Genomic DNA, 71346 nt, shown 5'->3' on the forward strand with positions numbered 1-71346 from the left:
GGTGACCTCCAATGGTGCCTTCCAAGCAGTATTTTTATGAGTCATGTGTCTGCTGTTAGTTCCAGACATATGAGTTTTCCAAATTATTCTGTCCTACATCAGTTGTATCTCACAGTGTTGGCTTTTATTTGCTATCGTCTTGTTGATCACCTTGCTTCATTAGTGTCCCTTTAGACCAGAGCACTGCAGCACTGGCTGATCTAAATAATCCTATCATCTGCAAATGTACCACATCAGTAATCGTTCCCTTCCACACATCGTTAATTAGTATGCCAGACAGCACGAGTCCCCAGGTGGAACTCTCTGGACACCCTACTGTTAACCTTTTGCCATAGTCAAATGGCCATTTATTCCTACTCTGTGTGCTGGGACTTGGCTGAAGACACTTTGAAAGCCCAAATAAATTATGTCAGATGGCGCTCCTTTGTGCCTGCTTGTTCAAGTGAGAAATGGACTGATATCTCCATGCAGAACAGTGACACTGTGCAGCACAACTTACACCACTGCAGCTCTCAGGGGGAGGCTGTGACAACCCCTGGTACTGATGGCAACGCTGCACTCATCCCCCAGATTTCCAGAGCTTTTTGGACATATTCCTTACTCCTCCTATCACTTCTTGTTCTGTGTGCCAGTGACTGGGGAAAGGAGTTACAAATAAAGCTGTGTTATTAACAGAGAGGAAAACACTCATCTGAGCGTTATTTACATGCCTATAGAGAGTGTTCTGGGAAATCCTACAACTACACACGTTCACCCAGGCAATGGAGGCACTGAGCATGTCCCCAGGCGTTGCTGACACTTGGCCACACCTCAGGTGGGTACAAATCACAGAATGGAAGCATGGCAGGGATCCTGCACAGGCATCGTGCCGGGCTGGGTGCCATCAGCCAAGTTCCTCAGAAGGTCTTTGGTGTCTAATGCTTGCTGAAATCACCTTAAAATCGGTGACCTTAATGCCGTCAAGGATCTTAGCCTCACCACGGTGACATTTTCCATCCCCAAAGTAATAATTGTTTCCTCATAGGACGGCTGAGAAAGCCCAAAAAGCACCGCGACACGCTCTGATGCTGGCGTAGCAGAAACCAGTACAGTAACTTTAATTTTTAAAATACAATAATTCTAATTAATATTTAAAATTAATTTAACGTGCACAGTAATATTTAGAAGAGGAGCTCCTGCATTATGGAGGAGCAGTCCCACTGGGCGCAGTGTCTTCAGCAAGGGCTGGATCAGGAGTTTGCAGTGGCTTTCCAGGGGCGGTGCAGCACCTGCAGCGATCCCTGCCTTCTCCTGGGGGAGCACAGGGACTAACACAAGCCCTCCCCGCCCTGCAGCACCCACAGGCAGTGGAAGCAGGCATGCACAAGAGGCACGGGTACCGAGGCACCGCGGGAGGGACACAGGGATGGGAAAACCTCCAGACCCTGTGCAAGGACCAGAGGCCGAGGGGTGGGATGTGACTGGGGGGCGGCGAGGTCACGGCGGTGACAGCACCCCACAGCCAGGAGCAAAGCCTGCAGCGTGCTGCATAAACCATTTGTAATTAATCAGTTGGCCAACTTCAACTCCAGAGCTTATTTGTGTCCATCACGGTCTCGTTATCAAAGAGGAAAGAGCAAACTTACAAAAATATAACCCAATTAAGTACTTGGAGCTGGCTGAAGTTTGGGTTTATCATTTAGCGCTATGGACTATGAGTGCCTGTGGAAACCTTTTCAAGTAGTCAATGATTATTTTAACAATTCAACTTATTTTCAAATGAATTATCCAGGAAAACAGCAATTGCTAAATTCCTTGGATTCACTGAGCCAATGCGTTATAATATGTCATATAATTAAACTATTCATTAAGGCTTTTACTGGATAGAAAATCAAATCTCGAAGGCATCTGACCTTTTGGGCATTTCAGCCTTTCACACTTCAGTTATCAAGTTGCCTTAAAATTGCCTATTAGTCTTTATGGGCTTTCTGAACAGTTTTTTGAACAGCAAATTTAATACAAAATAAATCTAATACTAATAGCTTTTGCTTCTTATTTTTAATAACGGAATCCTGAGAAATAATAAAACATAATTCTCCTGGAGGTGCACCTTGCCATTTAATTAATTCCTCGCTGATAGAAGTGCAGCAGATGCAACATTTTCTTTTCGTTTCCTATAAATAGTTGTGCTTAAGGGAGCCCGTGAGAGAAGCAGTAGATTATTCTAAACACAAATCACTATGTTACGTTCAGATAGATCTGAACACGCACCTCTAAAATAGGGAGACCCATAAATTGCATCCACATGTATGCTGCAGCCTTTCCATGACCTTTATCTTTGCTTTGCCCAGTGAAGGGGTGTCTCCCACATGGCACACATCAGAAGTGGTGAAAATCCCCCTGGCCTCTGCCACATGTCCCCAAAGCACTGCTTGAGTATCAGTGGTGTGAGCACTGATGTCAGTGGTAGACACGGAGAGTATGGAGCAAATTACAGGAATTACACCAAATGGTAGAAAGCTCAGCTCAGCAACTGCCTGGACATAGCAAGGCACAGGGATACGTGCACGTGCACCCAGCGCTGTTTGCATTCCCATGGGGGCTAAGCTGGGCATGCTGCTTTACGTTAAAAAAACACTTCAGGTTTTGGTTTGATTCCACATAGCTCATTAGCTGATAGATCTACAGCGGGACCAAAACCTTGCACCTAGAAGAATTCATTTCTAGCACGCTCGAGGACAACATCTACCAGACTGTGATGTCACCAACTCTTCTCCCCAGAGAGAAACTCCCCGTGGGTCCCTGCTGCAAACTGGTGGCTGCAAGGCTCGGAGCACGGTGCTCCAGAACTGCATGGAGCCACCCGGTGCGCAGGCTGCCCCTGGAGAGCAGCTGAGCCCCCTCCTCCTGCTCACCGCCAGGCGAGGGCTGCTCCAGCTGCTGGTGACAACACCAGACAGCCAGGGCAGGCTCAGCGACTGAGCTTCTGGCAGACAAACACCACATGCACCTCGACAAGAGCATCCCAAAGCTTTAGACAGTTGCAATTGTAGCCCAGATAATGAGAGCATTGAAGAAAGTTATGTCTAAATATCACACTGGCACAACCAATATAAATTGCAGCATGGTTCTAATGGGGCTTCCAAGGCGGGAGCCAGCCTGACATAATTTCATGGTTTCTCACCATTCCCTAAACCTGATCATCCACATCAGAAGGCGAGGCAGGAGCAGAAAAAGCAATAAGATGCTAGGCATGGAGTTTTGTTTGCAGCACTGAACATGCATCTGACCTACGTGTAATTAGCAGGAGAGCGCACACACTTCCCCAGCCCAGCAGAGTATGAAATTTGTGGTTGGGAATTATCTGAATGGCCAGCTGATTGATTTTTGGTTTTCTGCACTGTTACATAGTGACTGATCTAAATCTCGCCTTTTATTAACCTGTCTCTCCAGTGCCTGCCTAACGAAGCAGAGGGAGTGAAGTGAGCAAGGAAAACAAAAGACTCAGTCACTCAGCGCCGAGCAGCTCCGAAGCCTTTCACAAAGGTCAGCGCGTTTCAAGCTACCGAGCTGGCAGCGCTGGATGCAATTAGAGGGGAGAATGAAGCGGCACTGCTGCACCGGCTGCCTCCGCAAGCTCATTATTTCGTGGGATCCTGGTGTCAGGCCACCTGACATGTATGGATTTAGGTGCCATTATTAAATTATATTTAAATTGTCCTGGGCTCCTAACAACTGCTGTTTGTTTTGATGGCTGAGAAGATTCATGCTCCTGCGAGCTGACTGCTCCTGACAGCATCATTTGTAGGAATTAATCAGAGGAAAATACTGTAATAAAGTATATGGTTTCCACCTGATTTTTAAAAAAGGAAGTCAAAAATAAATAAAAATTGAGAGCATTGCTAACTATTATACCATTACTCATACGTGTGTCTACCTTCAGTATGTCAATACACATATGGAAGTATTCAAGAGGAAAAAAGAAATTGTTAACAAAAAATATATGTGGAACCATTAGTTTGATTTTTAGAAAAGTAAAAGGTTGCTCCAGCATGGCAGGTATGAACTACTTGAATCAAATGTGGGGTGAGCTGATATCCTAGTTGAAAGCCTACAGTCAAAAGTTCTGGATCATATAACAAGAATTTCTTCCAAAACCATGGAATTTTGGGGGCTGACATGCAGAGGCAAGTGCAAACTAATTAACTGCAGGACACATACGAGTCACCAGCGAGAGGCATCCTCAGAGATCAAACAGCTGGGTGTTAGGCAGGATGGGCCAGATTTTCTTCTAGCAGGAAAAAGCTCGAGCGCAATCAGTAATAGCGCAGAGCGTGTGTGCCATTTCCCGACTTCAGCAGCTTCTTCCAGGATTTGGCGTCCCGCTGCTGTCATCCGCTATTGAGAGGGAAACCTGAACAGAAGAGCTGTGGAGAAAAACTCCTGGTGGGGTCAAACCTGGAAAAACTCCTGGTGGGGTGAGCCCCGGCAGTTCCTGACCCAAAGAATGGGAACTGACATTTGGGATACATGGGGAGGGCTGCGTGGGGAGGAAACTTCAGGAGAGCAATGCAAACTATGAAGTCGCACATACAACGCGTCTCAGTGTCTAATTACAAAACCTGAATGAGGAACGTGGAAGAAGATTTAAGAGTAAGGGGATTTTTGTTTTTATTTTGTGTGTGTGTGTTTTTTCTTTTTTACTTATTGCAATGATACTTTGCCAAGGGCTTATACTTACCGAAACATCTTTCCATCAGAGGAAAGCAGAGAATTATGAATTTTAACATCACCGTTAGATGCACGCAACTTTTGTAGGGGAGATAAAGATGAAAGAACGCAGTGTGGGTATTTGCCCTTATCTTCACTGCTGCTCAGAGCCAGACCCTACATTTTTATCATGCAGACGTGGCTGAGCTGCAAAATTCAAAATACTTCAAAGAAATGAGGAAACTGCTGTGGTGTAGGGCTGTACCCGATAACGCACCTCGTGCTTTGTGCCCCATCCCTGCAGCAGGCTGCCTGGACCCCAGGGGCAAGGCACAACAACCATGAGCTACGGGTGCACTGGGCACCCCGAGCTTCATAATATCATCAGAATAAATCCCAAAAGCATGTTGGTGGCCTGCCAGCATTTTCATCACCCTTTCTCCAGGTTCATCTGGCTGCCACGGAAGATATTTTAATCTACCTATAAATTCCTGCATATGTCTATCAGTCTCACCTCCGTATCTTAGCGGGTAGCCAGGGCTCCTCAAAGCATGGCTACCCCTGTGTGTTCCCAAGTTCACCTTTTCTTTATAACTCCCCATTTCCTGACATAATGACTTTTTGTGCACTTCACAGCGAAATGGAGAGCAATACCGAGTGCTGAGCTGAAAGTGCAATCCTGAAGTTGTAGGGTGATCATTGTAGTTAACAATGTCAGCACGTGTAATTGTTCAATCTGACCGTAAAATAAAATCTTAATTGAAAAATAAGATGAGATGTGCAACGTGCCAGTCATTTCTTCACAGAAGTTTCCTGATGGAGGGAAGGCTTCGTGCTATCTCTGCCTTGCTATTCCTAAGGAACTGCCTTCAATAAGGCATTTGCAACATCAAGCATCATATGTTTAATTTTGTCAGACGACTCCGAGATCCGCTGGGAGCAAGGAGTTCAGCTGCTGATGCAGTGAAGGCACGTTGGGATTATCTCCTCATAAGCCTTTGCTGCAAGGCCTGAAAGACGCCGCTGTGAGCCTGTGCATTCCATGCTCCCTGGGCTGGTTTAGCCTTACTGTAAAAAAAAAAAGTAATTTTGTAATGCTCAGTTTTGGCCTTAAGAGATAGATGGAAACTTACATGAAACTTGGGAAGAAGCTTTTCTGTAGGGAGGGCAGGACCAGCCATTGCCCTGCGGAGATGCAGAAAGCCAGAGGCTGGAGGCTGAGCAGTGCCGCAGAGGGCGATGTGGAGCTGCTTGAAGCAGGGTGCAGGAAGGTGCCGCAGGGTGCGGGGTGCTGCCTGCAGGAGGCTGGGGACTTCCAGCAAGCCTCAGCCCTGCCTCTGTGTGGGGACAGCGGGGGCATCCAGCCTCCTGCCCAGCCTCACTGCCCCACGGCCAGTGGGCACCCACAGCACAGCCGGGTGACCCCAGCCACACACAGGGGAGGCCACGGCCAGGGAAAGCCTTCATGGGACAGGGAAGGGTCGTGCACACCCAGCACCATCCCGTGTACGGCACATGAGGGAGGTGCCTGTGCACTGCCAAGGCGGCTGCCAAGCAGAGTCCTCCCCAGCTTTGTCCTTCACACGTCTGCTCCATTCCTGTGCCTGAGTGCTTGCGTTTCATTGCTGTAAACCCCCACACCCTAGTAAAACCAGCTATGACTGCCCAGGCACTTTCCCCCCACCCTTCCATCAAAGTCACCTCCCTACACCCCCTTCTCCACTTAAATATTGCTCTCTTTTACAGTGCACTATTAATAGTCCCATACTTATTTATCTGTAGGCATCACAGCTACCAAACCAGAGCCACAGATCCAGTGCTGCACCCGAAACACCAATCAGCTTAATCGAGTTTTTCTGCATTGAAGGAATTTGGACAAAATGACCCTAATGTGGGCCCATATGCATCAGCTTTTATCTAGTAAACTACCTCCTCTTCTTTGTTTCTTAAAATCGAGTATCATGGTCTCATTTTGGTATTTACCTTCTTATAAAGCAAACTCACGGGACATCACATGTATTGTTTTTCCTCATTGTCATGCAGGACGCAACATTAACAGTCTATTAGCTAGCAAGAAACCAGTTTGAAGGAACTCCTCTTTACAAGACTTTCTTGCTTCAGTGAAGTCTTTTGACAGAGCTTCTCTGCCAAAAACAAGTCTTTGCAGGGCTCTGAAAAATGCCCGATTTCATATATGTTAAAATGTGCCACTGGGAGATAACGGGGCTGTTTCATGGGAGACAATCGCTGAACACAACAACACAATTTTTCTGTTATGATTGGACTGTGTCACACAGCTAAAGCAAAAATAAGATCAAAAAGCTCTGCATCTGACAAAAGTTAGACTTGTTTTAAATATAGGCACAGGCAGCAGGGGGGATATATATGTGGTCCAGAATTACACAGTGCATCCAAGAGCGCGGTGGTTTTGCACGATCAGAGCTGTTGACAGAGATTAACAACCCTACTGAGACCCATCAGGCAAGCAAGAGGCTTTGTGTGAGAGCTGCCCACGAACTGAAACCTGGAGGGACTGAAGCAACCGCATATCAGCTCCTCCGTTCAGATGCAACCGGTTGCTCTTTTGATGGCTTTTGATGTGTGGAAAGAAGTACTACAGCAGTAATGTAAATGCTTTTTTGTGGCTCGGTTTGCAGAGGCAGGTTCCCTTTGAAGACACGCAATGAGCAGCAGGGTGAGAGGCAGGCGCCCACCCCGTGCAGCCCCCAGCTCCCGTGGCCACCCTGTGCCCGGCACCACGGCCACGGTGCCCTCCTCAGCCAGGCAAGGATGCCGTGTCTGCAGCAGCTTGGTCCGGGCTGTTCCCATTTAACAGCTTCAGGTCACGAGTTTCACCTCCGGGAGGTAAAATGACAAGGGGAAATCAAAGGTCTGAATATATAAGAACGGGTCGGGAAGCCTCATAGACACTTCAGAGAGAACAGGTCCCCCCAGATAGCTCACAGGCTCCAGGGAGAAACCCAGAATTGCCAGGCCCCTTCAAGAGGGGATGCCTAAAGCTTTTTTTCTCTTGCTCCCTCTGTCCTTCCTGCTCTTTACTTTTACCTCTGCGGTGGGTGCCCACCCACTTTTCATCCCTCAGATCTCCACTTTTGCTTTCACTGAAGAAAAGAAATCTCTTAAGCATTCTCCTTATCACACCAAAACACGCTTGGGAAGCCCAGCAGGAAGCCGAGCACAGGCACTTGCAGACAAGCGAGCGCACCCAGCACATGCACGAGGTGCAGCACCACCCGTGTGCCTACTGGGGCTGCAGTGCTGTGCCTCCTGCCAGCGCTGGGAGCAGTGCTGGTCCTTCCCCCCACCTTCACCCATCTGCACGGCATTAAAACAAAATAAAACTTGCATGCATGCTGACTTTCCTATCCTCCCTTTACAAGAATGTCATAAAGAACACAGGAAAAAAAGTGCAGGAAACTAGCAGGAGACTGACAGCAAGACGAGACACGGTCTGCCCCTGCAGGGCTGCTACCAGGAGTTCCCTGCAAGAGCTGTGCGAGCCCCCTCTCCCCATGGATGTGTTCTCTGCACACCTGTAACCTCTGACACCTGTGTGGTTAAAGAATACCAACCTCCAGGATGAAGGCAAAACCCAATGTCATCTTTCTCACCGGGCTGGGGGGTGCGGGTGCCTCCGCAGCAGCACCGCTGGCAGCCCCCTCCTCCGCGAGGCAAAGTGCCCCTGGGGCTGGGGCTGGCCTTCCCATGTGGGATTCCTCCCACACTAAAATGCTGTGCAAGTGGCACTGGCATTCATCAGACACCTTTGGTCAAGGTACCATCAGCCTCTTTGCAAATCACAGGTTATAACTCGATGAAATCCTTAGGCAATGCCAGCCCCTGTGGAGCACGTGGCACACAGCAAACACTGGAATTACACCAAAACCTGATTCATTACACTGGCACTGGCATGCATCACATGGGAAACGTTAAATGCTCTGGCACAAAGCCATCCTTGGGGGTGCTGAGGACAGGAGGAGCCATAGCAAAATAACAAAAAAAAAAATCACAAAAACTTCTAAGCCTCTGTGCCCATTTTCCAGGTCCATCCGACTGAACTGCTGCATCCTCTGTGGCACTGATAAAGACACCTAGAGATGGAGAGTGGTCGGGGCAAGGTGCTCTTCATTCTGCCTTCATCAGCCGAAGGAATTATTTGGCTTCCCCACGACATCCTGAGAAGAGAGCCGCAAGCTTGGGTATTCCTGAGAGAGAGGACCTCCAAGTTCTACGCCATATGTATTTTTCCTTTAAAATGTCTCTAAAGGTTATGCTAACGATGTTTACTCCCCAGTAATAAATTGTAACACCTCTCCTCTCCCTGGATAGTGCTGGCCACTGGATAGGCACCCGCTTGTTTTCCAGTCAGGGAGGTGCACTCCACCACACCAGCTCCTCCCTGCGCTGCTTTAAACACCAACATTTGCAGTTACTTTACCGAGAGATACAAATATAGTTTTCTAATGACTGTTTTCTAAAGCCTGGCAAGAGAATCAGTGTAATGCTTTTTTGGTAGCTGGCTTTGTTGCCTTTAATACCCCCAAGCACCCCCACCCCACTGCCCCTGCATCCCCATACGAGGAGGCTCGCTGCTCACACAAGTCAAAGGAAGGAAGCTCACGTGCAGTCTGGTAGTTTAGCTACTAGTTGACCAAAGAGGCAGGTTTTTAGCTCACTCTGCACCAGATGGCCCCCCAGCATCTGTCCCATGTTGGTTTTGGGGTGCTTCCTTAACGCCATCTCTGAGGACACCCCGGGCTGGCAGGCAGCCTCAGCAGAGGCAGGCACAGGAGTGGAAGCAAAGGGCCCTGTGGAAAGGCTAACTTATTAGTGAAGTAATTACTTTTTTTTTTTTTTCTCCTTAATATAGATAAGACTGCAAGCAGGAATAATTAAAGCAAACCTTGTAACCCTTTGGATTCAGAAGCCTGGATCATTAATGCAGAGCGCTAATTAAAGCACGCAGGCCTGGAATGGGAAGAGGAGGCTCAGAGCTCAGGGAGCCAGGTCCTTAAACAGAGCGGCATTTCTGGTGTTTCAGGGCAGCAGCACCCAGAAACTAGTTCTGCTGGCACCAAGGACAAGCACTGACAAAATGGCACGAGCATTTAGGCACAAAACCAGGAGAACAAAACCCTTAGGAGCAAACACAGCAAGGGGTGTGCAGAACACCACGCTGGGAATGGTTCTGGCAACAAGAGGACGATTGGGAAGGAGATGGGGAAAGGAGGCAGAAAAGCTCCTGGCAGGTAGCACTGAAAGGCCAAACTGAAAAATATTTCTTTGCTATTGTTTGGCTTCGCTCTCCAGCAAAAGGACAATTGTAATCAGGCATGTAACGTGATTAGCACCATTGACACAACAGCAATAACTCAGTATCAACAGAAAAGAGCAGGGTACAGACGTCAAATGTTCTCAGATGAGCTGGAGTGACAACATTTTCCTCAAGTTCTTATGGAACCGACTGGCTAATTTCAGAACGCTCTCCTGCTACCTCCGAGAAATTCCGGAGGAAGAATTAGGCTGAAAACCTTAAGAAGGGCAAACCACTACTCATCTCCCACACCCTATGCAGTGCTCCTCGGGTAGTTTCAGCTCCCAGGAACAAGCAATCAGACCACATATTGGCAAATCCCCAGAAGGTACCATGGAGATGAGCAGTGTACTGACATACTTCTGACAAACTGCGTGAGAGCTGGATATGTTGCCATCATCCAGAAAAGCAGATCTGGTAGCTCAGCATCAGAAATGGAAAGATGTGTCTGGTGGGATCCCGCGTGAGCCCCCTCAGCCTGCTGCTAGTCAACATTTCCAGCAAAGGGCTGCCTGCTGCAGAGTATTCTCACCCCTCCTCCCAGTGATACCAACTGGAAAGGGATGTAGACGTGTTGGAAAACATGATTAGACTTCAGGGTGATTCTACCACATTAGAGAAATTAAATGGAAATCAGGATGAAATCCAGTAAGCGTTAATCCTGCCCAGGAGTAGTAGCTACATGTACATACAGATGTATGGAGAAAGCTCTGGGGGTTGCCTGAAATTAAGTCACCAGTGTTGTTCCAGTACATGCAAGGCCAACATCAATGGGACGCACAACCAGCGATGAGGCCTGCAATATACTTTTTTTTTTTTCTTTTGGCACCATGTTTCACAAGAAACTGGTGTTTTTTAAGAGGGAGAGAGAACAAAAATGAACGCAGTGACAGTCACTAAATAGATACTAATCTGTAGAAAGAAACCCAAAACACGGGTTGCTCAGAGAGAGTTTGGAGTCTCCATCACAGGAGGTGTCCAAACCCCACTGGACACGGTCCTGGTCTGCTGGAGGTGGCCCTGCTGGAGCACGGGTTGGGCCAGGTGAGCTCAGAGCTGCCTCCAGCCTCGCTGGATGCTGTTCTCTGGGTTCAGTTAGAACAAGAACCAACAGACGGTGCTGTAGCAGGATAGGTTTAGGTCAAATATTAGGAAAAATAGCTTAAGAAGCAGAAGACCAAAGCACTGAAATAGATTTATTTACAGATTTATGGAGAAAATAAAATTAAAAAAGGCAAGAAAAGCACCAATCAGAAACCTGAGGTACAGTTCATAAGACCTTTTGCAGGGTAGCTGGACCAGATGATCTCCAAGAATTCAGCCTTTTTTTGGATTAGATTTTAGAGCTCCTCGCAAGCAAGAGCTAATATTATTACTCAAATAAGCAAAGGGTGAGAAATGAGCAGGGAAGATGGGCACAGAAAATAAACGATCAAATAACCAATCTGAAATTTCCTGCCATTTAATGCCGCATTCCTCGCTAATTCTCTCTAGGAAAGAGATGTTCGGCAATATAGCAACAAAAGAAGAAAAATGCGTTTACAGCCTGAAAATGAAATTCATGGCAAGGAAGAGGAAATAGAAGGCACATATGTTCCCTAACTATCTACTCAGCTCTCCAAAATCCGTTAGCAATGAAACAGCACGTGTGAAAAAGCCCTCCGCTAAAGAAAATTTTCCAAATAACTCTGGTTTGGCAATATCGTGTACTTTGCGTTAACAGCAATTAGCTCAATAGAAAAACACAGCAAGTCTTTACTGGAAAGAGTACCTGTTTCATTAAAACACTCGGGCTGAGCTTTCTTGCCGAGGTACAGGTGCAGTGCTGTACATTTCCTCATTGTTCACAGGTTTGTGCTCGGCTCTTGGCTGCAGTGGGTGCTGCAGATCCACGTGTGGGTGGTACTCAGCTTCCCCCCACCCCTCCCCCCAAACAATTAACACCTCTGAAATTAAATCAATGCCAGGTGGTAAACCCTATTACTGCATGCCAGATAAGGAAGGCAGATTTCACTGTCAGTTCTGTTACTGTATTGGCAACTGTTTTCAGGCTATGAATTCAGCTTCATTTGTCTGACATACAAAATCCCGACCAACCTGCAGCCATCAATATGATACCAGGAATTTGGAACAACCCCTTACATGTTGCAATGGAAATGCACACAACAAATCAGACCATAAAAACACTTAAATCCAACCTAAATTATCTTTTTTTTTTCTTTTTTTTTCTTTCTTTTTTTTTTTCTGTTTTTTTCCCCTGTTGGAATAAGATCTGTCAAAATGTGTTTACCTATCTATGTGAGAGGAAGATTGAGAATAAGATGTCTGTAAAATATATATATATAAATATATATATAGATAGATAGATAGATAGATATTTTTTTTTTTTTGTAATGGCAAGGAATTACCAGACCAAGAACTGCACTATTGACATCCTACAAGACTAAAAGTAGACCTAGTTGAAAAGTGCCTGCTGAATACGTATCTGAGAAATACGTGTGTGTGTGTGTGTGTGTGTGTGTTTTCCCCAAATTCAGGATTTTCTTTCTAGGTTGATAGATTTGGCCACGGTGTTACTTGCTCCCTAGGACAAAGCTCTGTAAGTTGCCAGGCCCAGCAGGAAGGTTTCATTTTGGGCTGCTTCTGCCTAGGGGAGCGTGTGCTAGGCACTGCAGGTGTCCCTTCCCTACCAGCCCATGAGCCCACCTTGGTGGCAGCTCACACACGGGACCAGGCAGGAGGGCACCGGGGCTCTGCTCCCCTGCTGGGGCTGCAGGACGTGCCACCACTGGCCACATCCCAGGGCTAACCCCAGGCTTGTGGATATTTGGTTGCTCTGCCAGAACCTTCCAACCTGAGGAACATTTCATGGGTTTTAATGTTTTGAGCCTGACCTGAGCCGGGACTTCCCCCAGCCTTCATCTCCTCGGCTGGGACCTGGCTGCAGGAGCCAACTCAGGCTGCATGCCAGGCTATCCGCTCACGGCAGCAAGGGCAAACAGCAAGGCTCAGACATCTCTGCTGGGAATTACAGCTGACAATACATAACTGAGCTTTAAATTACCGGCTCCTATCCAGGGCAGCTGTTCTCTAGCGTTTCTTAGATTTATAGAGTTTGAACCTGGACAGGACCATTAAATCCCTCTCATCTGCCCCTGCCTGTCAGAAGACATTGCATTTTGTGCGTTTATCCTGCAGTCCCAGTCCAGGAGCATGCACCAGGCAAACCGCTGCCTCTATGCTAGGTTTAGGCAGCACAATGGCTCACCAGCAGCAGCCTGGCACTGCCTGCAGGAGCTGGCAGGAGGCAGAGGACTGCAGGAAGCTGCTGCTTGGCTCACACCCCTTAGACAGTGCCTGTCCTTGTGCCCAGGATATGCACTGGTGTTAATGCAGCAGCTTTGTGGTGGCCGTAACACAGGAGCCCAGCAGCAACCCACCACGCCAGGGAGACACCAGCAAACGGAGTGAGGTGAGGGTCACGCCGAGCCTGAGTTTCTCTGACAGCTCCTCACAGGGGATCTTGCTCAGGATCCGATCTCCCCACCTTTCGTGAGCACCAATTTGTCATTTTAAGGGGAGCCGTGACTGCAGAAAGCAGCAACTGAAGCTGCTGTGCTTGTTCCAGTGTCTGCCTGCTGGCTTCTGCACAAGGGATAAAAGGGTGACTTAGTTACAGGAGCAAGGGCTGCAGAAATAAACTGTCCCTAGACTGTCATCCTAACCCGAACAGATGTACCCTATACATTAACTATAAGATAATATATGGGCAGAGAGGAGTTTCACAACCATGATTCAATCGGAAGAGTGTTGTAACTTAATAAAGTGGGAGAATGATGGCCTTTCCCATAATATATTCCATTATTGCTGTCTGATTTAGAACACGTGAATACCTGCTTAGTGGCTTCATGGAACTTAAATGATACCACCAAACGAAAAGAGAGCACACCTTGCTGGCACAGCCTCGTGGAGTAGGAGGCATTGTTGGGTGCAGTCCTCCAGGATGCTCACTGGTAGAGCTCCAGGTAGCACCTCAGTCTGCTTGCTCACAGCTGGAGCAAAGTGCTCGTGTGTTGATTCCCTTGGCCCTTCTGTTACATCCTTGGGTCTTATGTTTCATGTCTTCTGTCCCCACTCCCCACCCTACTGTGCATGGTGGCCTTGTCCACCTCTCCTGCAGTCCCCAGCAGCAGGACACCTAACAGCCCCCGGCACTGCCCTTCTTCAGGACCTTCAGGCTGACTGACTTCAGTATTTGCATGCAACTTCTCTGCTACAATTCCATTTTGCAACATCAGCTTTTTCAACCTTTTTTATTATTATTATGATTTTCTGGGCCCTCCATATTTTCTCTGACTGTATCTTATTCCTATTTATTTTTCCATTTGTTTCCTTTCTTGTGGCTTCCCTTATTCTGCATGACATTATAGAGCTATTGTGGAACTGCTGATCTGAGACGCATGTGAATATCGTTTAAAAACCATAAATCTCCACCTCGCTCTATGTCAGTATGTCATAATAATATACAAAGAGCTTGCGTGGCAGAATTCAAAGATTCCTGTCACAACCCTGTCACAAATCTTGGAAAATAATTCCTAATTCTTTCATCTGATAACTTCTGAGGAGTTTCACACCCGAAGGGAAGCTGGTCGCCAGGCTCACCACTCATAATGGTCTGGACCCACTAGAGAAAGCCAGGAGGTTTAGATAAACATTTTTTTTTTCCATTTGAAACTGAAAATTCATTGAACCCAAAAGTATTAGAGAATATAAATCCATTTCAGTAAAGATTTTTTTAATGGAAAAAGAAGCTCTAAAGTTTGAAATTACCATTTTGCCCCTATAAAACCAGAATTTTCATTTTTATTATGTTTGGAAAGCAAACATAAGGGCAGAGTCACAGTGACCTGCTTCAGATGCCAGTGTGAGAGCTGATATTCACACTGCAAACTCTCCACGGCAAGTCTTTCAGACCTGCGTCCTATCCAGATGTAGAATTTTCTATGACAGCAATTTTTTGTTCATAATACTGTGATGCACCCCACAGAGTCAGTGGAAAATGGGGGTTCTGTCAGCAGAAAATGTTCATACTTTGCATCTACTTTCATGCAAGCCCAAGAGAGTAAGGAATAAGAAAGCAGACTCTCTACAATGCCAAATATTCAAGGAATTGTTACGCGGAAATGTCAAAATATTTGGGGAGCCTGTGCCAACTGCAAGAGCGCAGGCAGGGTGAGATTCACGGGTATCTTGAGGCGCTCCCTCACACTGGCTCTGCTCCTGTTGGGCACTCCTGTGTGGGTTTAACAAAAAGTATTGCTTCCTTCTCTGGGAGGGTTTCTGCTGCCTCTCCTTGTGCTGGTTTGTGACCTAAACCTGCCCACGGCCACCTCTGCCAAGCCCCGGAGCTGGCAGAGGGTGAATAGCACAATTCTGTGGTGGCAGGCGGGGGCAGGAGGGGGGACTGGGGAGCAGCAGGTCGTGGCTTCTGCTGGGCTCATTTTGCCTTTTGTGTGCTTGTTTCCTTTTGTAGGAAAAAAGTAGGGCTGCGTTTCCAAACTGCCTTCTGCCCAACTTGGTGAGCTTTTCTTCTCATAACAGACAAACAAAACAGCAGGCAAACAATGCCATTTGAATTTCTTTTACATGTAAAACCCTTTCATTTAAAGAGAAACTGAAAAAGAAATCACGCTTCAGATTTTTTGGAACTTAATTGCTCTCCTCCCCAGCTCCCCCTCTTCCAAAACCGCCTCAGCAGATAGCGGCGGCTCCTGGCAGGGGATGAAGGAAACCCACGGCTCTGCCCCTGTACTTCAGAGCAGCTTCGAGCAGCAGAAGTCCTGTGGTGACAGCATCGCTTTAGCACTGGAGACAAGGCAGGCAAAGGGGGAGAGAAGAAAAAACAACCGAAAAGCTGCTTCCCTGCACCGAAGAGGGAATATTTTGTACAGGCTGCCATTTGTGTGAACGTGCTGAAGGGCACTGGCTCTGCCTCCAGGTGCTCATTCACCAGCCCCACTGGCACCATATCACCCAGTAGGGCCCAACCCCGCGTCCCCCCGGGGCCTGCAGGGACCACCATGGCCCCACAGCCCCTACAGGGACCACCACAGCCCCCTCGGCCCCTACAGGGACCACCACAGCCCCCTCGGGGCCTGCAGGGAGCACCGTGGCCTCCCACCCCCGAGCCAGGAGCCATGCCAGGCAGAGGCTGAGGGAAAGCTGGGGGCCAGGCCCGACACCATTGAGGAGCGCAGGCAGCCACGGGCTGCAGGGCTCGGGCGCTGCACAGCAGCCATGGCAACGGGCTCAGTAATGGCAAAGCTGGAGAGAAGCCGGGATTTTCACTAGGAGGCCGCATCTGGGGCCGGCCGCCTCCCATCCGGCCTGCATGGGCAGTGCTGGGGGCAGAGGGGGCAGCAGGGGGGGCACCAGGCTGCCATGCCCCAGGGAGGTGTTATACACAGGTTGGCAATAAAGCGCATTTGGATGAAAGCAGAAATGTCTGACGTTCCTGGGATAAACTACCGATACAACCCAGCCTGTTCGATTACAACGTGCACAGCCAAAGCAGCTATTCGAGTCCTATTTCACATCGGCTGAAAAATTTCTGCCTTTTTTGACACTTTCTGCTGTCGGGGCTGGGAAGCTGCAGGCCCCCGAGGGATGTAACGGTGACCTTGGGGGCAGGTGGGCACCTCCTGTGCCACAAGTGCCAACATGTCTGTCTCAGCGGTGCCAGCTCTGCCGGGAGGCCCCTGCGTGATTCACACGCCTTTAACCCACCAGCCCTTTCCCAGGGGCAGAGCATAGGAAGCACCGCAGAGAAACCACAACTGCCACCAGAGCAGGCACTTTGGGCAAAGCAGCGCCTGCTCCGAGGACTGGTCCCACACCCCAGGGCTTTTACGGATGCTGCCAGACCTGCTGGTGGGACACTGTAATTAACAGAGCAGGGGGAGACCATGGATGTCCTGCACAGACTAGGCTGAAGCAGACAGCAGGCTGCATCAGGCCCAAGCCCTCCCCGAGACACGTCCTTGCTGCCCGTGAAGCTTCCACATGCCCTCAGCCAGCTGCCAGGGCTGCCCCTGAGCTCACCGGGTACCCACGAGGTGCCCAACGTCCTGGGACCACCTCCTGGTACACATATCCCAGACCCAGCCATGCACCAGCACCTTGCTGCTTTCCCATCTGCAGGCTGCAGAACAGACAGCTCTGCCATCCAAACTAGTCTCTGTTTTCTTAATTTACACAGTTATTTTTCCCCACTAGCAGACCTGGGAAAAGAAAATCCGCTTCCAACAACCTCCACTGGATAACAGCCTTTCCTATTTTCTCTCCCCTCTGCAGCAGTATCACCCCACCACGATCATGCCCCCTCCTTCACGATGGTAACAAGTTTATATTCACACACTGGGACTTGGCATAATTTGCATTAGTTCAAATGAAAGAGCTGCATTTAGCACCATATTTTCAATCAACTCACATGAAAGTCAGAGTGGCAGATAAGAGTGAAGGAGAAATTAACTGTAGAAAAGGGGCTTTTTAGTCTGCAGAGGTTGAGTACAAAGCAGGAGAAGGGCATGTTGAAATCCTTTTACAGGAGAATGAAAGTGTTTGCTCTGTTCTTCCAAGCCCTCAGCATGGTAAATTCTAAAAGTAGCACACCAGCAAAAGGGAGAGAGATTAATGGCTATTGTTTCATACAACTGGGTAATCAGGAAGGAAATAACTCAGCCCTAGTAGCTAAATTTAATTTAAGGATATACAAATCTACGCTTAATGGTACACTGGCAAATATATTGCATGATTAAATAAGAGATCTGATGTCAGGAAAGAAACGTGTGCCGACTCCAGCAGTGGGAAAGGTGCTGGTGGAGGAGGACGCCTGTCCTCATGTGGCGTGGCTGCAGCGCCAGGCGAGCGGCACGGAGCCAGGCGGTGAATGGTCCTCAGCTCCAGGGACGTGTGGGGCAGGAGGACGGAAGCGGCCCCACACCCTTCTGGGGGGGTGCACAGACTGCAGGTGGAGGGCTGGCCTCTCCAGCTCCTCTCTGGGGAAAAAAAAGATGGATTCGGAGTCAGAGAATGTTGACAAATGTGCTGAGTCAAGCCTGCCTCAGAAACCTGGAGAAAAAGAAAAAAGATGGAGCGTGCACGAGGCAGATTTTGCCCTTGCAGTAAATTTGTCAGTAAAATGCCAGTGGCCGTGGTACTGGCAGAGGAGAAGCATCATTGTCCCTGGGAAGAAGCCTCAGCGCACAGCATCCCATGTGAATGCAAGGCCATGATGCCCTACACCTGTGCAGCCACTAGCAGGGGATGCACCCAGGCCCTGCTCCGATTCATTAGAGCTAATCAAGGTGTGCAAAGTCCTGTACTAACGGGCTGCAGCAGTTGGTGCACGCTGCTCCCATGTGGGCTGAGCACAAACCACCCCTGCGGCTGCACAGGGCTGAGCCAGGCAGAGGGAGGCTGGCTCCAGCAGCAGGGCAGGGACAGTCCATGGAGCAGCTGTGGATACTTTCAAGGAATAACAAACCACTTCTGTGCAAGTATTCACCTAACAGCTCTAAACCTGGCAGAGCAAACTGCTGCCTGCCCCCTCCCAAACACAGGGCTGGCAGGAGCAGAGCCTTATTTCGGTGCCTGCAGGGGCACTGATGGGTGCTGGGCGAGGAAGCAGCTTCTAGGACCCATGCAGCCATCCCAGGATTTCGCCTCCCCTGCATTCCCCCACCCTAAACAGTAAAGAGAAAGCAGTAGAGAAAACAGGCTGGTGAACCTGTGGGGGACAGTGCCTTTAGGGAAATAACCCGGCATTAGCAGGGCTGCAGGGGCAGACTTAGCACATCCCCTGTTCAAAGTCTTCCCAGTGGCACCAGCACCGCCGCTCTGGGAACGCAGTGATGGGGAGGAGGTGATTCCCTGCCATGGGCTCGGTGCTTGGGCTGAGGGGAGGGATGCAGCCTGGCACAGCCCCGGCAGTGCCTGACGAGGGATGCGGGTACTGGTGCTGTCTCTTGGATTTAGCATCTGCGCAGGCAGCAGACGAGCGATGTGATGACAGCTGCTTCCCCCAAACACGGCTCTCTGACGGGTGCCTTGATCTGTAACATTTGATCTCATCACAGCACCAAGCCCCTCAGCCCTTACGGCTCTTTGATCATTCTCTTCATGAATTTTTGCCTTCCTACCATCCAAGGTGCCCACGCTGACAAGGGCATCCTTTGGAAGACGAGGACAACAATCATACTTTGTTTTCAGTCTCCGTGGTGCACTTTGCAGTGTCCGGCCTGCCGGTGGCTCTGCAGCTGGCTGTGGTGCCTCCCGCACAAGCTCCCGACCATGGAGCTGCTGCTGCTGGTGCTGCAGTGAGAGCTGTGAGCACAGCCCTGGAGAGCTCTCAGCAGTGCCGGCCCATTGCCTGCTCCTGCACCTGCAGCTTACGTGAACCAAAAAAAAAAAAAAAGGGAAGCAGAAGGGATCAAGAAAAGGCCGTGGGGGCTGGAGGGAGCGGTGCTGCCCACCAGGCGCTCCGAGCACTGGCACCCTGAGCCCACCACTCCCAGCAGGGTCCCCTCCCAGCACCTGAACCTGAGCTGAGCAGCAATGCTGTGCCAACACGCTCAGCACCAGCACACAGCCGTGGGTGCTGCTGCTTGGAGCAGCACAGAGCAGGGCAGAAAGCACAGCCTGCCGGGGCTGCAGAGAGGACAGGACATGCAGCAGGTGCCAAATCCCTGCCTTTTGTTTTTACATCCCCACCTCCTGACGTGGTGCACAGAGCTGCAGGCTCCCAGCCACAGCAGCTCACTGCTGGGTATCGCCCTGAGGAAAGGAGGGGCTGCTCCAAGGGCACCTCTGTACGAGCGCTGTCATCCCGGTCAAGAGGCGTCGGGGTGGAGTTCAAAGCCAGAGCAGGAGCTGTGCCTGTAATCTGCCTCTGAAGCCAAAAGGACAAAATGCAAGATCAAGGGAGTAGTTAAAATGAGCAAGCTTTGATCTAATACATTAAAGAGTGGGAAAAGCTTATTTTTTTGCCAAAAAAATGTTAAATATTAGCTATTAGTAAATCTAAACTGTGAATTTTCCTGTCCAAAGAGATTCCAGTCACTTCAGAAAGCCCAGCCACCGCGCCAGCACTGCCCTGCTCCCCTGGTGGGCAAGAGAGACCCCTGCGTGCCTGGGCCAGGGCACAAGTGCACACACACACACACACACACACACACACACAAAATCGGGGCTGTGCCGGGCCGTTGGGGCAGGCAGCACTGCCATACACTGCTCTGTGTGGTCAACAGTTGTGCTTGGTGGCTGGGTCCTGTGAAGGTCCCTTTTTTTGCTGTTTCCATACCTGGTTCCCATGAATCAAACAAATGCTCCTTCCTCTGGCTGGGCAGCTGCAGGCAGGTGCTGTGAGCACTGAGCCTGGTGCGTGCCAGGGCTCCACACCACAAGGACTGCTGGCCCTGGGGTCTCCTTGCATCCCAGCACAATTTAATCACGCCTGTACGGATCACCAGGAGCCCAGGCCCTTCCCTTGGGGTAGGAAACCTCCCTTCCCCTCCTCTTGCTGCAGGAGGGGTGCCAGGGGGCTGCAGCCCAGTACCAGCGGGCATGGGGGGCAGGCTGGGATCACAGCCCAGGTCAGAGCACACACACCCAGCCCTGGGGGGCCGCGGGCAGCAGAGCCCTGCTGCAGGGCTGCATCACCTCCAGCCCCGTGCCCGCCTGGTGCCAACCTGAGCTGAATGGGAAAGCGCTCGCCACGGCTTCCTTACCCACCGACAGGGCTCCCGGAGCTTTGCACAGCTCAGATGGATACGGAGCCCTGTTTAGATAGCGGGTTTCGTGGAGCAGGTGAGTTTAATGGAAGCTTATAGGGATGTTTATCACATCACAGCTCGATGCCAGGCAAAGCAGCTGTAGCACATCAGATCAAACAGACACGGGGATTTGCGATGCGGGAGAGCCGTGAGCACAGGGAAGCACGCAGACAAGCACGGCGCAGGCAGCAGGGAGAAGAGGAAGGGATGCAGAGCAAGTATTTAATCATAAATATTTCAAGGTATGAAATTCCAAAAATCTGCCCAAGTAGGTCAGTGGCTTAGGCTGGCAGCTTTTGGGGATGCACAAGGCACACCACACGTGCTCCCCTCTGGCACTTCGCTGTGCTGATTTCCACTGGCTGCGTCAGGCAGACGTTTGTGTAAAGGAGACCGCGAGCATCTCCTGTCTGCGGGGACAGGGCTGTGCTTGGGCAGCCAGCACACACAGCTCTGGTGGCAGCCAGGGGCTCGTGGTGGGACCCGAGACCTCAAATCACAGAGGTCTGCACACACTTCTAAGGGCTGGTGTCAGAGAAGGGCTCATCCTCATGAATCCTGCTGCCCCGGAGCGTCCTGACCTTTGCTGTGGCTTGCATGGAAGCCTCTAGGTGCCTGCATTTCTGTGTGCTCCTGGACAAACCCAGGGATGGCTGCATGCCACATGGGTGGGTGTTTTGGAAGGATGCTGAGCCTCTCCCCCTCTGCCTGCCTCTTTCCCCTGAGCACCCCCGCCTGCACCTCCCTTCCTCCCCCCATCACCCCAGCCCCCTAGGGCTCTCAGGGAGGTGATGGCTCCCCTGCTATCAATACAGCACTGAGAACAGGTGCTTGCATCTGCTCTGAATTTCACTCCTGTCCAATATATAAGATTAAATGTAAAAAGTACAGTCTAGCAGTGCTGCAGCATAATTACACAAATCTGGACTATCGCATTTTAAATGCTTTGGAGGAAAAGCAAGGAGAATGGCTCTCCAGACTGCAGAAGCATCCCAGCATTATTGACTTTTAAGTAAAAATACCTCATGGCAGGCACAAATTAAAATTTTTCAAAACATGACCTCCTTCCCCAAAAGATAAAAATGAAGCCTATTTTTCATTTCCTTTTCTGTGTTAAATAACACCCCCAAATTGATGAAATAATAGCTATTGGCAGCAAATCCATACCGGAGTTATTTAGAATGCTTTTGTCAAGGGAGTTGAAGAAAGGCCATGGCACAGAGCTATGCGTTAGGCAGAAAATGTCAAAAGACTGGCCTTAAGCCCATTAAACTTTATTTTTGTAGAGTTAACTTCCAGCTTCTCATAATAAAGTGTTCCCTTGAAGTTCTTAACTTGTCTGAAAGTCTTGAGAAAAATTGAAATAAACTACAAAAAAAAAAAATCACCTTTTGCTGTCATCTCAGATGAATGCTGACCAGAAGCATACTAAAACAAACTGATGTTGTTACTTGAAAAGTAACCGAGCCTGGGAAAAAGCTAGAAGCTAGCTGTGAAAGTTGCACTTCCAATAGTCCCAAAAGTAATTTTAGAAATGAACACCACTGCGCTGGCAGGGAACCCCCCTGACTGGACGTGAATTGCAAACATAGCAGCAGATTTGCTGTTCAATAGCACGGCCGAGGTGCCTCCCAGCCTCCGGTACCAGCACAGCCACATTTGCTGTCGTCTTGTGGAGCTGAGCACAGCCCTGGTGCCATCACAAAAAGAAAGGAAGAGTAATTTAAACTTTAGCTTCCAGCCACACCGAGACCCTCTCCTTCCTGGGCACTCTGCACACGTTTCAGCTTCCTGCCCTGCAGGACAAGCAGCACCCACAGCCACCAGAACCAAGCAGAACAGCCCATACCCTGCACTGCTGCAGTCCAGGACCTGAGGATATTGCCTACAAAGCCCGACCTCTTTTCCTGTTTTCCACGTGCACTGTGTGACAGATGGCAATAATAACGCTTCTCCCAGCTCAGCTGCAGCGTTCACCTAACCAGGCAAACCCCGTTAGATAACCTACAGGGCACCCTTTCCTAAAGTAATTAAAATAGCAAAGTCATTAGCTATTCATTTTAGTCTGCAAAATACCCATCCTAAAATTAGTTACCGTTCCCAGGTGAATGTTGTAGCACTGATTAGTTTTCACCTTTCTGCAGATTCACCTTTGCTATCAGAGCCAACCACCGCGCTCCTCAATAACCTCGGGTGCCGGCTGTGGGGATTTGTGCCCTGGTGTCAGCACACGGCGTGTGGGACAAATAGCCCAGCACCGGCAGATAATTAAACACACTCTGCTTTTCCTGCAAAACCTTCTCCCACATCTCTCTCAGGGATTTGTGTGTAGGGCAGTGCTGTGCTAACCCTCTGCCGGGGAGCACCGCGGTCAGGCTGAGCCCTGCCCGTGCCTGCCAGCCCCACGGCTGCGGCTCTGGGAGGTGGCAGTGAGGCACGCTCCAGGCACGCTGCTCTGCTCTCTCGCAGGAGGCAGGGAGATGAATAAAGACCAGGCTGCCACTGCAGCAGCAGGAGAGGCGGCTGCCAGCCACACGACTTGCAGAGATGACAGAAAAGACCCGGCTGGGAGAAAGACACCGAACACACAGCTCACCCCACAGCATAAGGGAGGGTGTTGGGTGGATAATATGGGAGTAACTGGCACATTTAGATGGGAACGCTAAAATGAGTAGCACTAGCTTCTTGTCGCATCAGGAAAGAGCTGAATTTCAACTGCTTAAATTTTAATTAGATTCAACTTTTAGGGTGGTCAGTTTTAATTCACACTCTAACATTTAAACTTCATCCATCACTGAACACTGCGCTGCTGATGATGCAAAGATCTTGAAAAAATTCCCCACACGCTTGGGAAGTAGGAGTTTCCTTTTCAGTCCAGCTTAAAAAGAAATACTGGAGAGTTGGACTGGTGTCTGAGAGAGGAACTGCACGCTGCCAGGTGCAATGAGCATCATCGGGCAGAGCAGGGCTGCGGCTCGTGCTGCTGCACGTGCACGTCTCTAACTTAGGGGCTGGAAAGCCTCAGGGGAAGCACAAGGTGGTTTCTGTGAAAATAACCCGATTTCAACTATCGATGCTGAATGTGGGTTAAATGTTGCTTTTTAAAAGCTTATCTTACAATTTCTCGACCAGCTGTGAAAGGAAACCCTGCAACAGTCAGAAATATTGGTGAATTACTGCAAAGGGAAAAAAGAAACAAACCCCTCCTGTTGGCGTGGAGCGAGAGTGCCCACGTGGGGAACCCCCTCTCCCCAACACTGCATCTCGGCAGTACCCCCTGCACCATGTGGCTGTCACCAGCCACCCGATGGTGGCACCGCCGTGACCTGGTGCTGGTGTCCTGCTGCGGGACACACCTGTGTGCACTGCAACTGCTGCCCTGCTGCCCCAGGCAAAGCCTGCATTGTACCGGGAAGCACCGCAGTGCCTCTCGCCCTGCTGCCATCCTTCATCTCTGCACCATCGTGCAGTCACCTCGGGGGCAGGTAGGCTGCGAACGCAGGGATGAGAGCTGAGGAACCCAAAATGCAAAGGCTGATGTGCCAGAATTACAAATAGCACGGGGGAAAACAAAGTATGAAGTCATTCATTAACAGCAGCAGCACATCGAATGGCACAGACAAGGCTGGATGTGTTTTACGTCTGGGACCAAGGCTACAGCATTTGTTTCAGGTGGATGGCAGCCCAGGATCAAGCAGGAGAAAGACGTCAGAGAAAACAGCTTGAGATTGCTGTCAGTGATGTAAATGCATCACGAAATACTGAGTTAATCAAAGCATGTTCTATATCATTAACAATCGGTTGTGAGAACAGATTAGGAACCCAAAAACATGCAAAAATCTGCTACAAACAGTCTCCTGGCGAAAGACACATTGCACACCATCGAGCGGGGCCCTACTGGTTGTGCTTCTATTAAATATTAATGATTTAAGCAACACAAGTGAGGAAACTGTGAGTGACATCAGTGTAGGAATGATTACAAGTGCTTTGGTGGATAGGATTAGAATTCAAAGTGATCTTGATAAATTGGAAAATGGTCTGAAATCAAAGAGACAAAATTCAATAGAGACAAGTGCACATACAAATGAGAGAAAAACAAATATTCAGATACCAGAATAGGGATCGCCTGCTAGGCAGCAGAATTGAAAAAAGAAGCAACAATGACAGCTGAAAACAAACCGAACATGAGTTAATAATGTCATCCTGTCACTGAAGCAAGGCACTGGGACCCGCAGAAGCCGGCACGGTGCGTCAGATGTGCCAAGAAGTGCTGCGGCTCTCCCCAGGGCTGCTGGCACTTGGGAGCAGGCCCCCTGCATCACAGCTACATGGGGACGGCCCCGAGCCACAGGGGACGGGGCTGTGGTCGCACAGGGGTGCTGGAGCCAGCCGGGGCTGCTCAGAGCCCTGGGGCAGCGCGAGGCCAGGCGGCGAGAGGCTGGGGCAGCACCAAGGGGCCCGGGCTGGCTGCTAGGGGAAAGCTTTGATCACCTGGAAGCTGCGCGCTGGGAGAGCGTAATTAGGGAGGGGGCGGAATACCTCTCGTTTGTGAATTTTGAGACAGGCTTGACACGTTTTGGTATCTGTCAAACGTGGCTTAATTATAGCTAACCCTGCCTCAGGTGGCAGAGGACGGGCTGATCTCCTGAAGCTCGCTGCAGCATGATGCCTGCGTGCAGGCTTGCTCGCTTCCCCTTCATCGCCTGATGTCGTCTGTGTGCGTCCAGGTGGGCAAACGAAATGCAGAACAACCCTAAAATGGGTAACGATCTGAGAATCATCCCTCCCTGACACGTTTCCCCCTTGAAAACTTTTGTTTTTGAGCTCTGCCTTATGGCAACTTTTAATCCACGCTGGGGTACTTCACTGATACCTTCCAGGAGCATCTTTGTGGTACCACACCATGCCAGGCCGGGTCAAGTCAATGCATTTTGCACTGTGATCCCTGCTCAGATCAGTCGTGCAGCGTGCTGTGCTTATGTACCTGCCCGGGGGAGATAAGCTGCATCCTGCTCCTCTGCCATTTCCAGCAGCACGTGACGCTGGATGCTCGTGGCTGTGTGCCACCTGAACACCTCCTGGCCGGTGGTATCGCTGCGAGAGGCCACTGAAGGTGGCAGTCATGGGCCTGTTTGTTCACATTGTGCATAGGGAGCACCTTCCTCTTCCTCCCAGCAACGACAGACAAGGAGGGAGATGCTCTCCAGGACACCAAGAGCATCAAGAACTGACCCACAGATATCACCAGTCTGCTGTAACTGTAGGGTAATAAGTCACAGGATCACAAACAGACAATTTTCTGGGCCACATAAGCTTTTAAAATCACAGGCTGCTTGAAATAGTGCATAACTTACAGAACATTTATATTTGCTTTAAAACATCTTCAGCTGAGAAACTACCTGTTACCGTCTCTGTGAACATCCCTCACTTCAGGTTGGAGCTACTCCGCCTTTCAAATTCCCATCCCAAAGCTTATCTCATATGCAGGGCACTGGGGTGTGGGGTGGGAGCTCTGTGATATATATTTTCTTAAATTAAAAAAAAAAAAAAAAGCCACCTGTAATTTTCTACAAAAAAGCATCTCTTTGACAGAACATTTGGTTTTGGGGACTTTGCTCATTAAAAAAGCTTGAACAAATCTGAATACTGAAGTCATAGCTGAAAATGTAGATTTTCCACTTGAAGGTGGCAGATACTGCCAAAATCAAGACTAAATAAGGTCTTATTTCAGAACTGGATCTTTATAAAGTTCCCATCCATTTCTTGATAGGACTGTGAATTATTTGCACAACATGGTTTGGCCATTGCTTTCTTCTCCCCTCCTTCTGCACAGACATTATTGAAGAAAGAGGAGTGAGCACGAATCAGCCTCAGCGTGCACTTCCCCATCCTTTTGTAGCTCAATAATTTAGGCATTTTTGTCCTTCTTTCCTTTGGCTGCTGGTGGAACACGGCATAATTTTGTCACGTTAACTGAAAGGGGTTGCAGGGATCTGATGGCAGCACGAATCCACCTGGGCCCTCTCCCTTTTCACTCCTTCCCTTACGCGTGCCAGTTTTCACAGAGAATATCTGAGGACAGCAAGGCAACAGAAGCTAAAATCCGGCGTGTTTAGTGCAGTTATATGGGCCTTTAAAAATAGAAATACTGCACAGAGCTTTCCAGGTAACTGTCCTGCAGCTTAGACCCACCATAAACATGCACATTTAGCCTAAAAAAGGTGGAATGAGAAGCAAAGCTCCACGCCAGTCCCCAACTGGCCTGCTGCCTCAGCCGCGCAGGAGCCGTACATCAGCACATTTTCAAAGCCAGACCTTTTACAAGGTACTTTTTACGCACCCACCAGAGAGTACGTGAGGTTTATGGTAACTGCCCGGAATCATAGCATGCAAAGTACAAACATTTTCCTCTGGGTGAGGTATTTCTGTACTGATAGGAGGAATTCCTGGACATCCTTTCCTCTCATTTGTTCCTCATGGATTGACAACGTGAAAATAACTCATGCCTTGGGGTGGGGGTGGTGTGGGTCATCATCTGCCCATGAACAACCTCCTCCTGGGGGCTTTGCCACGCTGTGACCATTTGCAGTCATCCCAAGGGAGACACAGAACCCCTGTTGCCCCCGTCCTGCTCCCGCTCCCTTCCCACACAGCACCGTGGCCATACACAGCCCCACACCGTGATGCATCGGGGCACCCAGCCTCTTGGGGCCGGGCTCTGTGGGGCCAGGAGGGCAGCAGAGGCGTTGGATCTCCCGATCCCACAGCTTCCTGCCAGCAGGGAGGGGACGCGGAGGCAGGTGGGTGCCCGGTGGGCAGGGCAGGACGTGAGCAGCACCCAGCAGGCTGGTGGGGCTGCTCAGCATCAGCACCGCCTGGGAACACCTCATGAGCTGCCTGTGTGCTGCAGCCCCGCATGAGGCACCCCAATTAACCTGTAGGGACAGATTTTAAGTTGATGATTTGCAGTGATCATCCAGAGAACATCTACTTTAGAAAACAGGTTTCGCTGCAGCGAGGCTATATCCGAGCGAGGATAAACAAGAACAGAATTTCCTACATTCATCCTAGCGTATGCATAAAAGATATCTTCCTTCACCTTTGCAAATAGGGGACAATGGTAATTTGTTATGTGCATTAAAATTATAATAATGCTTTTTGGTACCATCAAGATTACATTAGGAAGCTCTGTGTTCCCAAAGGGAAGATTAAAGTGCAAGTCTAATAGCATGATTTGTTCTTCAGTGGAGCACTCTTGTGCAGCTTGGAACAAAATATTCCCAGCAGAAAATATCCTAAAGCGCCTGTGAGAACAGTTTCTTTGCTGCACCAGGACTGTGGGAAGGTGAAAGCTGCGTTTTCTATTTTTGTTGATGAGTTTTCTTGAACACCGGAGAAGCAAAATCCACAGGTAGGTGACCCGTCACGGCGGAAAGCTGGCGTAACTCCCTGCAGAAGCTGCACACAGCTACCATAAGAGAAATTTGACTTCGAGGTGTTGGGTTTTGGGTCCTGCCCTCCCCTGGTGCACTGCCTGCCATTGCAAAACCCTCAGAGCGAGGCAGCTGGAGCCCAAGGGGAACAAAAGCACCCCAGGACCATCAGGGAATGGTCCCAGCAAGGCTGGCAATGACTGCAGCTCCCAGTCCCTGCCCCCTGCAGCACCTGGGGGTGCTCCTTGCCAAGCGCCCTTCCAGAGTGAAGAAGGAAATCCCCGGCTGCCCCGGTGAGGAGGGCACAGAGAGACACCCAGCCCTGATCAGCTGCAAAGGCAGTGCTCGAGGCCGTGGTTAACTCGGAACCATTAACAACGGGACCGAGGAAAGACACCTCGGCTGGGGCAGCAGCATGGGGCCCGCCTGCCAGCAGCTCTCAGGAGCTGGGTGAGCTCTTCTGGAGATCCTGCTGTCCAGAGCATGACTTCACCTGTAAGCATAGGTTTAGTTTTATGGAAACCTACCTTGCTTAACTAGATCTTTGCAAATTCACTTTGAGCTCAAATAGCGCTCAGTACACAATGAAGAAACGGTGTCTGACTTTGGAGACCATAGGACTGGTGCACAGCCTTTTCTTATCACAATTTGGACACTCACAGAAAGCCAGACACAACTGATGGCACAGCACACACTGCAGCATCCAACCACAACGCACCGGCCTTCTCCATTCCTCTGAGAAGTCCACGTGCTTTGTCTAAACTCACCGATCTCTTTTCTTTCCTCCCCATCTCTCTGAATCACATTGCAAACAGATTTCCTTTTGTCTTCGAGATAATCCCAAACATCCTATGGACAACTTCTGCAGAGCCCCTCACACGTAACTCCCCTGGTTTCTGCATGGTTCTCACACACTTTCAGCTCCCAGGGCCGTGCCACTGCAAATCCTGCTTCTGGAGGCGAGACCTGCCGGGCAGCACCATCCAGGAGTCACCTCCACTGCTTCCCTCTCTCCGGCCACGTGAAGGTTTGTAGGACAGGCAGGGTTAGGCCCAACAGAGAGATCCATGCTGCGCTTGATAGCAAAGACAGCACAGCTGAAAGCCTCTCCATTTAGCACAAACCATAGCCAGCATTCAGTGGAGCTGGAGCTACCCATGGAGACCTAAACCAACACTTCCAACCAAGGTGGTAAACCTGTGTGTACCTTCTTTGAACTTAAACTCCATATATATGTGTATATATATATATATATATTTTTTTTTTTTTTTTCTGGGAGATGAATCATGCAACCTTTTGCTAAGTCTGCTGCTACGCTTCCCACCACCCCAAAACCAACACCTTGTGTTTGCTGTGAAAATCTCTAGAGGATCTGAGAAGCCAAAGAACACACAGAATTGTCATCCCAGGCTGCACGCAGTGGACTGACTGGCAAGTCCTGTGCACGTAGGTCTCATTTCCAAGATTAGTCATAGAAAACACGTAGAAAAAATGACGTGCTGTTAGGCACGCACTGCATTTCTTCTGGTTCATGGAGGAAAATGGTCTTTTGCCTGCATTCACAACTCCTTCTAGATTTTCATTAAGGGTTGCTTTCCCTGTAATGGACCACTTCCACTTTTAATCTTAATTAGCAGGAAACTAAATTCCTGCCAAGCTCTATTCTGCTTCAGTATATAGCTGAAGATGTATGGGGAATCCTGGTGCCACGCTGAAATTAATGATCTTTTCTCTCTCTGTAAAACCGTGATGGAAGGTAACAGAGAATGATAATTCCAAACACCTGACAGAGGAATGTCCCCAGATGGGCTTGAAACCCTGCCTGTGACGGAGCGGTCAACTGCTGATGCACAGCATAGCTCTTCTGGACATATTGAACGCTTTAAGCCTTTTTTATCTGCTATTAAAAGAAAGGCTTAAAAAGGCAAAGCACTGGCAGGCAGCGCAACCAGCAGAATTCGAAAGGCAGACACAGCAGCACAGAGAGAACAATTAGAGGCCCAATTAACATACAAGCAATACATCTCTTGAACAGAAGTAAGGATGCTTGCTAAAAGTGGTCTTTGACTCAGCATTTTCTCTGCTGATTTATTTTGGAGAGAAAACAAGGTGTATATATATATATATTTTTTTTTTTTTATTTTTTCTTCTTGCAGATTTGCTCAGCTATTTATACCATGTCTCGCTTGTTGGCCATTTCTCTATTACTTTGCCCATTTAAAGCATCCGTTACAAGGGCCAGGAATACACGGCTTTCATAAACAACTCCTCATGCACACGGCAGGAATTACAGAGGCACCAGCAGCAGACTGGGCTCGCGAGCTGCTCCCTCCTGCTGGCAGGAGGCAAGAAATGGATGGGGGGCTCCATGGGCTTGAGGGCTGCAAGGAGAAGCCTTGGGAGAAGCCGCCCCTCCTGCAGCTCCTGTGGTCTGCAGGGCAGGGAACTCCTGAGCCAAAGGCAAGGTTGGGGCAGCACCAAGGTGGGCTTCTGCCAGCAGGTGGGAGCTGCCTGTGTCGTGACAGCCTGCACCGCTGTGCTGCCAAGGCACAGAACCGACAGCAGTGACACAGGCAGCTCATCACCTCCACCCTGCTGCCCCGCTCACAAATATCCACCTGTCTGTATTTATTTCTGCGTGCTTAGCTCCAGTGACTGAGTACCCGAAATGCAGAGGTAATCACCTTTCATGGTTGCTGTTCTTGTGTATTTCCAAATGAAAATTGCTTTTCTTCATATCTTTATCTGCACATTGCTCAAACCATGGATTTTCTCTCATTGTCAGACCTTGATCTTGATTGGGACCCCTGGCACTACCAGAATGTAAAGTGCCCTATGTATTAGTCAGAACAACAACAGCCTAAGAATAGGTCCAAAGAAGAGAAAGAAAATAAATTAAGGAGAGCAAATAAATAAGTATAATTTAATCAAAAAGGTGACAAAGTCAATGCAATAAAATGATTATTCTCCCTACAACATATAATTAGCTCTAATCCTAACTACAAGATTTTCTTGAAACCAAGGACACAACAGGTTTAAAAATTTAGAGGAGTTTTCATATTGTTGTTTTGGCTTTGTTTGTTGGTTTTAGGAAAAAAAAAAAAATCCCAAACCACAGGAGAGCAGTTGAAAAGCAAGCAGCATTCAGGGCTGCCCCTTTTTGCTACTGCAGGGCCTTTTGCTGCAGAAGGGAATCCTCCTCGCCGCATGCATGGCAGGAGCAGCAACACCACACCTGCTCCTCTCCAGACAGCGCTGGACACGGCTGGTGCAGACGACTGCCGGAGTACTCAGGCTGCCCAGTCCCTGCCAACTAGGTGTGTTCCTCACCCAGCAAACGCCTACTCATGTGTTCATGATTAATTTTATTAAAATGCACTCAAACACAAAACCTGCATTTATGCTCGCAGAACCAAAGCAGGGTCTCTGCCCTCAGGAGGGTGCACCGAATTGTTTTTCCACCAGCCCGGCACTGGCCACTTGCACCATGGCACGAGGAGGGAAACGGCCACCAAGGCAGCCAAGCCACACAGTTCTGCCACCCTTCTGCTCCATCCCGTGGGCACCATGTCTGCCCACAGAGCTTCTCAGGCCTTCGGTGAGGGCCATCCCTGCCTAGCACAACCCAAATGTTCCTGCTGACCTCAAAGGCTTGGGTGAGGAAAAGGGTAGAAGTAACCCAAAGTGATGGCAGCCCTTCAGAGGGCAGGCCACACCAATCTTCCTCCGTGTCCCCACACCCACTGGAGGCATGAGCTGCAGCACTGCTGTCAGAAAAGCTTTCCAAAGCCTCATGAGGACAACTGGCACACCCGATACCACCGAGTCCAAGGGCTGGCAGTGGCACTGGGCTGCTCCCATCAAGGAAAGGGATCCTTGCACCCTCCAGCTGGGGAGGGGCTTTGCACAGCCGAAGGACGTGGGTCAGCGCCTGCAATTAACTGCACTGAGCTGCTCTGCAAAACATGGCATTTACACGGAATTAAAATGGATCGACCTGCAACTATTTTGTCAAGATGGATCTCATCAAGACTGGTTTGCATAAATATTCTAATCAGTGTGCTCATCCTGCCCCTCTCCTTACAGTCGGTGATAAAGTTATGCTTTTCTCAGAAAATTATTCATGATGTTTATTCATGATGCTGCTTTTCCAGGGAGCTGCGATCCTCGGAAGCGCAGCACCACGGCGAGGGCCAACCACCAGCATCCACCAGGCACAACATGGGGCTGCAGGCAGTGGAGGGATGTGATCGGGGTGGGGGGGCTGCACCAACACCGCACACCCAGCTCCGGGCACCAGACAGCGACCAGACAAAGCTCAGGGACTCCCCGGAGTGATTTGAAGCCTGCGCTGCCAGTTCTGTGCAGAGCGAGAGGCTGCAGGCACTTGACCTCCATAATTTATCCAAAGGAAGAGTAACGGCTGGTTTCATTGCAGTCTTTAGTACCACCATGGGGAGGTGATTCTGAGACCAGGCAGCTCTTCAATTTAGAAAAAAAAAAAAAAAAAGTCATAATGAGAGCCAAAGGCTGGAAGGTGAAACTAAACAAAGCCAGAGTAGGAATAAAGTTAATTAAGCAGTAAAGCAGCTCACCTAATATGGAGCAGATTGCCCATCATTTGAAGTCCTAATTAGCTGATTACCCTTCAAGCACTGTCCTGGCTGGGAGGCAGGGTTTCCCGGGGGGCTCCAGGTGGGAGCTGTGCACAGGACGTGTGCCCAGATGCTTGCCTTATGCGGGGCTGGGGATCTGCTCAGCTTCCCAGACAACAAGGGGAAATGCAGGCTAAGGATTTACAGGTGTTTACAAGCTGATTTCACAGAATCACAGGATGGCTGGGGATGGAAGGCACCTTACAGCCCCCTGCCCCCAGCCCCGGCTGCCCCCAGCCCCATCCAGCCTGGCCTTGGGCACTGCCAGGGACGGGGCAGCCACAGCTCCTGGGGCAGCCTGGGCAGGGCCTCACCGCCCGCAGAGGGAAGGATTTCTTCCAGATGTCTGATCTAAACCTACCCTTTTTAGTGTCCTTGTCCTATCCCCACACCCCCTGACACACAGTCCCTTCCCAGCCCTCCTGCAGCCCCGTCAGGCCCTGGCAGGCCGCTGTGAGCTCTCCCCGGAGCCTTCCCTTCAGGCCGAACACCCCCAGCCCCCTCAGCCTGCCTCCATAGGAGACCTAAAAAAAGTCTCGGTGCCAAAGTCACTTTTAACAGCAGATATTAGCCTTCCAAACCATTTTAGCTGGCATTCCTGAAGGAAACAACACCTAGGTGACTTTAAAAACCCTGTGGGCCTGAGGTGGGACAGCTGGGGCAGGGGGTCCCAGCACCGCAGGCAGCCTCTGTCATCGGCACAGGGATAGCAGCAGTGCTCTTTGCCAGGCACATGAAAAGAGAGCTAAATACTGCCAACTGTACAGATGTCTCGTACCAGCAGTGGTCATCTGAACTTCTCAAAATAGCACAGACAGGGAGCTGCAAACATGAAGCAGCGAAAGCTCCCAAGAGCAGCAATATTTCAGAGATGCACCTGAAAAATAATATAGTCTGGCAGCTTTTGCAGCAGGGGCTTTTTCAGACCACACCACATCCTATATTGGAGAAAAGGCAAAATAGATCCTGAAAGCTCGTGATCCAGCAGATGCTTGCCTTGTGAGCTGGTTATGTTCCAGTTCCTGTCTCCAGTAGTGGGGCAGCACTGGGTATCTCCGAGCATCCCCAGGCACACCAAGGTGTTAAGACCCTGTGGAGTAGCCCCCCCGATCAGAGGTTGAGCCACCCCAGCCCGATGTCCCATCAGTGCTTTGATACCTTACTGCGGTGCCTGATCATGGGTAGGAAAGATGTTGGACATCAAACAGGAAAATGGGAGCCATGGGTGCCACAGTCACATATTGCTGATTTTGCTGCCACACCAAAAGCTGCTGAGAGAAGGAAAAACAAAGAAAAAATTCAATGTGGCAAGACACAGGGAAGGAGGCACGTTTTACTGAGCAAAACACAGGGGAAATGCCATGAGGCAGCAGAACAAAAGGAAAGGGGAAGTGCTCCCACACAAAGCAGAGGAGACTTCCTAACCTGTTAGCTGTGAGGAGTTATTGGTACTGCAGGCATAGGGTGCACCCCTGCAAATGGGTGGGGAAATGCCGAAGGTGAGCAATAGAGAAAGTGGGACATGATAAATATGATAATATAAATGATAAATAAATCATTAAGGAATAACACAACCAGGGAAGGATTTTTATTTACTTTTATTTTTATTTAATGAGACCTAAGACTTTGCACAAGAAAAGTATGTGACTGTTCTCTAGGTGCTGCAGAGGAACAGGGGGGACTGCCACTTCCAGAGGTCCTGTGCAGAAGAGAATCCAGCAGGAGAAAGAGCAGGCAGCGCTGAATTGTGGTACCAGCCCCACCGGCACTCTGATCTTCATCACCACAGGCACACTGGGAACAGGGCTGCCGTGTTTTCCAGGGGGAAACAAACAAAAATGGCAAAATTGGAGGCTAAACAAAAGGGGGTTAAAAAAAAAAGTGTGTGTGTGGGGGGGGAACAACAGAACCCTCTCTGCAGCTACCAGCTCTTGTGAAGGACAACAGACAAGTACAAGTTAGGATAAAACAGGTCTTGTAGTTAGCATGGGGCTGAAAACAAGCCATGTTTAAAAGAGACTGCAAAAAGACAAACAGAAAACTAAAAAAAGAAAAAAAAAAAAAGCTAAAATCTGCCTTAGCTAAACTGGAATGACCCCCCAAAGAAAAGCAATCTTTCACCATTCAGAAATTAAAGCTGACATATTCAGAACTGCAACGACACTTCATAATCTTTGAGAAAGCAACAGTAGGAAGAAACCAAAGGTTGAAGAATGATGAAGAACACACCAGCTCACCCGGCCTCCAACCAGGCATTCAGTAACGCAGCAGCTTTCTCCATGTGACGTTTAGCTGAGGCCTATGGAGCTCTCTGGTGACAGGGACCAGAGGGTCCCAGTGAGCAAGTACTGGGCACAAGAGGCACAACACCTGCATTCTTGCTAAACTGGATCAGATCAGCACTAAAACCTACCAAAAATGTCAGGAAAGTGGTTTATCAGTAATCCAAGGGGATGAAGTGGGCAAGAGCTGGGACGTGGCCCAAATGACTTCAGATGAGACTCGCACAAGAAGCCTGTTGGAAATCAATACAAAGAATGTAAACAGTTAGGTTTATCTAATCCAACATTGAAAGTGATATTTGAAAGGACATTTACCTCCCTGTTTTGTAGGCTCCTGTGTGTAATGCTTTAAAACCAGACAGCTATCTGGTATTTCCACAGCAAAGAAAATGGAGAAATCAGAAAGATCTGGATCTGAAGATACACAGAAAGAATATACGTGGTGGAAGGAAGCTGTTTTTCTGTAAAAGAAAGGCATCCCTCAGGATTCTGAGTGCTGCAAACAAGATATTAACATATGGGCGAGAGATGTGTTTTGTTTCTCTCTCCAATAGCCAGGAGAATTTCATGTGTTTGGGGAAGTCTGGTCTTCTGTTCTTCATCACCATTGCTGTTGAATTGCTGATGCAGAAATCAGACTCGCTGGTCTTTGACTTCCAGGATCACCTTTGCCATCTTTCTTTAAAAATCTTCCATCAGATCTTTTCTGCTCTCTGCGTCAGGACTGACATAAGCAATAGGTTACAGACCAGCTCCTAGTGTTAAAACACGCTGCACCTTGGTTCCCCCAGCTCCTGGGGGATCGCCACCCGGCTCTGCTTCCTGGCTGCACTTATCAGCGTCTTCTCAAAGGTCTTCCAGAGGACCTCTGGGCACGGCGGCCTCAGACTCACTGTCTGCAAAAAGCAGCTCCAGGGCTGAAAGCTCGCCTCTCGGAGAGCACCTGTCACAAGGAGTTCATCAAGCCTTCCTGCGGTGGCCTTGTTTCCCTCCTGTGCTTTAACTTACTATTGGCCTCGACAAGTTCCCGACACACCTCAATCCCGATCACCCATACCAAGAGATTTACTATGAGGTACCAGGCTTTTTCCTCCTCAGAAAGTGTTTAAGCCCTGATAAAGGCAAATCTAATTAGGTTGTGCGTGCTCTCTTTTGTGTTTTCTCCTTTATGAAGGATGAGCACTTTTTGGAGATCGCCTTTTCACCTTCGCTTTCCCTTTGAAACACAGAGGCTATCGTGGGGGTAGAGCTGGAGGGAGAGACGTGAGAGGGGATGTCCTCGGGGTGCTCACAGTGGGCACGAGGCACTCGGAGCCTCTCAGCCACTGTATCCAAGTGAGCTCTCTTTTCTGCAAGTGGTTCTGCTGCATTATCTGATCCTTCAATTACCATATTCCATTATATGCAGCTCTTCTTCTCAAGTTAAGTATTACTATCATATATATTTTTGGCTTGCTGCCTTTTACAAGAATGTTTTAGGTTGGCTATGATCTCCATTACAATATGGATCTTTGATAGCTCTGCCTATAACCCCATCTTCATGCTGCTCAGGACTAAATTGCAGTTGCTTTTCTGTTTTGTCTACTCCAACAAACAGCATTTTTTCATTATATCTGAAAACGTAGCCTCTGCGTGACACTGATGAATAAGTGAAATCTTTTATTACCTCTTTTAGATCCGTGCAAGCTCTCTAATCCTCTTTAGCATTTTGCAATCCAGATATCATTCTGGTCAAAAGATCAGAACTAGACTATGATTTTCCTGTTTAGGTATGGGATTTCAATACACAGCAATGCTGTGAGGCAAATGGATATAATCAGCTCCATATTTTCCTCTTTTTTCCAAAATGGGGCATCCCCGCCCAGCAGCACGACCTGCTTTAGGCTGGTTTGGAGGGGCCCCCTCCAGCTGGCACCCCTCGGGTGCTCGGTGCTGTGAAGGCTGAGCCACACACACCCACCAGCAGCAGAGAGGAGGGGTCTGCAGAGAGGAGGGGTCCACAAAACAAGGGGTCTGCACCCCGGCAGCTAATGGGGCCAGCGCAACGTTTGCAAGGCCAAATTCTCATGCTTTCTTTTAATCTCTGATCAACCTCACTGTGTGTTTGGTTGCATTTCCATCCCAAGCTGGATGTTCACATTCCACCAGGAGATTTAATTGCCCCCTGCTCAAACAAATAGGCCTCCCTCCCCGTGTTTGCCTCTGCCTCGCATTCTGAGCACTCTTCGTCCTCGCAGCGCTGCACCATTTAGACAGCTCATCTATTGCTCGCAGCTTCTGCAAGAGTCGCTTTGATTTTTGCTTCAATATTATTGCACCCAGCAGGCCAGCTACTGGGTGGTGTTCACTATTGAGTCCTGCCAGCTTCTTCTCTCCCAGCACTGAATTGATTTCACTCTTTCTTGTTTTGTTTTCCGCAGAACTTAGAGGCTGTGATTTCTGCGAGCTCCTCTGGGCAGGTGAACTCCCTCCTTGTTTGGCCAGCTCAGTCCTGCTAAGTTGCTACGACTGTGCAGGAACACCACTGGGGCTGACAGCAACCACAGGCACCGTGTGGGCGTGCGGGACATTGCCCAGGAGGACAGCAGGAGGGCTCCATCCCTAGCAGGGTCCTGACCACGCTGCAGCAAGTTGCAAAGCACTTGCTACAGGAACCGCTTTTTTACGCTGCTGGCAGGTAAGAGCTGTCTGCTCAGCTTTAAAGATCCCTGCAACAAAACACCAGAAAATGCATTTTGGCAGAATTTACAGACACTCATTATAAGATGAGCGCTGAGCTTCATGAATAAGCACCTACTTGAAAAAAAATAATTACCAGAAGTAGGCCAAATAGAGGAGGAGTGGATAAGGGTTCCCCCCAGGGTCACATCCTATATTCCTGTTTTAAGTTTATATATAGACGTCCTAAATAGCAAACCAAATTAAGCTACACTCGTCCTCTCTGACAGCTCAGCTGTGGGGGAGTTATGAGTGTGGAACAAGCAGTACAATCGGAGGCTCGAGCTCTCCTGTGTAACCAGATCACACATAACGTTAATTAATCTCATATTTGACTTTAGAAATGCTTCCCGTTTGGCTTGTAGTGTTACTCCTAGGAGTTATCAGTAAGTGCTGTTCTCTCTCCCAGCCATCCTTCCCTTGCAGCAGTCAGTCATTTCCAAGGAGCCGTTGCAGTTTCAGACAAGCCCCATGCAGCCCCTCATTCACACCCAGGGAAAGGGGCAGCATTCTGGCGAAGGCACTGACATTACAATTTGCTGCTGTAGGTTTTCCATACCCTGCCATTCCTTGCTGCTCTCAGAAATGAAGAAATGCACAGTATGTGTTCACATCAGCCAGCTCCTGCAAATAGGCCCCTTTGTTAACAGATGCCATCAGCACAAGCATTGAAACCAATTTCCTTTGTGGTTTGACTCGAGCAAAAATTACTTATACTTCATATATGTGTTTTTACAGATCCACTGTAAAATGACTCAAGCTAAGACTTTGTTAGAAAAATTTCCTCTAAAATAAAAGTTTGTCAGTAAAAAGCTATTTCTAACTGGCCTCCCACACCTGCTGCTTCTGCGAGATCCATCATGAAATGTTGCTTTCACAGGGCTTGCCAAAGGACCTTCCTCTAATAAGAAAGCTTGTCAATAAGTTCACTTTTTAGCTGTTTTTTCCAAAGCTGTTGTAAAGATGTAATTGTCAAGAAGATATAGATTTATTTGGCATCCCTAGCTAGGTCTGAAAAATTACAACTGCGCCTTTCTGTCAAACACACACCTTCAGCCAAGTCAGTCTGAAATTGCACAATGCTGATAGGGACAAGTGTAGGAGACAGCTTTTTCCTTGAACTTTGCATGTTGAGAGAGAAAAACATATATATATAGTTAAAGCCAGGTAGAAGAAAACCTTTTTTTCCTTGGAAGGTTGTGTTGGATAGCCATGTCTGACAAGAAATCCGTACCTTGGGCATTGGTTGGCTGGTTGTTTTTCTCATTTATTTTTTATTTTTTTTCTATCTGCATGGCTAGCAGTGCCTTTTCTGTGCAGCTTTTTCTGAACTGCAGAAACCTGTAGTTTAAGTCACTTTCAGTGATTCTAGAAAAATTGTTTTAAGTGAGAAAAGGACTTTTGTCCCCTATCGCTCCTTGCTCTACAAATTCTTTTTTCTTTCTTTAATTTTTTAAGCATCAGGCACAGTTCTCTGTAAGATTGCTCATTGTGTATTGTTACTCAAAATTCTCTGCTATTACTGAGAAATTGTACAACACGTGGAAGCCTGGCAATGTTAAGCATTTTCAGTATTTGTTCTTACAAGAAACATGCAGCATTTCCAGTCCTTGCAGCATGGAATTAGCTCATTTCTCCTTTTACACAGATCTGCTGCCTTTGTTGCTCCAATACTGGAAGTTTCAGCATGATAATTTTTGACCTTGTTGTTGTTTCAGACAAGCTTAGGGACACACCACTCCATATGAACGCATCGCAGGGTATTAAGGTAGAGATTTTTTTTTTTTCCAAATGTTTCGTGCTTCAACAGCCAACTTCGCTGGGAAGGAAAGTCTGTGTGACTTCTGTTTAGGGGGAAAGAAGGCTACAACCCCAAGGCTGCTGGTTATCCACATGAACCCTGCTCTTGGAAAACCAGTTGGATAAATCAGAACCAGATCATAAAGCAACCGCTGACTTCTAATCTTTCAAGTAGTAAAATAACAAAATGTTTTTCCTTTTGTGCATTTGTGCATTAAAACAAAATCAAATAAATGCTTCCCATAAACCCCAGTAAGGTACCTGAAGCCGAGGGGCGGCGGGGAGGACAGCTTCCCTCCACACAAGGGCTGCTGCCACTCTGCTCACAGGTAGCTCCAAACATCCAGGCCCCGGGGGTTTCTTTATGTATGGAGAGGAGCACACTGCAGGAACACTGAGGAGCACCAGTCCAGGGGCTTCAATGCCTCTTCACACCGCTATCAATGCTCCTTACATTCCCTGCAGGAGGATGGTGCTTTTGTGGACGGGCCCAGAGAAGTTCACAGAGACGCTGATCTGAGAAGCTTCTTCATATCTGCTAACCTTAAGTGCTTCTTGTTAATTGGAACCACTCAGAAGCTGAACCTCAAATTCACTTGTAAGTGTTCTGCTGGGCTGCAGCCTGAGCAGTCTTCTCGCTGAATAATGTCACTGCAGTAGTCTACAGAAAATTATTTGCAACCAGGGCATTTATCAGTTAAAATTAATCCTTCTCTAAGCAAAAATGCCTCTGCCTTCCAATTATGCTGCTGTGAAGAATGGAAACAAAGGAAAATTGCTCACCTTAATTAGTCCCTTTGCGGTGCTCGTTGCGAGCTCATCCCTCATCCCAGCTCGGCCGGGTGCCGCAGCAGATCCACCAGCAGCGCCGCGCTGCAGGGCAGCTCCCCCCTGCTGCACCAGCAGGGAGAGCCCCCCGACCCCTTCACTGCTCCACGGCCCAGATCAGAGCTGGAAAACGGTGAATGAATGCAAGTAGTTCTTTAGACTGTCACAGTTGTGGTGGTCCTCGTGCAAGCATGCTTGAAAGTAAATTAATCTCTGAAGAAAAACAGAAACAAACAAAAAAAATTGAAGACCTTTTCATTTTGTCACTAATGTATCTTCTAAAGATGTCAAAGTTTGAATCATACAGGCTTTCAACACTTCTTTCAACACATATAATATAAAAACATTAATGGTAGAAATAGTTTGGTAATCCCACTCTTTGTGCAGCAAGTGGAACTTGGTCTCACGCCCATTCTCTCCTTCATGTGCAGACTCCTATCCATCCTTTTGCAGCAAAACCATACGTTTTGAGCACCGCATCGCATCCAGTGACTCTGTGGGACTTCTATCAGCAATTGCAAGTTCTGTTGGACAGAGGTAGACTCGGTTGTTTTAAATTAAGCACAGAGGCAACTGCATTGTCAGGCTGGTGCCCAGGAACCTGTAAAAAGGCAAGGAAAGACAGCCTTAGGGCCACCCTATTGCAGACCGTTAGAAATGTAGGTGCAAGACTCTTGTTTCAGGGGCTCTACATGCTGACTCATACCCATTGCAGTTATCTTTAGTTCATTAAATGGAAAGTAAGTTTGTTGTCATCTTGCTTTGTAAACAGCTTGAACATTTATAATTGGGAAAAAATGTACAATAGCTTCCATTTCCATTTTTAACTTCTTCTGCAAGGGGGAAAAATTAGACCATTCCTCATTCTTGCCTTCAAGAAGCTGGTTTCTAATTCCACCATTAACTATGCAGGGAGAATTCATTTCTCATACACAATGTGTATGTGAGGATATTTAATGGGTAGATCAACCCACTCATCTCTAAAACGTTAATAAATAAATAAACAAAAACAAAAAAGCTGTATCTGGAGCCTCATGTCCCACTGGGAACAACACTGCTTTACCTGCCTGTTGCTAGAGGTGCCAGCACCCCCAGAGCACAGGGCTCACAGCAGAGATACCCCAAGCTCCACCAGACAAGGCTGATGCAAGCACAGCTGACCCCATGCCGGTCAGGCTTTTTTGGTATGTCTGAGCTCCCAGCACACCAGAGACAGGCAACTTGCACATTTCTTCCAACCAACAAGTGCAAACGCCACGCAAATCACAAGCTGTGAAAAGCAACTGTCCGGGTTAGTCCTGGGCTGCCTTACAGGGGGGTGGAGGCTGCAGCTGTGACACCCTGCACTGGGGGATGCCCGTTTATGATGCTCTGCAGTCGTATTTTACTTCTTTTCCACCCAGGTGGCAGGTACTCTGTAGCCTTTAAGGAAGTTTGACATCACTTCTCCCAGCAAAGGTGCATTTGGGTGGCGGGCATGAGCTGTCTGACAGCTGCCTGGGACACCAGTGAGAAAAGCTCAGAGTATCAGAAGTTGCTGTGGCATCAGCCAACACTTCATTAGCAGGCAGCTAATCAATCGACACCTTAATCAATTGGGTTATCAGAGCGACAGGTCACAGAAGTCCCGCAGGTGTCTGCCATGCGGAGCCCTGGCAGGGAGGTTGAGGCTCCAGCACCGGGCACAGCCTGCCCACAGCCTCGGATCCTGGATCTGGCAAGCCTGGGGGGTCAGCCCAAATTCAGGTGGCTCATAAGATACGTTACTGCCTTGCTTCCTCACATCTGCTTTCCAAACCCAGCAGCTAGGTTTGCATTTCAAGTAGAAAAGACTCTTTTTCCAGTATGAGCAGTCCCAAGCACCGGGCAGGCTCCCTTCCCGCAGGCTTTGCATCCCAGCACCCTGCCCTGCTGTCACAGAGACCCTGCACAGCTTCTGGCCCTACAAACACCCCTGGCTTTCTTACTGGGGGCACTGTGGGGACCTTCATGGATGTGACTACATATCCTTTCTCCCCCACCTCCTCCTAGTTGTTTGCTCACTGGAGGAGTGAAGGAATGATGCATTTCCACCGACTCTGATGCAATGTTTCAAAAATCCTACAGAAACTCTGTTTACAGTGTGTTACAAAGATATCATTAAAGGCCCTTGAAAACCACTCTAATTTTAATGAGTTCCACTGTTATCTTCTACATTCAAGACCGAGACCAAAGCCAGAAATAGAAACACCTCTGAAGCTGGACAGGAGGCTGTGTGTGTTCCTACTATGCCTGCTCTGCTGCTGGAGGACGACCAAAGCACACCTGGTCAGGACTCCTCTGATCACCCCAAAGAAAGGCAATCATCCCATCTCCTCCCCCACACAGCTGTGTAAATTAATAAGGAAGTAATTTCACTGCTGAGTTCTGGTAATGTCTCAGAGCATGGAAGTGTAGCAATTACAGAGTTGTATATTCAAAATTTACCCTCCTAACTCAGTCGTACCTGACCCCCCTCTCCAATTAGGTCCAGACACTGCAGGCAAATGAGACTTACTTTACGGATTTCTGCTGTGATCTCAGAAGTCTCTGACTCCACATGCAGTCTTCCAAGAAGCTGATCCATTATTCATTTTTACTGCCTCTAGTTGAGAGCTGCACTCCAAATCCAGCCCCGCTCCAGCACAGCGGGACCACCCCCAGGGCAAGGAAGGGGTCTGGCCAGCACAGCCAGACTGCTGCCCATCGGACAGAGGGGTGGGAGAGATGAACCTCACAGGTCCTCCTGCTGCTGGAGGAACCCCTGCATTCCCCAGGACCCCCACACGTATACATGCTATATCCTCCTGGTCCTGTCCCCTCAGCACTTCTGAATTTGAAGGCTTTTCTGGGTTGCCATCTGCGATCTGAGGATGCCCATTCCTCCTGGGGACAGGCAAGGCATGGCTGGGTGTTCCCTTTGGCATGACCCAGCAGCTGACCCTGCCAGAGCTGGCAAGTTCCAGTGTCGAATGGGGAAGGCTCTGAGCACATCTCTGAGAGCCCTGTGTCCTGCCCAGCTCACACCATGGTCCTGTTCTCCTCCTTGGCTCACAGAGACTGAGGGACGGACTGCCAGCCTAGCTCAGCCTCCCAAACCCCTGCTGGCAACAGCCCACCCAGGATGGTCCATAGGAGACCTTCAGGAGCTGTGCCCCGTTTGGGAGTGCTCCCATGCTATAAGACAGGGCACAACAGCCTGACCCCACTGTCTCCGTGGTCCTCTGGGCCCCACCAAAAACGGGACAGAGCAAAGGGGAAGGGAAGGACCGTTCTCCTCGGGGGGTGCTGAAACACATGGACAAATTGCACAACTTTCTAAACACACAAACATTGCTCCCAGGTGCTTCTCTCTGCATGTGAGGTCAATCCTCAGGTTTGGCACCGCATCCCAGCTGCTCACATCGATAAGAATTTGAGGGCAAAACAGCAGGAGATGGAGCCTGCTAATTAAAACATTTCATCTCCAGCCTCTGCCTAATGGCGCTGCCTTTTCACAGCTTGACAGAACTTCCATCAGCCCGGCGCACGTCCCGGCCAGCCCTATGCCAAATCACGATCCCCTGGTCTTGGGAACTGCAACCCACTGAAATATTCAGACCTTTGCTGGAAAGACAGCGCTTACTTAATTCCTTGCCAAATTTTTGGAGCATCACAAAGCAGAAGATTTTACTCCAGTCCAACTGTGCTTGTCTGGCATAACTTGGGTTTGTCACATCAATGGCAGCTCTGACATAAGTTATACACAGATGAATTTGCCTTTCACTTCTGATGTATTTGCCATTTCCAGCTGAAGCCAGGCAATACATTCCCAATCAGTACAGAAAGTGTGCTCAGCCAAGATAAAAATACATTCATTCTCCCTGCTATGCTCTCTGTGATGTTCACAGCCACGGCACCACCGTCCCCACAACCCAGGGAACAGAAAACGCCTGGGAGGAGTTTGCAGCACCAGGGCAATGCACTCCCAGCAAGTTAGGGCACAGGAAGAGCCTCACTGAGATCTGTCTCACCCCACTGTACCTGAAATATGCAGAGGCCCTGAGGAACTCCAGATCAGCCCCACCGCAGGCAGCCCCGTGTCCCCCCAGCCATCTCTTCCCAGAAATAACTGCTGTCCTTTCCAGACTCTGTTAGACTCCATTGTCTAATGATTTCTTTTGCCTGCTGATTTCTTACCACACACACACAGTGTAAAATATTTCACAGAAATAGAAACTATGAAGAATTACATCAATGTATTTCAGTTTTAAGAGCCTGATGATATTGGCTAAACAGATGCAGGCTGTATTTGCTGCAGTGTCTTCCCTCTGATATACAATCTCTTTAAATTCCTGAGGGAGTCCCATTTTAATTTACAGTAATTTAATGACAATCTTACATTGGAAATTAGAGTTAACTTTTTAATGGCATATATTCCTTCATCTGACTGGAAGAGAGTGTGCTCACACTAATAATCATTTAATAGAGCCGTGCGTGTAAATATTGAAGTATTCGTACCAGTTTATTGACATCACACTTGAAAAAGTTTAATAACATTTTTTAACTTGCCTAAATATTCAGTGCATTTGACGTTCATGTCATGCTAGCACATCAAACTAAAGCATTTATAATCTTGCCATTCCCTGTTTAAAACAAAAGCCTTATTCCTGCTCTATTGTCATGAAGCACAGCGAAGGCAGCACCCGTAGGCTTGTGCCCCGCTGCGATCACACCCTCAGCACCCACATCAGTCGTGAGCACCTTTGGTGAAATGCCCCTGTCTGGAGCCCTCAGCAGAAGAAAGGTGCTTGGTGTGGTCAACAAGCACACCTTCGTGTGGCTGCCCACGCTGAGGATCAGTTCTTTGAGGCTGAGATATTCTGCCTCAGGCCAGCTCCAGCAGCCACGGCCACCGTTGCCCTTTCAATTTTGGGAGCTCACGTTCAGGCCGCTGCTGTGACCCCAGAGCCTTCCAGGCATCACCTTCCCTCACACATACATGAGTCCTGGCTGCTCAAGGTGCCTCTCTTTTTGGCTGTGCATCGTTCAAACAAGCTGATCTCACAGCCTGGTCCATGCCCCGTCCAACAGGCCCCGCTGCAAAGCACTGCCACTCTGAAGTCATTTTAAAGAACAAATTCTGCCATAGATAGAGGAGAAGGGGAGATGCTACAGTGACATCAGGCACGTTATCAGCTGGCAGCAGGCAAAGAGGAAAGCCATCAAAGAGCTCCTCAGTGCTGGGGGAGCGAGCTGCTCTGCGCGGGGACACTGCTGCGGCTGCTCCTGGCACCGGCCGGGCCTGCTGACAGCCAGGGACACGGCCTCGGAGCTGGGGCGTTGGGGCAGGACCTGTGCGACGTGGATCCTCCGCTGCAGGCAGGCACCAGGCACATACAGGTCACTGAGTGCGACCTGAGAAGGTCTGGGGTGGGACAGCAAGGTTCAGCTGCAGAATGCATAAAAAGCGCACTCTGTATAATCTTAGTGAAGAAGTCTCTTTGTGCTGGCCTCAGCTGCTCTTTATTCATGAAAATCTGAATGGCAAGACATCCTGTGTCAAGTGACAGTCGCACAGAATTCTGCAGGCTTTTAGGATCAAGAGATGCATCTACATTAAAACCCTACAGTAATTTCCTGGGGAGCTTCTGCCAGTGGTGCACATCTATCTGTGCCTGGCCAGAGCGCTCAGTGCACATTTGGGGGATTTTTGCTTCCCCCTCTACCCAATCCCTTAACCACTGTGCCAGCTCCAGGGGAAGATACAGAGGAGCTGCCCCCATGGCTCGATCTCAACCCCAAAATCTGGGGCTGGCTGCCTCAGGGCACAGGCCTTGGCTTTCTCTTTTACCTTCACTGCCAGACCCAGCAGAACTGTACGAGAGCCAACGCATCAAATATTGAGCTGCTGGAGCACAGACACATCAGTGGGAGTACACATGAATGCACAGGGCTGCCCTCACCACCTCAGGACAGCAAAAGAGCCATGCTGGGGGGGAGACCCCACAGCTGCAGCTCCCAGGAGGCTGGAGGGGCTCTGCCATGGCCCACGCAGGGCTCAGAAATCCTACACCACCTGGATGGGCTCAGTGGCAAAGCCCATGTGGCTTCCCACCTTCCCCTTCTACCCTGAGCACCCTGACCCCAGGACCGTGCTGTGCTCAGCCTCTTCATGAACCTGGCTCAGCACCCCCTGGGTGGGTGGGTGGATGGAGCTCCCTGCAGGGGCTCACGCAGCAACCCCTGCTCCCAACCCAGCACGCATGGTGGAAGTGCTGGAGCAGCCCCTACAGTCTCCATCTCTCCCAATATTTGATGTTTTATGGAAAATCCCTGCTCCCAGAGACAACCGAGCGTATAAAAACTTCAGATTTCATTTAAATATATTAACAAGTGTATTTTTAGCAGAGGCAGCTGTGGTTTGAAATTTCAGTTCCAAGGGAAATCCTGAAAAGACCAGCAAGGAATAAAAAAAAAAGGAATTTAAATGAGAAAGGAAAGGTTCATTTCAGAAGTCTCCTACAAGACAAACGGTTAGGGGGTGGTTTTAGAGGATATCAAAACATTGGAAATTGTTTCAGTTTCAATGTTATTTTGAGCTAACATGAAAAATGTACATTTAAACGTTATAACAATGAAATTCAACAGATCTGGCAGAGTGTAAATGGTCTGAGTGAAGATACGCTATTGAAAAGTTTTCAAAAGATAATATTATAAATTCCTCTTGCACCTCCCCAAAAGTTTGTCATGTTTTTCATGGATAACCTCACAGGTTAACTCAGCCGGCAGTCCCCAGCTGGCTGCTGCCTTCACTTCCCCAGGCTGCAGAACAGTGATATCAGCAAGCTCACAACGTGCGTGAAACAACAGCAAAGAAAAATTTTTTTTTTTTTTAATTTTTTCCCCCTCTAGAATCTTCTGATCGGTTGAATTGCCCACAGACTTCCCATGTTCCTACATCCCAGCCCTGTGCTGGCAAATGCAAAGCAGCAGCAGAGCAGGGGAGGAGCAGCAAGATGGATTTGTCCCCAGATCCCACTGCCCTGGGCACTGGGGAGTTGGGAGAGGGGCGGTGGTGGCACCCACACCAGACTCCCCAGTTCACACAGGTATCTTCACCACAGTGAGACCGGGGGTGCATTAGCAAGCACCCCAACAGTGCCCGAAACAAGGCAGCATGCCCACACCTCTTCCTGGAGAGGCGTTCCCGAGGGACTTCTCTGTTCCCATTTGCATTCAGATGGAGCAGCCGTGCGTCTATTCAGGGCCTTCCACTTTAGGGAGGGAAAAGAATAAACGTAAGGCTTGTAATATTAATTTTAAAACCTTCTCCAACAGTCAGTGACCTAAATAAAGCTGAGTCTCCTGCATTCACTCTGACTGCTTTTGCTCTCCCCCTAAGAAATAGGAGAGAGCAGGGATTCTGGTCTCACTTACCCGTGCAGTAATGGGAGGAAAGCTCTTGCTGGCGGTTCAAGAACAGTGACAAATCTGATGCACAAGCAAAATCAGCTGTGTTTTAGGACTTTAAAAAGTGAACAGCTCCTGCTCCACTAGCCAACATATTTGAAAAATACTTCTGGAGATCTGATGGACCATTTTTGCTGCTACCCTACAAGCACATAAGCCCCATCTGCTTGGCCCTGCAGCCACAAATAAAATGAAGCTAGAAACAAAACTAAGTTCTTTGCCTGACCCACAGTTACTTCTCCCCTTCCAAACCCATCATACTACTACATATACTTTTTAGAACTGACTAAAGAACAAAAAAGTCAAATATTTGTATGGTAAATTTAGTATTACGTGAACTATGATCATAAGCTAAATATTTGTCTAGCATTACTTCTGTTGCTCAAATAGAGAAAATACTTCTGCTGTCCCTACTCATGCAAATAACCTAATTGGCTGCAGCAGAGCCACTTAGCAGAACCAGGTAACTGGACCTCGATATACAATAATTAAACTATGAGTTCGTGGTTATTTTTTTTTAGCAGTCACCTCTCAGCACCTTTCATAAGCCCTTTCATAAAGCATTTTCTTAAAATATTTTCAGAACCCTTTTAACATAGTATTTAGTATTATTCTTGAAATAAAGCTGGTTCTTTCTGTCTGCCAACACTCATTTTCAGCTCAGCAGCAAGGAAACAGTTCATCTGTGCTATAGCAGCAGGTCCAGCATAAAGCCACAATAATTTATGGAAATCCTGCCATCGGCTCATTTTGTGAAAATTAATTTAATTCATTACCAATACATCAGTTACTTCCTCATCTACTCAGAACTGTGTTTGCATTGACTTTTGACAAGGACAGCTGCCACGTTAAGACCAAAGACTACATCAGGATAGCAATTGCCTCTTGACATGCAAAATCACTTTCTTTCATTTAATTGCTGGTATGGTAGCTATCAATAACTAGATCAGGATATGGCCCTGAACCATCAACCCCCCAAAAGAGGAAAAAAGAATAAAAGTAACCAGATCACTTCTAATCTTTATCCCCCTTCTCACATGGAGAAATCTGCAGTGGCTAATTGTATGATTATATGGGTTTCTTCTGAGCATCACAAGAACGTGGATGCCTGTTTGATGTTTCTCCTAGCCCTGCAGTTTTAAGCAGGGTTCATCTTTTCAGTAGCTACTCAGCGAAGCTCTTATGACAACTTGTCCATTCTCCCCTTGAATGTGTGTGAAACATGCTGAAAACTCTATATTTTACCAACACTTCTTTTCAGCTAATAGCCCTGCAGATCTTCACCTTTTTAAGGGTGCACTTCAAGATACAGCCTGTGGCAAGGAGAAACCCTCCAGCTACAGCAGCACAGCGCAGCGCACTAGAAAAGCTCTTTAGGAAATAACACCTGGGCTGCCCCAGCTCCAGCACTGCTGCCCTGGAGGCTGGGCAGGAACAGGTCCCAGGACACCACGGCCCTTCTGGGCATCACTTCAGTGGCTCCCTCACCTTACTGCAGGGTCAGGGAGCAGAAGTCAGCCCCCAGCCCGCAGCCAGGGGCTGCTGGGGACTGCCAGCGGGGCTGTCCGGGTGTCATAGAGCCAGAGGGACATGCTCTGGGGATAGTCCTCACTCCTTGCCCAGCAAACTGCCCTGCTGGTGGCAGAAGTGTCCTGATAGAGCAAGGCATAACGAATGTGCACCCCCATGTAAAATCATCTTGTGCTTGATGACATTACTGAAATTACTATTAGGGAGTTTGAAATACGTACTTGGTATGTTAGCATTAAGCAGCAGTGCTTGGGCTCTAATTAGTTATTTTCCTGTCTCAGAACTAACAGGTAGTTAGTTTGGGGAAACTATTTTATTACCATTTATCCCTGATAACTGCATTTAAGCAATGCAGGAAAAGAGGAAATTGTGCACTTGAGTAAAAGATACCAGCATTTAATGATATGGCTGAGACACTGCACTGTAGCAGCTCCCACACGCAGATCTGTTAAGCTTCAGAAGATGCTTACATTTCTGTGCCTCCTGGGAGAAGGCAGACATCCACAGCCCAACGAGAAACATGAGGATTGTTACTCAGCTCACTGCAAAGCAAGGCTGTGCCCAAGCCCTGCATCAGCCTTGGTGGCTCCACTTCTGTTGGATGGGTGATGCCTACAGACCTTGGCCTTCTAAGCCAGTCAACTGCGAGAGTAAATAAAGGAGAAAACCTTGAACACTTCCCACCTGTGATCACAGAATCACCAGGCCTTGAGAAACAGCACCTGAAGACCCAACATTTTCATTCAAGCTGTACCAGGAGTGAGTAATGTCCAAGTGACACAAGGCTGTGTGCTTCACTGGGAGAAGGTAAAGCACAAGTGAAGCATCCATTCCCACTCACTGCTTTCCAGTAGGGAACCTTTAGTGCAGAAATCATCTCAGTTTGTGGTTTGTTTTTGTGTGTTTTTTTTTTTTTCCTCTCCGTTTTGTACATTTCTGCTGCGATTACCAAGATAATTACCATCAACACTATTTACTAAGAGGTACAGCTGTCTCACTGCTACTTAAAACCTTTGAACAGAAACCAGGTTTAAGTCTAAGACATGCTTTTGCTTTTCCCAGCAGTGAGCTGAAGCCATACTTTCCTTTTGATATTGCTCTCAATAACATGCTTTAACTTTTGGTGAGCCCTGAAGAGGTCAGGCAGTGGGACTCAGTCTCCGGAGGTCCCTTCCAACTGAAGGAAAATGATCTATTTAAGACAGTGTTTAGATGCATAGCAACATCAAGATCTTTGGAGGAAAAAAAGTTGTTCCCACTTGATGGCAATTCCAGTATAATTGACACCTTTGTACAGATTTTGACTGTTCACAAGGCAGGTAGATGTTAGAGCAGTACCGTGGATGAGTAATTTAAGGGTGAAGTTCTTGGAAGTTGTGTTTCCTTTTAAAATAAAAATAGTCTACCTTGCTATATTTGGTATACAAAATCTCATCTAGGCTTGAAATTTTCTGTGCTTAATTACCATGGATGAGTTATAGAAGGAAAATTTTACCTTCCCCCACCTATGTAGATCTTCACTCAAAATCTATTACAATTTAGCCCTTCAGCAGCAAATTTTAAAAAATAACAAAATGGGTCTTGAAAGTCTGCATGGAAACCGGTGCCGTAACTCCCCCAGGCACTTCAAGCACCCCTGTCACTAGGAGCCACATCCCCCAAAAACCTCACATCCCTGCAAGTCCTTGTCCCCCTCACAGGGAGCTGGCGCTGTCCCTGCCGGCACTCAGGAGCCCTGCGGGTGTAGGAGTAAAGGTAAAAGCAAAGCCTGGCTGTCACCAGGAGTCTCTGAGGTGGGGGTGTCCTCCCCAGGGACCCCCTCCTGTGACCCCTCTAAGCCCAGAGCTGTGGCTCCAGCTGAGGCTCTGGGGACCACAGCCACAGGCAGACACCTTTGGGGGTCTCCTGGCTCCACGTGCATACAGAACGGCCTTCCCTGCCTCCGGGCCTCCCTTCTGATGCTGCACTCAATATGGGAGCATGTCAGGAACCTGGGCCATCTCCTAAACCTGTGCGTTACCCAAGTCAGCAGCCACTAAGGCAGTGCAGAGGAGTACCTGAGGCAGCATCAGACTTCCCTGCGTTTAACCCAGGAGGCAGTGAGGGTGGCCGTGTTACATCTACAGCAGCTCCACCAGAGTGAGAAGCAAAGGATAAGCAAGGCCGGGTTAAAGCTTCCTTGCTGATATAGCTGAAATAAATTCAAAAGGAAATGTTTCCACATCTGGTTACAACACACCCAGGGGACTGATTTCATAGATCACTACCGGGAGGAGGAGGTAGGGAGATGTCTCCCTACATCTGCTCAAGCTAAAGCTCTTAATGCCTTTAAAGTTTTTTGCCTTCTGCTCATGTATAACCCACAGTGAGGACGTGATGCAAGCAGTCCCTTCTGGCTCATATACCATGGACAGAATTGTGCCTTTCCCTTCACAACAGCATTTTGATTCCACACACATTGCAGCTCTCAGGAGCGTGGCAAACCAGCAGCACACACTTCCTTCCCTCTCCCCCTTTCTGCTGGGTGTGCAGCTCGGTAGCCTGGCTCCGTCTTGGCCTTCACATCACACCTGAACGTGTTCGGTTACTGCTCTTCTGTGCACCGCTCACTGATTCACAAAGCCTGGGCTCTGCTCTTTGCTTTCTTACCCAAATGAAAGTGGTAAAAGGAAAAAGCCTTAACCAAATAGGATGTGCTGCTGAGTTCAGTAACGGGCACCACAAAAACCACAACAGTTACTAGTACGTGAGATACTGGGATACTTTTCCACCAAGGAGTTGTGCAACGCTTTGAAAGAAATCTAAAGTTAGCTTTTTGATTGTATATACCTTCTAAAGCACATACCCATGATTCAGTGTAAAATTCCTGATGATTCAATAATCTGTGTTCAACGTGACTTGTGGTTAATCTGTCCTCTCTTCTGAAGAAACAATATTTGGGAAATATAGTAAAAGCCATATAGGCGGCTTTATCTACATCACCTGCAGAAAAAACCATCCACCAGTGACGTCACCAGTTAAAATCTGCGAAGTAATGATAATAGAAGTGAGAAAAAGGAAACTGTCATTGCTTTTCTAAAAAGAGCAAGCTACAAAATAAATAGTTGTGTTCATACAGAAGTTTGCAGCAGAACTGGCAAGTGATTTTTAAGTTTCCTAAACTCTGTCCCACTACCTAAACACCTACTCTGGTAACTTGTTATGGCTTCCACTTAAAGAGCTTAATGTATCATTAAGATCTCCATGGGGTCCTAGAAAATACGGAAATATTGCTGTCCAGGGAAGTACTTAAATCCACGCTACGCACATTTTCATTGAAACAATGAAATTCTCAATTTAACAATCATTCATCTGTCACATACCCAGCAGCTGCAAAACAAGAACTAAATGCCCAAATAGACCCAGTCTTAGCAAAGTATATATGTACAGCAGAATATTCAGCAGTGTTTTCTAGTGCATTATTGATATTTCCATGGAAGAGTTACCGCTGGGGATCCCCATGCTGCAGCCAGCATCGCCAGAGCCAGCTGGTGAGCCACTGTGGTGCCAGCCTGCCCCAGCCACCCCGGCTGAGAGCCCACCTCCCCAGGGATGTCCAGGGGCATCAGATGCTGGCTGGCCAAGCTGCAGAGCGAGCAGCCCCCCCAAACCTCACCCAGCAGGCTGGCACAGCCCCAGCTGACACTGGCCCTCCAGTGCCACGTGTGAGCTTCGTGGAGCACCTACCCCTGGGCCCCAAGTTTCCCTCCCACCTCGGCTGCCTCTCCTCATCCTTTCCCTACCCACCTCCTCCAGTGGTGCAAGCAGCTCATCATCCAGCTCCTGCAGAAGATGCCATGAAGATCCTGACTTATTTCTGATAGAAACTTCCACAACAGTTTTAAATGTGGGTATTAATTCTGCCTACCTGTGACATTGTGTGCTCCCCTTGCCCTGGGCAATAACCAGGCTGCTCGCCTGGCCCCAGAGGACAAGCAAAGAACAGGCACATGCCCAGGGCTTGGCAGCTGGCTGGGAGGCACCCTGTGCCAGGATACATGCAGGGCAGAGCAGGAGCCTCACGTCAAAAGCCTCTCATAAATCCCAAATTTTGAAAAGAATTATGGCCTGCTCCTTCCCTTCCACCTCCCGCAACCCTCCTGCAGTCCCAGGGACAGGCAGAGCAACACGCAAGTCATTACAGGTCATCAGGGGGTTGATAACGATGCCACGAGTCTTTTAAAAATAGATTTTAAAGCAGTTCATCCTAACCTTGCTGATAAACTCCAAACTGAGCAAGAGACGAAGTTAATTATTGTTTGAAAGGCAGATTTTTCTGCATGGGCTTTAGATTATCTCTGCCATCCCCACACAAATCCTCGATAGTATTAATGAACTTCAGAATCGTGCTGTGGAATCAGCTTTCTGAGGCAAACTACAAGCAGGGGGAAAAACTATTTGAAAATGATAAATGAGGAAATATGGTTGATATCTTATTGTCAATCTCAAAGGCATTAAATGAAATTCAAAGGAGATCATTAAAATTCATGCTGTCTAAAATGTAAATCAGTGTACTTGTAACTACTAAAACAAAAACTTTTGTTTAAAGTAAAATTTCATAAAAATCTACGCTAGTAAAATGTATTTATCTATTCCACTTTTGTTGTATGTTTCCTCATTTGATAAGTCTGAGCATTTCCTTTCATCACAGGCATAATAATTTAAGCTAATATACCTTTCAAGATTCTTAGGTTAAAAATGGGAGGTCCAGGAAGAAGCGAGGTGGAAAAAGCTTTCCACAAAAATTTCATATTTTTTTTTTTATTTTACTTTCAAGCTTCCTCTTTGCTTTCCGAGAGCTAAAACAAATGAAATTTAAGATTTCACTCTTCCTTCTTTTCATTCTGACTACTGAACATCATGTTATCTTCAACCTTTGAAAGTAAATTCCCCCTCTCCCCCCCTCCAGTGCAGGAGAGAGGGTCATAAACCCTCCTATTCCCATAATTTAAAGGCATCTGACAACTCCACCCTGGCCAAACCCCTGCCACAGCTCAGGATGTTGTGTCACCCACCAGCATCTTCTGCGGGCACAGTCCTTTTCTCCAAAACCCTCTGAGGAAGGAAAGTCCACAGGGTTCTTCAGGTGCACGTCAGATGCCACTGGTCCAGAAATGTTCCAAGGAAAATTATTCTGACCTTTCCTCATCCACTATACTTTCTAAGCCTTCTATTATCACTGCTGTTCTATAATTCTCCCACTTGCCTTTTTAAAAAAAAAAAGTCTAGTTCCCAAAATTATTTGCAGCATGCTAAGATTAAGGTACATCAGAGCCACCTAATGATATTCAAATCCTCATAGAAGTCTTCTACTAATACCTCCCTAAATGAGTTTTTTTTTTTGGCTCATATTGGCTGGGATAAATAATTCTCCAGATTCTGTCACACTGCTGAGTGGAGTTACAGCCACACTCCATCACCTACAGCAGGATATGCATCTTCTGCCCTCGCATCAGGTAGGAACTTCAGATGCAAAGTGTCCTCTTAAGCCATTTAATACCAATGCATGATCCTTCCTGTAAGAATTGGAAGCCTTTTTTTTTTTTTTTGTCTGTTTCATAAGCCCCCCTAGGATATCTGTAGATGCCATGAGATCTCAACAGACACAGGGAAAGACTTTAGGTCTTCACAGGTTAAGGCAAGCCTGGTGGGACTCCAGACCAGCCAACTTTACACTGATGGGCTCTATTTTCCTTCTAAATACCAGCATTAAGCCTACAGACTGCAGAGCACTGCTGGGTGCGAGCACAATGATTTAGACCTGAACCAAGTGAACAGCCTGCCACGAGGGAAGTCTCTTGCCCCGGGATGTAAATTTGCCACTTTGACGTGACATTGACAGCTCTGCCTCCGTAGGTTTGCTTACAGGCCACAGGAGCTGGCAGATGTTGCCTTCCCCCCAGGAGGGCTCCACGGTTGTGCCCGGAATGCCGAGCCATATGTTCCTCTCAGATGCACAGAGACATTCGCGTGGCCATTATCGGGAAGGGAGGCACAAGCCCCATGCTTAGATTTAAAAAATAAAATAAAATAGAATAAATAAGGAAAGATCTCAGGAGGAGAAGCTCAGCGGGAGCCCTGCTCACTGCTGGGAGAGAGGTGGTGTTTAATGCCATCTCTGAGCCGTTAACAATATGGTACCAGCCAGAAGCACAGACTAGCGTTCAAGAGCACCAGCTGGACAATTTTTCTGGCAAATAATCTCATTAGTTAATTTTTCCTGAACAACTTAATGAGCAAAAGATGATGAAAAAATGCCTTTAGAAATGAACCTTTTTTTTTTTCCCCAAAAAAAATATCTGCAAGTGAAAGAGTGCTATAGCTTAAGCTGAAGTGACCCAGTAGCATTGAAGCTTTCCCTCCTAGGGACCATTTAATGCTCCACTAACAATTTATCACAGTGCCTCAGCGAATGTCCCCGTAACTGAACAGTGGCTCAGGGTTTTCACGTTTAGCCCCGTAGTCTCACATGGCCAATCCCACACACAGGTCCAGGAGCCTATGGCAGGGGGCCAGGCAGCCCAGGGCTCTGTGGGTGAATTCTCATAATGATCCTTCTTGTCAGTGGATGCACTGAGTTTTTTCTTTGCCTTTTTTTCCCTATTTTATCCAATTGCTCTGTCAAATTTTCTGACAGGGGAGCGTTCTGTAACTGTGCGGGTGGGACTACGCAGCAGTGGGCCATCCAGCCCAGGCCCACTTATTTCATAGGACAGAAGGACAGGTGGACAGGCCTTGTGCTGTGCTTTATTGTCAGCTGGACACAGGCTGTGCCTGCAAGCCAGCACCCGCTGCACTTCCCAAAAGGGTGGTCAGAGACACTGAAGCCTCAGAAACCCCTGGGAGGAGCCTAAAGACTTTAATTCCATTTTAGAGATTTCCTACCTGGCTTAATCTCCTCAGGCAAGCGTACAGTGAGATCTCCCTGCTTGGCCAGGGAGCTACTATTCCTCTCAGACCAAATTTGATTTACTTTGGTGTTCCAAAATGAGGGAAATAGGTGAGCTGTGAAGTCACAGGACAGCACTCAGTGCTCCTGACATTTGGGATGAACAAAGCCAATCTTGCACACCATAACCTCAGCGACCAGGGTGTAAGCACCAGTGCTCATTCCCAAGGCACTTCACTGCAGCCCAGTCACTATTTACCTCACTAAGGGCTCTTTTTCTCATTTTTTTCTCCTTGATTTCTGTTTTCACTCCCCCCAAAATTTTTCAGGATATGAAACTCAAAAAAGGCCATATAGCAGCATAGTCATAAAATTTATCTTCTGGAACTAGCAAGCTAGACAAAAATTGTTTAAACACAACAATATATTACGGCAACTTGGAAGATTAAGGGCTCCCTTACATCTGTGTAGCCAGAGTCTTATCACTGATACTGCCTTTTCTGCAATGCTGAAGTGATCACCACAAACAACATAGTTTTCCAACTGTAATACATTAGTCACAGCTACATCAGTACATCACTAATTCATACTGAATATATAATACAGATTTACATAAACTGGGGAATTTTTGCCCAACAGAGCAGCCCAGCGCTGTGACTGGAGCACACACAGGCCTGGGCCCTGCGCAGGCCCCGGCCTAGCTGGGAGGGCAGGGAAGGGGCAGGCAGGCCGACCACCACAATGCACCCAGCATCGCCTGGTTGGGCTCAGCGTGCCACACACCCGCCAATTTGGGGAGCAACAGGCAGGGTTACGTGGTAAAGCAGCATCTAGAGCTGTCAGAGTCAGTGTGAGGAGTGCCCTGGGAGCAGGTGCCTGCACACAGCCCCGACACAGCACAACGGTGCTCACCAGGCTGCACGAGGATGGTATAACAACATTATGGAGCTGCGTGCATACTGCCCACATCAGGCTCTAACACCTAAATAACACCTAAATACCTAACAGGCTCTAACAACTAAATAACCTAAATAAAGACCCATGCCAGGTCTGCCTGACCCACCTGCAGCAGTCCTCCCAAAATGACTTCTGCCAAATAAGCAGCAGGTGTTGCAGGCTACGCAGAAGACCAAGCTCCTGATCACAGGAGCTCTTTCTGTATTACTAATCTGTTAAAACAGGAATCTGAATCCACAGAATGACAGCTTGTAAAAAAAGAGGAATATTATGGTTAAAAAAAAAAAAAAGTTCCAGAATCTCTCTGCTTCGTAACCCATCCTTGAAACTTGCGCTCACATCTGAACTGGCTTATTCTCTGAAAATATTCTATGCAGAAATCATTTAATCTTCTTCAGTGTTAAGTGACCATGGTTCTTCAGCTTCCACTGTGCAAAAAGCAGCCTTGACCTTCAAATAATTTCTCTGGCACCTTCTCCATATGCACATCCTTCTTTTAATGCAACTACATACACAGCCACCCACCACAGTATGTACTTGCATGTTTCTAAAACCAGACTACAGAAAATAGTTAATTATATTTTAATTGAACATATTAGACAAAACCCTGAACAATCTGCACACCATATTCATTTTTAGCTAGAAAAAAAGCCATTCCGCTTTCTTTCTGAGAGTATAATGGAAAGATAAAGTGTGCTCTTTTCAAAATCGTAACCTGTTTCATAGCTTTTTTTAAATCCATCTATGCCCATTGGCAATCTGCTACTAAACTCTAGCAAAAAATGGTTAAATAACAGCATTTAAGAGATATTTTTCATGATACTCATAGTGCATTTTTTCATTCCTTTTCTAACCTCATCTGTTCCAGATTTAAGCAGCTCTCTAATGAACTTGAAAATTAATGCATAGATCCAGCTACCAGTTTGGCTGGAGCATTGCAGTAATTCTGTTGATTTAATGTCTGCAATTCTATGTAATAAATGCCAGAGAGACCTGCAAGGGAAACTATTTTCAGACAGCTTCCGCAATCTCAACTAAGCTGAAGGAGTGCTTCACTCTGTCAGTCCAAGCAAAGCATTTCAAATCGACAACAAATGACCAAAGTGAACAGGGAATGAAAGAGGAGCTGAAAACATTGATTTCCTCTCCAAATGTCTGCCCTACAGAAATGCACCAAGTCTTTGATTTTTGAGATGAGGAAATAGCCCCATAGATCCTTAAATATGAAATGAACTATGGGGAGACGTTCCCACACTGCGCACTGAAACCTCACCACCACCCTGACAGGTCTCCTAACCGTTATAGGGACAGCAGAGTGCAACTGGGAGGTTTGACTCCCATAGACACAACTACATGCAAAGGTTGCTTTAGAACTTTGCTGTGAAAAAACATCCAGCAGCAGTTGGGTACCCCAGCCTATGCATAAACGGAAAACACAGCAGTTCATCAAGGTAATGAACACACAAACTTCCAAAAGTCCTCATTCCCCAGTATGCTGGAAAGGCTGAACAGAGAGGATTTTCCCTAATACATGCTACTAATTTTGCAGATCTTGCGCGTGGTACTTGGGATGCTGTTGCTGCCTGGAAGTACAGGAACAGAAAAATACTGAGGCAGTGAAGTGGTGCATGAGCTGAAGAACAAGCACAGTGCGGGAACTGACACATAAAACTGAGAAGGAAATTTCCCTCAGCCTTAGTCTAAAAGCCACGGATCATGTAGCAGCTGTCAGGGAAAAGATACAAAGGTGTGACACCACGAAACAAAAAGCAGCAGCTCTTGGAAGAGCAAAGTCAGCACCCCAGCGCAGGAGCTGAGGAGCTGAGCTCACCTGTACCAGCCAAGGGTCCTTGGGGGCCACCCCATCACAGGGGATTCCTGGGGGCTGCCCCACCACAGGGGACACAGCAGCAGAGCTCCAGCCATACCCGTGCTGACAAATGGAGCTGCAGGAGAGGCTCTGCTGCACCCAGACAGCTGCACACCAAGCTGCTGCCTCCTCTGAAATCACTGACTGCTGAGCTCCAGAGGGGTGCTCCTGCCCCCAGAGGGAGGTAAATAGCCCCAACAATTGCACACAGCTGTGGTTTCACCCCAGCCTCTGATCTTCATGGCTTCACCGGAATAATGTGCATACCCATTAATCCATTGGGTTTCTGGGCTTGCATTTACGTGTGTGTGTACCACGTATGTCCATGCCATGTATGCTCACGCTGCCTTTGTGGTATATATTATCCCCATCTGGCTTTCTCTTGCCTCTGTCTTCTCGCAGCTGCAGCCCATCAGCTACTACTGAGTTCAAGGCATTTTTTCAGAAGATAACTGAACTATCCTGTTAATTTTACTTGTCTTTTTTCTTCCTTCTTGCTTAAAAAAAAAAAAAAAAAAAAAAAAAAAAAAAAAAAAAAAGGTTATTTCTTTTGGTATTCTTCCCAAATCAATAAATTTATTCAGCCCATCTGTTCTGACTTCAGCATGCTCTCCTTTAATTTGCAACTATTTGTTAAAATACCAGAAATGTAATTATTCCAAAAATGCCACAGGTGTAAGAGATACTTAGCATAAAAACATAAAAATAAATCAAGGCAATGTTTGAATAGTTTAAAATCAAAGTTTACCTTGTTAACCTGAAAAAAAAAGAAGGCAGGGAGAAGAGGACTGGCAAGGTTAAGTGAAGGTCTGGCAGATGGTGGCGGCACCGAGGGACTCAGAGGTTCGGGACTGCAGCAGGGAGGCAGGGGGCAGCTGAGATGTGCAGAGCCCACCCGGGGACATGGCTCAGCCAAGAAGGAGTTTCCATCACAGCCACAAGCACGCAGTGGCAGTCCCTGTGCGCTGTCACCTGCATTTAGGGAGCCAGCAGCTGAGCAAAGGGCGTGCAGCAGGGCTCTGCCCTCGCTGAGCTCCCGTGGGGAGCTCGCCGCGGTCGGTGCCAGAGGTGGGGCAGATCATCTCCCCACAGACCACCCAGAAGAACCTCACCAAGAGGCAGGGAAGAGCTTCTCCCAGCTCCTCTTGTGACACTGACCTTACTGCTTTTCCCATTGTAATGTTAACACATTGTGGAACACAGAAAAGTTCATTAAAACTGTGCATTATCTCCCTGAGAACTTTAATCTCCCAAGGCCAGAGGACTGTTGGCTTATTGATGACTCTGGTCACACATGGGCAGAAGGCTGAGGAGCACCCTGAGGGCTCCAGCAACACATTTCTGGTGTATGATGGCCCGTGTTGGCCGTACAAGTCGGTGCCTTCCCACCCAACGCAGGGCAATTCTTTAGGTTTTATATCAGAGTAAGTCGGCTGTTCGCTGCAGCTTTCCTTAGGAACAGCTTCCCAAAATTGCTCACTAGTCGTCTTTGTAACTCTCCACAGTTCCTTGGGAGCACAATGTCTGCATGTTTGCTTTAAAGGGATGGCTGCAGCTACCCACAATGTTAGCACCATTTAGCCCTTCTATGCAAGAGGCTAAATTACACGTTAAGCGTAGAAGTATAAATGCTAACTAATTTCAGAGAAGCACTGCGGCTGGGGCTCATACATAATTAAATTCCAGAATTCCAACGCTAAAATGATCTTAATGCAAAATTAAAGGTCCCATTTTAATAACGCCATCAATATTTTGAAGCTTTGGGGCTTGGTATTTCGATGCCATTCAGCAAGAGCAAGAGCTGTTGTCTCAAAGGGAGCTCGTGGCCGCTTTCTCCGTGGTGTATCCCCCGCGGGGGGCTGTTGGCACCAGGGGCTGGCACCCCACACGTGTGCCCTGGGGCCAGCCCTGGTGGGGTCAGGCAGTGCCTGCCGGGAGCCCCCAGGCGGTATCAGCCCAGCCTGGCCCCTGCTCCCACTGCCTCTCGCTGCTGGCCGATGCCCCTCGGCACGGCACCCAGCGCAGGGCAGTGCTGAACTCAATGCCTCTCCTTACTGAACATCACCAGCCGCGTGTCGCTGCTCCCCCTTTTTCTCTGCTGCAAAGCCGAGGACGTGGCTGTCTTCATGGTTGTTGTTTCCATGGTTTTCCAACATTAGGCAGCTTTTACATTAAAAAAGATAACGGTTTGATATGCTGCTCGTTACAGTCTTGATATCTGTTGTGTTTATTTTCAGGGGATCTGAAAGCCTTTTTTTTGTCTCCTTCTAGTCTCTGCTGTTACCAGATGTTTGTTTTTTCAATGTTTAGTTAATTTTACTTATGCATTTAACTCCATCCAGGAGAAACAGCCACCAGCTTCTGGGGAAATGACAGAAAGGGAAAGGCAGGAAGCCAAGCCCTGGGTTTGCTTTGCTTCGTTTCTAGGTTTTTCTGTCGGAGCCTGGCACTCCATCACAAAATGCCAGTTAGACTTACTGTAACATATTAACTCTTATTCACCATTAAAGCTCCCAAATCTTTTCGCGTTATGGAAGCTGCATGGGAAAGATGAACTTCAGAAACTTATTTCAGAACTTGTGAGGGATTTTAAAGGCTTAACCGAGCGGCTGTCTGCAGGTCTGAGGCTGAGGAGAATCGCATTATCTGGCTCCCGCGATGGCTGCTGCAGGTCACATCCAGCGCTCTCCCCCCTGCCCGCTGCGCTCTCACTCGGCTCATCCGCAAATCGGGGTCACAGCCGGCCTGGGGGCCAGAGCATCACCTGGAAAAAACAACCCGCATCACCGATGTGATTGTTAAACATAAATTAGGAATAAAAACCTGTAAATAAATAAATAATGCACACGTATATTATTTATCTTACTATCTTTATGTATATGAATATTATTTTGTTATATGCACTTTATTATATATATTTTTAACACGTAGACAACTGGATAATTTTCTTGAAAATGTGTATTCTGTTTTTCCTTATACATATTTCTTCTTACCTAGAAATAGATATATAAAGCAAATATGCATAACTATGCAAAATCATTACTTACATGTTTTATATATTTAATTTTAATGTTATATACAATTTATTAAACTGATAAATATTATAGATATATTAGATATAGATATATTAGATGTTATATGTATAAAAATGCAGCCTCCATTTCTGATTAGCTATGTAACTACATATATTTATATGGGTGTAAGTACCTTGTTTTCTGCTGAAAAAATTGACTTCTATTCATTCCATTCGATCAGAAAACTCCCTTTTTAAAAAATTCACATACGTAAAATACTTTCCTGCAAAACATTAAACAGCATTTCACTGTCAATGTGGTGATTCAAGATACCATTGCTGGAACAATCATGAACATTGAGCAGACATTTTATTGGATTTATTTGATAGCTTGAAACACTTTGAAGGCTGCTTTTAAAAAATACAAACATTTTATTGTGATCAGAGGAAAGCACTTTGATATTGCCAATGTTCTTCTTTTTAAAATTTTTGCACTCTATGGGAATTTGAGAAATTTCAATTTTATGTCAGTTTGATAGGAAATATATATCTATATGATTTATAGGGTACATATGATTTATTTTATAACACGTACAACACGTACTACATATCACTATATGATCACTACTGCGATTCTGTGATATATCCCATGTATACAACACAAACCTCACCTTTGGGTTGGGTGTTGGTGGGGGCTGTCATTGAGCTGTGCCCCCCCAGGCACTGTGCGGGGCTGAGGGGTGCCGAACAGAGCCCTGGGGACTGCCCAAGCCTCACTTCCCTCTGCTTGAGCCACCTCGTCTCCAGTTATCTGCCAGCGAACCCCACCACAACTCAAGCCGATTCATCTCAATTTGCCTTGCCCCACATCTGCAGATTTTGTGCTGGTGGCTGCATTTCTCACAGGCTGTGCTGGTGCTCGCAGAGGAGCTGGCCCTGCGCTGTGGGTGCTGCGGGGAGTTGTCTAGGAAGAGGCACAGAAACAATTGGCCGTGTTATCATCACAGTGGCGCTGTGAAGAAACACTTCCAAGCTGAGCCAAAACTCACACCAGCTAGGGTTTTATATCATATAATATACATATTATACATTTCATATAGACTACATAATATATACGCTCCAATATATTATGCTATGTTACATTATATATAATATATACCCATATTGCTGTGTGAGGCCGCAGGAGTGCGCTCACAGTGAGGGGCTCCAGGTGACAACTACCAGGACACGGTGGAAGTACTCAGAGCATCCTTCCTGCTCCGCTGGGCCTGAGGCACAAACACGAGCACGGTGTGGGAGCTGTGCCCCACCACGCACGTCCCAGCAGTGTTACACAGGGTTTGCCCATCTCTTGCAGGATGCTCCAGCATGGCACAGGCAGGAACAGGCGAGGTGAAGGGCTGCAGTGTGCTTGGCACAGCCAGGCAGGAGGAGAGCTGCTGGGGCAGAGCAGAGTTAACAGGGTTGTTGTCTGTGGGGAAATTATAAAGAGCAGCCTGCATCAAGTGGAATCAGCCCGGGTACGAGTCTCATTGGGGAAGAATTACAAGAGCACTTTAATGAGGAGCCTTCTGCTGTTGGGGAGAGCTCCCAGCACTCAGCCGGGGCTGGGCACTCAGAGGAATCTCCATCATGCTGTTACAGCAATAAATACCTCAAAGAATCACATTATTATGGAAAAGCTGCGATTTCAAGAAGCAAATTGGCAAACTGAAGAAATTAGTTGGAATCATGAGTGTAGGGACTAGAACCCAGGCATGAAATTCATGAAATTGAATCACAAAACTTCGCGTAGCTCCGTCTGCCGGCAGAGGCGAGGCCGGGACGAGCAGAGCCTGGGGCTGTGCCCACGGGAGGGCTTCCCTGCACACACACCTGGGCTTTGCAGGCAGAGAGGTTGGTCCCGCTGGTCCGGGCATTGATAAAACACCAGCTGGGAAACAATCAATAAAATCAAATCTTAAAAAATCGGTAACGCAGCATGTAACTAAGCAAAATACACAAGCGTTGGCACTGCTCTTCTTTGACCTTGCTTGCTTTTGCTTAATATTTGAGCAAACAATGAAAAGGAGATTAGAATATGTACTTTGATTGCCATAACTTTATTATAAAGCTGAAGATGTGTTTTCATTATACAACCCCTGGGTTTTGGCCAAAGACACTGCCTCTGCTTTAGCTCAGTGTAAAAGGCAGAACTTGTACTCAGATGAGTGTTTGTACATGTTGTCTCTTCCTGAAACGCCTCGGTAAGATGGATGGAATTAAAAACTAAACTTTTCAGAAAAAAAAATAAAATAAATGAAGTAAAATAAAATAAAGTAAAATAAAATAAAATAAAATAAAATAAAATAAAATAAAATAAAATAAAATAAAATAAAATAAAATAAAATAAAATAAAATAAAATAAAATAAAATAAAATAAAATAAAATAATGAATTATCCACAATACTAGTTCAACTGGATATAAATTTAGCAGGTAATACCATGCCTCCAAAGTGACTTACAATCCAATAAATAAATAAATAAATAAATAAATAAATAAGGTAGAGCAGCTATTCAAGTAATTGTCTATTGTATTTTCCTCCCAGCTGACCATCCATTTGTGGACAGCTGATACTTTGAAGCAAAAGGACCTGCACCATTTTTATTCCACTTGTATTCCTGGGGATGGACTCTACCCAGAGAGACCTAAAGCCACCTTAAATCCTAATAAACACTCAGCTTCACCAACTTGTTGCTTTATCAAGCCCCATCTGTATTTATGATATTTAAGCTTCCAAGCATCAGCCCAGCAACAGCCAGGGTAGCAACTGGCCCTAAAAGGACGCGAGATTGACAGGTAAACGCCCAAAGGCTTGACCAACGTGCAATTAAACAATGCTGATGGGGAAGAAATCCTGAGCAGGGACCTTGTTTCTCCATGCAGCCAGACGATAGGCGCCTTTGTGGAAATGACTGCAGTGTGCTGGCTGTCACCTCACTGCCACCTCCTCCCCTCTGAGGACACGAGGGCTTGCCCTCTGTGCCTGCACGTGGCTGCAGTCCCCGGGCCCTTTGCCTCCTGTGCTCATCGGGCAATTACAGGGATTTCCTTCGCTGCCCTTGCCTTGGCAGCTCACTATCTTCTGCAGAAACAGTAGAGAAATAGGCCAGCATCCTCCCCGGGAGCTGTCAAAACTATTTATTTATTTAATTGGTAAGAGCACCTGTCTGTTGGTGGAAATAACAATATATGCTTCGAAATAAGCACACATTATTTATCCAACGTTGCATATTATTTCCAGGCAAATAATACCATTCAAAAGGCTGTCTAAATATGTATTTGAATGAGTTCGTTGTTGTTCCAGACACCTGGATGAAATAATACATATGTTGAAAGAACCTTGCATAATGGATTTATTTTTTTTAACAAATGCTAATAAAGTACCACAAAGAGCTCAACTTAATAACAATTTAGCAACAAACCTAACAGAATCAGCCGGTGTTCAAGGTCACCCATACCTTTGCCTCTTCTTTTTTTAATTTATGATGATTATTATCGGCATCCTGAGACAGCTCGCTGTGTGCCTGTGGCCGGTTCTGTCAGGTCAGACCGTGGCTGGGTTTTTGGACAGATCGAGCAGCCGAACCATGGTTGTCTCACCCCATCCTCACCAAATTGTGCTCAGGGAGCAGCGGCTTGGCAGAGCTCTGCCACAGCCACTTTGCTGTTACCCTGAGCTGTGATAAACTGGGGGCTGCCCTCCCAGCCCCAGCCCTGCTGTAACGTCCTTCGGCAGCTCTCACTGCGGGTTCAGTTCCGAGTGTGGCAAGGAGAGGAACTCCATTCCTCTTCCAACAGTCATCAGATTATTCCCAGGGCTGAAGCTCAAAACTATCGGTGTAGCAGCCCTCCATTATCAAGCAGGTTCTCCAGCATAATCACTGCTATTTTAGCAACATGCTCCCTGGAATGATCAGAAACTAGATAACACATTTGTCAGTATGAAAATATTTTGGAGGGGGAGTATAAGGACAGTGTTTCTGGCAAGAATGACAATATAAACTGAGCCCTAGCTGCAGGCTGTGGCTGTCTTATAAAAGCACGCCAGAGCTCCCAGCTCTGTGGTTGCTAGTAGGAAAAGTGAGAGTTTTAAATGCTGAGGCTTCCTGCAGCAGCAGGAGGAGAGCAGAGGTCCCAGCTGGGCACCTGTGTGACCCATCCCAGCGCTGCAGCTCCTCGCAGCCCTTGGGGCTCTTGCAAGCACTGCGGCAGCTTCATGGAAAGTGCTGCGTTCCCCAGTGTCCCCACAGTCCACAGCTTCATGCAGAAAAAGCTCTCAAGTACGTACCACTGAATAAATTTTTCAGTGGCTGCCATCCATTGAATGGCAGAGCTCATAAAGCCCTCACTCTAGTTTTATGGATATCCCACTATGTCTCTGGCTGCTCAGTTTTGCCATTTATTGCTGTTATGGGAAACGCAAAGTGGTGGCAGGCTAAAGACACACAGGGGATGTGGAGAAAAATCAGCCCTGCTCTGCCTGTGGCCTTGGGTCCAGGTGGAACAGAGGCAAGGTCGTGCACCCAGGGTTTGGGCAGCAGTGGTCTGAAAACCCCGTAAGAAACCCTGCTCACTTGGTTTCCTTGGGATGTTTAAGTACTTTAAAGGAAGAGCAAACAAGACAGAGTGGATTTACTCCTCGAGCCACCAGGGTCCTTACATGCGTCAAATTGACCTTAAATGACTGGAAAGAAATCAAGGCCCCAGTCTATTGCTGATAATCTTTTTCCACTAGGAGGTCAAGCGACGCGCTGAAAGAGTTCCCAGGGGATCGGGCCCTGGTGCCGCAGGACACTGCAACTTGTGTTCCCGTACACTTCACTGGGCACAGACAGAAAAATGCCACATTTCTGGCATCTAAAAATGCCTGTTTGGAAATAAAACTGCTGTGACTTCAGCTGGCTTTCAAGCCGTGTGCCCTGCCCATCCCTGCAGCTCCCTGCGCCCTCCTCAGGGCCAGCATGGAGCACAGGCCGAGCTCCAGGCAGGGAAGGTTCGGGGCCTCCATGGTGCCCAGTCTGCAAGTGCCCAGCACTGGAGACCTTCGCTCAGGTTTTCTGGTGCTTGACTGCTTCCACCTCCTTTTATATTTGAAGCCGGTGTCTCTGCAAGGAGACCCTTCTGTCAGCATGCTGCTCCCACAGGGAGGTGCTGTCAGATACAGCCGCTGAGCTGAGCCAGCTCAGGGGCACCGCAGCCCCCAGGCCCACGGAGGACAAGCAGGGCCAGGACTACCTGCCCACACTCTGCCTCGCTGTGTGGCATCCCCTTGGCAGGGACCCCGGGGCCCCCAAGCCTTGGAGGCACATGGATGTGCCTGGCACTGTGCCGGCCGAGTGGAGCAGGAGCTGCTAACACACCCAGGTCTTGTGGCACCCGAGGGTGAGCCATCCTGTCATTAACCCATGTGCTGAGCACCAACACAACCAGCACGAAGACCAGGGCGTCCCTAACCCGTACCCACCCTCCCCACTTCCACGTGCCACCACAGGTGTTGCGATGACATGGAAGGCCTGCATTTCCAAGTGAAGGTGTTTCCCCCTGGGATTAAGCTATCCAACCGGAGCAGTAGAAATTCGAGACCATAAAATCTGCTGCAAGTTTACAACAGTTAAGAAATAAAAGTCCACAAAAGCGTATTATGCTTGAATAAATGGCTAGGTGAAACACTTCTCTGTGGCAAGAAGAGAGGCTGCCTGGAGGAGCAGAGCCACCCGCCAGGCAGGGTACGTGCGCCTTGTGCCGCCTCGCCAGGCCCGCTGCTGTGCTGCGCCTGGCCATGTGCAAACCAGGGCTCAAGTGGAGCTAAATACCTCAGTGACTGTGCTGGAGGCTTCTTAAGAGATCGGTGTTTGCAACAAGCCAGTAACTCTCAGCTTCATTGCACCACGTATTTGCAAGCAACAGGAGTAGTTAATAAGCAGGAAACAATGTGCTGTGGACATCCCTGTGATAAAGCCTGTTTGCAATTGCACTTTGTGCCCATGAATTTTCCCAACACTCATTCTTTATGTATCTGTTTGCTAAACAGACCTCTGCTGTAAAAGGTACAAAGCATTAAATGTCACCCGGATAACAAACTACTCAGGAGCACCTGCAGAAAGCCGCCGCTTTCCTTCGCAACAGGGTGCAGGAGCGATGACAGAGGATCTGCCAAGCACCAGCTCTCCATAAACCAGCCGAGCTACACAGGCACATCTCTGAGTGCCGCACACCGCAGCACTTGGCCACGATTTTATCAGGCTTCTGCTGCACACGGTAGCTAATGACTTTCCTTGCCTTCCCATTAAGCCCACACCAGCACCAGCCATGTGCTACCTAGACCTGCAAGCCCCCAGAGGCCGTGCCTTCATCCCTCCCTGCCAGTGCTGGGGGCTCCCAGGGCACCCCAACCCTGCCCGCAGCCCCCAGCCCCAGCAGCACCGGGCAGCACCAAGGGATGCCAGGCTCCTGCTCCATCCCACTGACCACATCCCGCTGCAGATCCCTCTGGAGAGGAGCAACAACCAACTTGAATTCAGGCTGAGAGGCTTCCACACGGCTGAACAAAACAAACCACAAACAAACTCCTCCAGAAATACCCCACAGCTTCAAACCTTTAACATAGCATCAGGGCAGAGACCCGCAGCAGATGGCTCATGAGGATGAGAATGCTTGTTTGGGAGGTCATAGAAAGTGGGATGGCATTGTACCCCCAGCAGACAGGGATCTGCAGGGATCTGGGGAGCTGTTACAGATGTGCTGGCATCAGCAGCTTGCAAGGAAAGGATGTATTTTCTATGCAGGAAAGATTGCCTTACTGCTTAATATTAGCCAGAACCCATCCTTGCAGATGTACAATGAAGGTTATTTTTCTCTCATGGGCACCACTGTTCATTGTTAAATGAAATTTCATCAGCCATTTTATTTCACATATATTCAGTGCCATAAGAGCCTTCTGCAACACTTAACATTCAGCTGTAATTTTGATTAACCTGAATAATTTTGCATTTGATCTGTGCAAGCGTCACAAAAAGTAGTTAGGTTTTCACTGCAGAAAAAAAAAATAATAAAAATCACTTGATTATTGAGCATTGGGCTGAAGATTTTATAAATATGTATGACTCGTGTATGTATGTATACCCACACATATGTAGCATTAGCTAAAAGTGCATGGTTTGTTCGTGTGTTGCACAAAGCCATATACAGACACGTAAGATCCTTGAAAGGATGCGGTCATTTGGGTTTGCACGTTTAATGGGCTGCAAGCTGGATGAGCGTGCCCAATGTGCCAGCTTCCCACATCACCTCACAGTGATGCTGTGGTCTCCTGTGGGGCCAGGCTCTCCTTCCCCTCCTTCCCCTCCTGGGGCAGACCAGGAGGTGCATGCAGGAGCGCAGGCAGAAGGGACACGCGCCGTGCTCCCACGTGCCGGAGCAGTGCCCGCTCCCCCAGTGATGCTCTGGTTTGCTGCAGATAATGCTGTACAGAGGAATAAAGGAGGCAGCACAAAGCATGATTAATGCGCCCACTCCTCAATAATTACGCATAATTAATCACGGAGACAACCTACCTCAGCCAGCGGGACCTCCTCCAGGCTGGGCACGGCCTGCAGGACGCCTCCATGGCTGTGCCCTGGGCAGGGCCTGGTCCCATAGCACGAGCCAGCGTCTCAGTGCCACCAGGTGCTGGGCTGGGCCACGAGGCAGGGAAGGAGGGAGAGGTAAGAAAAGTCACCGAGCAATCTGGTAAAATAGGTCTGTCACAGGAGAGGGGAGGCCAGAGGGAAAGGTGCAGGGAGGAACCACGGGAGGGGAGGTTCAGAAGGGCACAGCTCCTCCAGGCAGCCCTGGCCAGGGGCAGGAACAGAAGGACGAGACTTGGTGGCCACCAAAGAGCCTCCCAGAAGCAGTGCCCCCCACAGTGGCAGCATCTGGCCCATCTCGTACATGAACAGACAGATATCTTTCCTGGCATGCCCAAGGGCATCCTGTGGGCACAATGTCCCACAGCAACACCAGTGCAGCTCCCTGGGAGTGTGTCCCAAATGCTGTCCTTCTGGAGCATCATTTCTCTCAGGTACAGCTGAGAGCTCAGGTACAGCTCCCGGTGTCAGACCCCCGGGCAAGGCAGGGAATGAGCTGGTGCAGAGCTGCCGTCCGGGCAGCCCTGTGGGGCACCAGCGTCCTCCTGCCTTCCTGCAGCTCTGCAGGGCTCAGCACCACGTGCTGCAACCCAACACTCGACAGGTTTTCTTCCTATTAAACTGAATTTTGACAGCAATACCTTTTACTTTAAATAGGGGATTGAATAAAGGACTGCAGAGGTATCCCAGCACTGCTGAATGCAGCGGGCCCAGGGGATCACTTCAGATGCTCCAGAGACTCCAGTAATGAGCTCAGCGAGTAACGTGAGAGGTGAAATTGGCCACCATCAGCTGGTGATGAAAGGCTTTTCATTGAGGCCAGACTGATTCTCGGCCCCTGGCTGCTCTTGGCCACTGTGATTTTATGCACCAGTGCAGATGACGATGGGAGAAATTCACCAAAACAAAACAAAACACAGAAACAGAGCTGGAAAGAGATAAAATGGGCTAAGAAATACATTTCAATTTAGTTTGTGTGTGTGTGTTCCTGATAGCAGATTAATGTTACAGTTTGTTCTTCCTGTTTTCACACTACAAAATCACAGACATTAATAAAAAAATAACTTCCATTTTCCTTTTTTTTTTTTTTCCAACTTCTATTGTCTCCTCTTGCCCCATATTAGTACTGACAGAGCTGGGGGGAGAGGGGGGGGGAATAAAGGCAACATAAAGAAGGGGAACAAAAGGCAGGAAAGTGATGACCACAGTGACAAAAAGTAGAAAATAAGATCCTTGTTTCAGTATTAGAAGCTCCAATAAGATTTTTCTCCAGGTCAGGAAGAACACGAGAGTCGTGGGATTAGTTTAAGGACTAAACTAGTCGTAACATTTGCACTA

The 71346-nt window shown here is 48.1% G+C and overlaps 5 long non-coding RNA genes across 7 annotated transcripts; 1 reads left to right on the forward strand and 4 right to left on the reverse strand.

Annotated features, from left to right (window-relative positions):
• Nucleotides 1–4012: 4012 nt before the first annotated feature.
• LOC137856629 (uncharacterized) lies at nucleotides 4013–11935 on the reverse strand. The gene is made up of 3 exons (XR_011096657.1): nucleotides 11796–11935; nucleotides 10385–10577; nucleotides 4013–5757 (listed from the first exon to the last, which is right to left on the reverse strand). It is a non-coding gene; the product is annotated as an uncharacterized lncRNA (long non-coding RNA).
• Nucleotides 11936–18049: 6114 nt separating this feature from the next.
• On the reverse strand, nucleotides 18050–20881 carry LOC137858132 (uncharacterized). Of its 2 annotated transcripts, none has more exons than XR_011097508.1 (4): nucleotides 20812–20881; nucleotides 19796–19973; nucleotides 19225–19466; nucleotides 18050–18154 (listed from the first exon to the last, which is right to left on the reverse strand). It is a non-coding gene; the product is annotated as an uncharacterized lncRNA (long non-coding RNA). The 2 variants fall into 2 exon arrangements; XR_011097507.1 differs by lacking the exon at nucleotides 20812–20881 and adding an exon at nucleotides 20385–20752.
• An 88-nt stretch (nucleotides 20882–20969) lies between these two features.
• On the forward strand, nucleotides 20970–23157 carry LOC137856609 (uncharacterized). Its single transcript, XR_011096625.1, has 2 exons — nucleotides 20970–21098; nucleotides 23001–23157. It is a non-coding gene; the product is annotated as an uncharacterized lncRNA (long non-coding RNA).
• Nucleotides 23158–32589: 9432 nt separating this feature from the next.
• LOC137858133 (uncharacterized) lies at nucleotides 32590–34280 on the reverse strand. Its single transcript, XR_011097509.1, has 2 exons — nucleotides 34103–34280; nucleotides 32590–32771 (listed from the first exon to the last, which is right to left on the reverse strand). It is a non-coding gene; the product is annotated as an uncharacterized lncRNA (long non-coding RNA).
• Nucleotides 34281–34567: 287 nt separating this feature from the next.
• Nucleotides 34568–59461, reverse strand: LOC137856630 (uncharacterized). Of its 2 annotated transcripts, XR_011096658.1 has the most exons (5): nucleotides 59289–59461; nucleotides 40528–40785; nucleotides 40006–40203; nucleotides 35542–37934; nucleotides 34568–35459 (listed from the first exon to the last, which is right to left on the reverse strand). It is a non-coding gene; the product is annotated as an uncharacterized lncRNA (long non-coding RNA). The 2 variants fall into 2 exon arrangements; XR_011096659.1 differs by lacking the exon at nucleotides 40006–40203.
• Between the last annotated feature and the right edge of the window lie 11885 nt (nucleotides 59462–71346).

The sequence above is a fragment of the Anas acuta genome, chromosome 5 (genome assembly GCF_963932015.1).
Source record: "Anas acuta chromosome 5, bAnaAcu1.1, whole genome shotgun sequence".
NCBI lineage: Eukaryota > Metazoa > Chordata > Aves > Anseriformes > Anatidae > Anas > Anas acuta.